Below are 72,089 nucleotides of genomic sequence, written 5' to 3' on the forward strand. Positions count from 1 at the left end.
GGATGCTTGGCCTGCGGCCTGATCCCGGCGACCATTGCCTGTAACGCACTCCCTCACCGGAGCACAATTGCTCACCCTGGTGTAGTATCGGCCACAACCTCCCATGAATACGCAATTTAACCCTCAGCCCTCAGTCTCCAGTGGCTGCGAAGCAACTGCCCACGGTGGCAGTCATACCTGTGACGCAGCGGAGGGTGCTAAGAACCCCTGGATCCGGACAGGCCGCCATTAGAATCTGAACCTGGGAACGTTTAATCCGAGAACCTTATCTAGCGAGGCGAGTCTAGAGGTGTTGTTCTAGTAATTAGGGGGCATTAAATGCGGTGCAATACGGCATAGCAAGGTTAGGAGGACCGGTGAAGCCTTTACAGTGCTGAAAAATGGACACGTCCTATGTTACCGTGGTCTAGTGGACAAAAGAGAAATTGGAGTGGAATTTCTAGTCAATAAAAGCATAGCTGGCAACATAGAAGAATACTAAGGCAGCCGGGCTTGTAATTAGGCTTAATAAGGGATACAAGCTCAAGCTGGTACAGGGATACGCGCCTGCATCTAGCCACGCCGACCAGCTAGTTGAACGGTTCTGTGAAGATGTGGAATCGGCAATGGCTAAAGGGAGCCAGTCACTAGGTCACGGAAAAAACCCCACACAACTGAAATTGTACGTGTCACAAACAGTAACATTCATGGAGAGCGCCTTTTCTGAAACTAAAAAGCGAAAAGATAAAGTCTAACTTTATCTTTAACTTTATACGCTCATCGGATCTGAATTTTTCCGACCCCCGCCTAAATGAAACCGGAGAGGGACTCGAAACCGCAACTAGTTGGGTAAACGCTACTCCATCACGGTGCGCATCACTCCCCGGTTTCGGTCAACGGCAGTTTCCGATATCCTCGCGAACTTTGCACGCTATTGCGGTGCGCTTGCAGTTGTGTAGGGGTAGGCTATGGCTTCATAACCTTTGTCTGGTGTTGCATGCGACATTTCATCGCGACGTCATCATCCAATGACACGACATAAATGATCGCACAATGGCCGTGTGTTGGCGCCTACTTGGTCCTGCAATAACTGCGCATTCCAGTTCACAATGCGGATAAACGGCGACAAACGGTGACAAGATGCACGCACACACGCTCGCACGCCACCGCAGCCACCTGGACATGACGTTACCGCGAGCAGCGCTGCGTGTATAACTACTGTATACGGACGCATAGTTCGGCCAGTCATCCGCTGTGCGGCACGCGCCGGAGGACACTGCCAAAGCCGGGAGCGCGAGTGAAGGCTAGCGAATGGGGAAGGGCAGAAAAGCGCAAAATGAGCCGCGCTTTGACTGACGCCTCCCAAAGCAGTCCTGCCCACGAGCTCTCTTGCCCGCTCTGTTGACGGAGTGACGCGGCTCTGTTAACGGAAAGACGCGAAGGAGATAGGCACGAAATACGCGGGAGAAGTCGCACATCCTACCACCCAAAAAGCTGAAATAGCCTACTGTTGTTAATCTCAGGCCGAAACCGTTTTCTTTTGTTTTAATATAGGTCGACATGAAGGGTAGCACTTTTTTCTAGACAAAAAATTTCAACTTGCTGTTTAAGTCCTTCGCCTTATTCAGAGCGCATGCCGTACCGATTATATATACATAAAAAACGGCTTTTTTTACTTTGCTCGCTCTCAACTAGGGCGAGATTTTCACACGAGGCAAAACTAAAGAACATCCTTCGGTTTAAAGACCTAACCGAATGAAAAGCTATGAGGCAAGCGCCACGCATTGCCACTCCTTTGTGTATTTTTGCCTCCTTTCTTCCCTTTAACCGGGATTTAATTTCCGGCCTCGAACGCTTTATTTCCTGCGTGAAATCGAGTGTCCCTCAGAGCAGCCCCCTTTTCAGGGCGCGCGCTATGATAGGGCGCCGGCGTATCTGGCCTCGAAGCAATGTCAAAGTCTGCCAAGGCGGTCGCGCCACACCAGCTGAAAGGTCGAGCCTTCTCTGCCGTCAAGCGTTCCCATGCATGCCTGTTTCGATTTGTTTTTTTAAGAAGCCCGATCTCGTGCCTATGCAACCCGTCAGGGCAAAGAGAACTGACAGAGGCCGTTGTCTTAAACGCGGCGCGTTGGCTTTGTTACACGTCGCCGGATATGTTACCGGAAAAGTCTAGCAATCTTCCCACACACACAAAAAAAAATCTCATGATATTTTCTCACTAACTGAAGCCAGATAATCAAAAGTTAATTTTTGGGGAACGCAGGGGCAATTAAACTCGGCAAGCTGTAATAACCAACGGAAGCTTAGATGAAGGAAGTTTAATAAATAGACTAAAGAGTTAGGCATGCATTGTCAGAGATGACGTACGTTTTCTGGATTAAATACATTTGATGAAAGCGATCTTGAGACCCAAAATAAACTAATAAGGAAAAAACGTCGAAAATCAGTCAAATGAAATGACGGGCACAGTAGGGAGTCGGCGAATCGAAATGTCACGGTGTTTGGTAAGCGTGTATTGATGTCAGAGCACAGGCATGCAATTACATTGAGAGCATCGGTGATCAAGCGAGTATACCCGCCGTGGTGGCTCAGTGGCTAAGGCGTCGTACTGCTGAGCACAAGGTAGCGGGTCCGATTTCCGGCCGCGGCGGCCACTTTTCTGATGGAGGCGAAGTGCGAAAACACCCGTGTGTTCGATTTTTCCGAGCCCGTTAAGGATCCCCTGGTGGTCAAAATTAATCTGGGGCCTTCCACTACGGCGCGCCTCATCGCCTGTGTAGCGTCGGCGCGTTAAACCACATAATCAATCATTAAAGCCAGAATATTCTAGCTAGAAACGCTTACGCTACATTTTTTTTACTGTCAACAAGACAGCTTGGTGCGAACTTGAGCAAGCAAGAACAAGCGGACGCTCTGCTTGAGTACAGGAGATCTTCTATAGGTCTTGTTTCGATGGTCAAAGCCGAAATTTAATATTTTCGGCCTTAAGGTCCCGACAGCCGCGACTGCTGCGCCGCCAGTAGCCGCCTTTCCGCGGCGCCCACGGGGCTACCGCCATGTGGTTCATAGGCCCTCATACGGTGCTGGCTTTGTCGTGACTAAATGATTTAATTTGAAAGCATTAGTTGATTCCGTAAGTCGAAAATACGTTGTAAACGAGAGGCAGTAGGGAAAATGACCAACGGCGCAAATAAAATAATTGTAATGTAATTACGTCACTTGTATTCGTTACTTTTAAGCTCACCAGAAAATTTGCTAAATTTAAGTCTGGACTGAAATCAAAACCAGGGCCTATGGTATGCGAGACGAGTACGCGCTCGCTGCGCCGCCACAGCTGGAGCTAACTAAAAACGAACCTACTGAATGCATTGTGCCTTCGACATAGGACCTGGCGTTAAAGACATGCATTGAGGCCCACGTGAGTAATCTGAGCATGCCAATTATAGAAGTAGCAGCAATTAGACCGGCAGAAAGGGTGATCCCGCTAAATACAATCCTTGCTTAGCAATGGGAACACGGTTGTGTGTCGGCACGAGGTAGTAACGCCCTCGTCCGGTATCCACTGAAACCTGCGACTGTAGGGCGTTACCCCAATAGTTGGGGCGCGAGCGGTGCGAATGCGGTGGTACGTGCCCATAGACCCGCCGCGGTGGCTCAGTGGCAAAGGCGTTGCGCTGCTGAGCACGAGGTCGCGGGTTCGATTCCCGGCTGCGGCGGCCGCTTTTCTGATGGAGGCGAATAGCAAAAACGCCCGTGCGTTAGAGATTTCGGCGCACGTTAAAGATCCCCAGGTGGTCAAAATTAATCCGGAGCCTACCGCGCGCCTCATCGCCTGCGTTGCGTCGGCGCGTTAAATCCTACAATCAATCAAGGTACGTGCCCATAGAGTTTCTTAGTAAATATAATAGAGAGGAAACTGCTCCTGGGAATCCATGTCGTCATGGGGGGTTATGGGAAGACCCCTGCTTCTGGCTTGGGCTTGACATGACAACTGGATTCTTAAGCGGTTTTGGGGATTTGCTTCCTTCAGCATGCATTAACACGTGTACGAGCTACTGTGGCAGCCGTGAGCCGTGGGAACTTCGTGTTCGGTGAAAGAGCAGGCAGTGCGTGATTGTATCTGACGTTGGACATGCCGGAGTCGAAGGAACGTATGACTGAGCGGGTAATATGCCACCGCGAACGTTATAGCTGACGAAAAAAAAAAAACGAAACCAAAGTGAAAACAGATATGGGCGCCTGTATCCGTCCTATCTTGTCTTCATCCACGACTGTTAGGGGCCACGTTTTCTTTTTTGTATGGCCAAACTCGCTCAGCAACATGTTTTGTTTGGACGCGGGTTTGATTCCCGGCCGCGGCGGCCGCTTTTCTGATGGAGGCGAAAAGTAAAAATGCCCGGGTGTAGGAGATTTCGACGCACGTTAAAGATCCCCAGGTGGTCAAAATTAATCCGGAACTCTCCACTACGGCGCGCCTCATCGCCTGCGTTGCGTTGGCGCGTTAAGCCCTACAATCCATCAATCAAACATGTTTTGTTAAACTGCAGCTGACGTTCGGTGCGCCGGTTCCCCACGAAGGCGACGTTTTCATGGGCACGCTCAAAACATTTCAGAGCTCTTCAAACAACTTAATATTTGAAATAATGGTAAAATTAATAAAATAATTAAAAATCGCTAACGAGTTTTCCCCAAAATATTACTGTTATTTTTGACTACCAGCTTGGCCTGCAGAATAGTAGGCAGAACCATTCTGGCAAAAATACGCTTTAGTCCCTTTTCTGGTATCTTTAAAACAGCCTGTTTTATTTTCCACTTTTATAATAACACACCATTCTTTACATTTTTCTGGCACTGTATTCGAACATTGTCACGAAGCCAAAGACGACGCAGCTGTCTTGAAGGAAAAACAAGTTTATTGGAGCGAAGTTGCGCTCCCCTAACAAGACAAAGAATACGCAGACGGCGAAACATCAGTCAACAAAGTGACGTGCGGAGGCGGTCGGCGAGTCGAATACCGTGGCGTCTGCTCTGCAGTCTTTTATCTTTAGGCGCGAGTATTTCTGGAACCGCCGATTTACATCGAGACCATTGTAGATCAAAGGAGATTATTCTCGGCTAGTGACATTAGGGCGAAATGCTCGCCATATCAGAATGAGATAACCCGTGTGGCATAAAAATAACGAATGGAACACGCGCTTCGCTTGGGACACAGATAACACAGCCGGTCAAAGCCGGGCAGTAAAAACAAAACATAAACAAACAAACCCAATGCATAATTCGCGGCAATATACTACCCCTAAAACGTTTCAGTCTAAGCCAATAATGAAAATAAGGCGAGCTTATGGTATAATGGCGGCCCATGACGACACAGACAGCCTTGATATGAGCCGCATAGACGCTAGCGCCAGATTCCTCTCTAGTGTACATAGCAAGAAACTCTATAGTACGTGCCGGGTTTTAGACCCAACCCTACCCTTTGAGCTCTAACATCGTCACCGCTGGAGTGCATAAGAAAAACTGAGGGGGGGTGTGTGTATTGGCCGGCCTCATCCAGCGGCACAACAGTCGTCGCCGAGCCATGGAGGGCGCTCTGCGCGGCACATCGCCGCATTCGCTGCCGCTGCTACAGCTGTTTCTGCTCCGCGGCGCAGCCTGCAGTGCCAGCACAACCGTTTGGCGCCACGATATCCCTAGAGTGTTCCACTAGACATTATTGCTTGCGCTTTCACAGCTAGTAAGAAGTGCTTAGATGGCGTCGGAGTTTTTTAGTCCCTGCTTTTATTTTGTTGCAATTTTTTAAAGTGTCCATTGAACAGTTTTATTGCTGAAACCTAAAGGAAGTGGGCCCGTAGCAGCGATATTGCTTCTCTGAGGTCACAAAAGCACACAAGGAATGTTCCACATTTTAATATTGCAACAAGGAAAAAAAATCTTTTGAGCCAGCTTCTATGTGGTTTTATGTGCGTAGAGAAGTAATTGTGTATTACGATGTCTCGTGGCCACCGAATATGAAGGCCGGCCCAGCTTATTGATGATGTCCAAAAAACGCTTCAGACCATGAAAAAACTTCAAAATATCTTGAAGGGTCTTCTAAGCTGTGAAACGGACCTGAGCACAGGTAATGAAACACTGGAAGGGACGCGGGAGCGCAAGTATCATCGACAGTTTATATAAGAAACAATATAAATTGTGCTTGCAGGTGTCGGAGGAAGACCTGAGCTATGAAGGTCGGTGTAGTGGAAAGCTACTGATTAATTCAGGTACCCTAGTGTCCCTGAAAAAGCATTAAAATATCGCACACATATTTTACTTCATACACAGTGCAATCCAAAATTGCAAGCACACAATCATTCGTAGGTTGTTCACCGTGCGCGGAAGCTGCATGCGATAGTCATCATCATCACCGTCGTTGTCGCCATCGTCATCGTAGTCATAATCACCGCCGTCGTTGTCGTCGTCCTGTTTGTGTCCACTTCAGGACCAAGGCCTCTACCAAAGATTTCCAGCCAAATTTATTGTGAGCTAGCCGAGTCCAATCTTCGCCCCTAAATTTTCGTACTTCATTCCGCTATCGAGCTCTCGGTCTGCTCCTAATTTATTTACGGTCCCTTGGCAGCCACTATGTGATTAAATGAATGGACCACCTGCTGTCCGTCATACGCATTACATGTTCTGCCCAACCGCCCTTCATTCGATTAATTTGAGTCCGGATGTCTTCCAAACGAGTTTGTTCCCTAATCCACGCAGCAGTTTTCTGATCTCTAAGTGTAACCCTTCTTCCTTCCATGGCCAATATAAACTTTCTTTCAAGGTGCTTAGACGACGAAATCGGGCCCCATATGTCCCAGTACACACCTATGTACCATATTAAATCAGCCCCATTGGCTGATTACAAGAGTTGGAACATGTGCGGTACAAAAGAAAGGGCAATAAGCAGGTATTTCAGATGCAGGAATTTTAAGAGCCAAAGCTATGCCTGGGCTATCAGGCGCGCCGTAGTGAAGGGCTGCGGATTATATATCACATAGGGATCTTTAACTTGCGCCGAAGTCTCGACACATGGGCGTATTCGTTCTCTCCCTCCATCGATACGCAGGTAACTAATCTCCATAAAGTATAAACCAGGCCAGTAAGAAAGCCGTCTTCAAAAACGAAACGTATCCACGTGACACGATTTTCGCAATAACGAATAAACCAGCTGTTTCAAACGTCTATTTGTATTCCCTAGTACAAAAGAAAAGAGAAACTTTCGTATTCGTTAGTCTATATTGTAAGTAAATGTGCGTCGTAAAAGCGGATGTATGCAACATACTGTCAGGATGACAATGACCATAAAGATTCTAAAACTAAAGAAAATTTATTAGAAGGAACTAGGGTACCAAAACCAACGTCAAGAAAGAGAAGGTGGTTAAGATGAAAACGTAGGCAAAAATAGTCGCAAATAGTTGGCACGTGAGAAACAGTTGACACTTGGTTGGCCGGTATACATGTAAAAAAGTACAATTCATTCGTGCAATGGCATCGCGAATAGCAACGATGAAAAAGTCGAAGAAGCGTCCTGCCACTTCACCCGCCAACCGCTCAGTTACACTCTCCGGCGTGTCGTCAGTGCTCGGGTACAGCAAGCAGCATCGTTCACCCAGCGCACGTACGAACCGATACCACCTAGTCGTCTGATCGGAGCCTCAGATACTGGCTGGTGAGCTGAACGCGGCAACCATAGTATCGGCAACCAGATTACAGAGTATGGGCAACCAGATTACAGAGTATCGGCACTCTTTTCTCCTATTGTTCCGTGCCGCCACCATGATCATTGTACAGAGTATGGGCAACCAGATTACAGAGTGTCGGCACTCTTTCTCCTATTGTTCCGTGCCGCCACCGTGATCATTGGTCAGTTCGCATCACGTGACACATGTTTACACTGTGACGGTTCATGGGCGCCGCCATTTTGTTGTTTATACGTTTTTTTCTCGGCCAACTGTGGTAGTCTCAGCCATAGTTTCATACTAATATGTATATGATACAGGGGACACTGGCGCTGCAACCGTTCAACCACCATGGGGCTGATTGTGTGACGTCGTAGACTCGTGATTTTCGAACTTGGCTTAACTTGAGGCTTGGAGGTTATGTGCACTTGGCTTCGGATTTTTCTGCGCCATCAGTTTTGGTTTCGATGTCGAAAACATCGAGGGCTCGTTCCTGGGCAGAATTGCTGTTAGCGCCGTATTATAGTGGCTGCTATTATCAAATACTACTGGGCTAGAATGAAGTGGAATGAAGTGGAAAGCAGTAGCATAGCCGTGTAGCCCCAACACTAGAAGTAGTCATGTTCTACGGCATTTCTGAAAACGGACGCGAACTCGAAATTCCGCACAAGGTAGCCGGTGCGAGCACGCTGTTCCATCCTAGTCCCGTTCATGACGACGCTTGCGAGAACAGCACGAGCGCGTTAGCGGCCAAACCAAATAAAAAACCTTTACCACCAGTAAGTATGTGCACAGCCGTCTAAATTTTTGTCACAAAACAATATCGCTGGAGCTTCGCCCGGCGGGTGGGTCACCACCAACTTGATCGTGGTCAGCACCTTATCAGCATTGTACCCGTTCATGGTGAAAAACAGCGCAAGGAACACGGGGACAAAAAGGTAGAGTGGACGACGCACAGCGCTCGTCCACAGTACCCGTTCCTCTAAAATAGGAACGAAAGCTCGTTCCTAGTTCCTCCCCAATTTTGAAACGAGTTCCCGTTACAAGTTCATATATATTGAAAAAGGAACGCGTTCCAGTTACTCTTCAAACATAGTAACGAGTCGTTACAATAACGTTGCATTTGATTTTTGTTAAATTAAAATATAGTGTCGGATAATCCTGAGGCGAAATAACTTGAGCAATCCTACCTGACACATCGAACTACATGTATTATACGAATATGAAAACCACCGGCAGCAACAGATTATCTGGACATAAAAAGAATCCAACGAAACGCTACCAAGACCAATTTTTTCAGGGAGCAGCGGGCGTATTCCAGACATGCCTAAGTGCAACAATGCTGCTCGTCTATAACAAGTGGGCATATATGGCGCTTTCCACTTGAGTCTTCAAATGGGCAGTCATGATACTGCGTTTCAGATGTCCAAAAAGAAATTTACTCACATCCATGAACATAAATGTCTTGTACAAAAAACCGTATCGAAAGGAGCAAGACATATGCGTTTAATGAGTGCTGATTCTATATTACAGTATGAGTGGGGGAAAAATGTTCAGAACATATTTTCGGAACTTGTAAGTGTGCTTTGTTTGAACTCAGCAAGAGGTGCATCTCGATGTTATTGTCGGACAGAAAACCCCGTTTTTTTTTCGCCACCACGTCGTTGACAATGTTGAACAGCCGTTTCACCAGAGCTCTTGAGGGTACCTCCGTGTTGTAATTGAGGATAAGTTGGTTCAGTCCCTCAAGCTCAGGAAACCGCCTCCGCTTGTGCTCATAGGTGTGTGCTAGCGTGCAAACCGCCTCTCCACGGACCGTGAGTGAGGGCGTCGGTGCCTCCAAAACAGAGCTTCGGAGTGTTACTCTGCCGAATTGATAATTCGTGTTTGCCTTTTTCTCGCAGCCTTGTCTGCTGTAAATTTATGCTACAGTTTTTATGTTTGGCCTCCGGCTTCTCGCCGTCAGAACGGAGGAACTCTGTGCACTGCAGCAGCCACCAGCTACGCTACCACTACTCGGCTCGCCATCGGTGCCCGGCTAAAGCCCTGGTCGGAACCGGTCCGTAACAATACAGCTTAGTCGTCGCACCGCTATGATGCTAAGGAAAGGTGGCACAATAACTCCCACCAAAATTCGAAAACAAATCGTCAAAGTATACCTGACACATCACGAAACCGTAAGTTCGATCAGTGCGTGAGAAAGTTCACGGCGGCGCGTTCGAGCGCCATGTCCGTGCCGTGTGGCGATGAAACGTCCGAGGTCACACTCTTAATCTGGTTCCACGTAAGATCCACTTAGTAACTGGAACTTTTTTGAAAAAAAGTTCCAGTTATATCTTTGGAACCGTGTTCCACATATCCTGAAAATTAAGTGGAACAGTGCCCCACATATTTTTGCAACTAAATTATGTGGATCGGTGTTCCAAATAAAAGTATGCGGATCACTGTTCCAAATAAAAGGGTAGTGTAAGTTACTGGAACATTGATCCATGTAAAATGATTATGGAATTTATCCGGTGCGCCGTTCCAGGTACCTTCAGGCCAGCTGTTTATATAAAACGGTGTTCCTATAGGCATTGGGAAGCTGTCTATGGGACTCCACTTTTCCAATATTTCTGCTTTCCTGTCGGTATACACCGAGGTCATATGCCAGGCTGGCGGATGCATTGGTATCAGCAGGAGACCGCAAGCACCATTTTAACACAGCCTTGATATATGACCCGCAGTGATACCAACAATTGGAAAGCAGAAACCATCGCAGCAGTGTGGTCCCTGACAGTTCCCAACAGTTGCCTATCGGAGCACAGTTCTATATAAAAGTTGGTCTGAGGCACCTAGAGCGGCACACAGTCTTTGGCTTCACCCGCAGAATCCTTTTCTGACTTTCAGATGCATGTAAAAGAAACAATATACTTGCATTAAAATACGCACTAAACCAACTATTATGACTCATACACTGCTTTTCAATATACTATACAACTTTATTGGGTGTTAGAATGCATACATTTCAGATTTGAATAGCTGTCTATTTTAAATTGCACAGAAAATTACCAACGTACAAGGAATAAATACCATAACGATAACACGAGGCTACAAGTGGCATTTTCACATATTCACCTTTACTCAAAAACATGGTTAATAAAGACGGTATTAGGGGCAACTGCTTCACAAATAAATAGACGTGTGCGTCTACCGCGGCACTGACACAGACATTATACAACAGTGAGCATCAAATATGCTGTCTTATCAGATAAACCAAGGTAATTCAAAGGCGGAATGACTCATTGCGCTTGCCATACTATGTTTACGCATAACTGTTTGGGAAAATGCAGTTTGCTCTTAAATTGTAGGGAAAAGCCTAAAAACAAGCCATACACGGTTGTATTATCACAAACCTACAACAGTGCAGTGCAAGAGTTTAGGAAAACAACGCTCGGGCCAAGATTAACGATAAAACATTTTGACAGGAGAGGTTACATGTGGCAGTATGCCACAATTAAAACGTGATTATTAATGATAGTAGTTTCCTGACACCAGACGTAAGTGTAACATCAAGCTATTTGTAGGCAAAACAGACTTTATGAGCGTCCTGAAAAGGCCTGACTTAAGGCACGTTACTTGCCCAAACAATTTGTAGTTGTTTAAAATAATTCATCCCAAGAAATCTCACAAAAGCCAGCGTGAATCTTATATAATTTTGCAAACCAGGTAGCTGGAAGCATGTTACACATATTAAAATTTAACAAGCAGACTAATTATATACGTCATCAATTCAAGCGGGAACAAGTCGACATCCTTAAGAAGCAAAAAAGCCAGCGTTGGATCATACAGGTGACCAACTTTACAAAGCAGGCTTGAAAGCATTTTTTCCAGCCTCAACATGTTACCTTAGGTGAAATTCACAGTTGCGTGCTATAAAAACCCTCCCGTCTTGATATCAGTGTAATTGTGACCAAAGTCTGCCAAGCAAGAAATGCAGCTTTGTTCAAAGAAGAAAACTTGTTCAAGCCAAATAGGCACATTTTCAATTCTTCTAGGTCATGGGTGTCTGCTCATATCCGGTACTAAAATTTATCAATGAAGGCGAAAGCCATCTGCGTAAATAATCACTGTCACTTTTGCATCAGCAGCAGCACTGCCATGGCAAAAATCGCATGAGCTACACTTGAATAATACGAACGTTACAATGCGGTGCCATGAACTACATTAACACCCACTATAGATTCAAAGGCAGCCTGCGCATTGTGCCAATGATGAAAAATAAGGCATGACTTCAGTGTTCAGTTGACATGAAACTTGCATGTGCCAGTAACTTAAACCTCTTCATCTGATTTCACCTCCTTCATGCCTTTCATCTGACCTCCTTCCTGCCTTTCAAGAGATACTTTAACCTCTACCAATAATTTAAAATCCCAAGTAGAGCTGAACACTTCAAGTATTTCAACAGAGACTCCAACTTAAATGACACCAGGCCACTGTCAAACTTTTCATGCTTTCCAAGAACTCCCTGCAAAAGTCCCAAGAACTCTCCAAAGGCACACAACCATATGAACATGATGACACGATGAAAAAGATGACATATGCGGCGAAGAGGATGACCACATCCCGAAGTGACAATGCAGGCGGAGAATCCGTGATGTGTTTCTTGCGGGCAATATTGATGCCGCCGGTCCCTTCTCTCAGAATAACCGGGACTCGAGAAGACTTACTGCTCCCCTTATGTACCTTCAAGGAAACAAGAAAAGTTTGTTACATGGTTGCTTTAAATAAGTGAGTTGCTTAGTCCCTTTCACAACACAGTAATTGATTTAAAATCAGTGATTTCTTGGATTTTTTTTCTGGGAGTGCTGCTAAAGGTGAAAGTGCGCTAAACAATATCACCACAGACAATCAATGAAATTGCCCTGATTCTGGAAAGTACCAACTTTGCTGCCTCGGTATCCTGAATGTTCTCTGTACTGTATAACGTGCTCCCTAGAATGCTGTAGTGAAACTGGCTTATTATAACTTACAGCTAAACAATGTTTCTACCACAAAGAAATAAATGGCTAGTCATAGGAAATCATAAATATCACACTGTGGCAAAAAGGTTTTTTGGAATTAGTTCCCCCTAAAATATTTCCCTCTCGATATGTATTACCTCCATGGTTCGTAGTGGTATGAGGCAGAAGTTGAGCTGACTAATGCTGAACTAGGCTTTTGCACAATTTTTTTATAAATCGCAACTATAGCACATTTTCTTGCAGACGTCCCTTTCTGTGCTCTAGACAATTCCCTTTAAAAAATTACCCCTTATTTAACCACCTGTCAAAATCCAATGCAGGCATTACTCATGCTACGTCTGTATTTGGGAGTATTGTTGGTTCTACGGGCGTATTAAAAGCGGGAAATTTAAATCGTCAGTTGCCACCGTATTGTTGTAGCAGCAACCACGTTGGGCGTGTCCGTGGTGCTGGCAAATCACAACAACTCTCAAGAAGTAAAAGCTAAATATTTACAAAACTAAAATACAAAATAGTGGGTTTTTTGGCCACTGTTGGAGCATCCGTAATAGGCGGAATGTGAACACAATGGCCAATATTGGCGTTCACGATAACTTCTTAACACTGAGATTTTATTAGGACGAACAGACCCAGAAATTGAGTCTCGCAAAAACAAAATGCCAGCTTACCCAACCAAAATTAAGACCCGGGTGTTTCTGCCAGGGCAGTCTCAAAGTGCACTTCCAGGAAAGTTTCGCTAACGTGTTCCGAAAAGCTCCTACTGTCTCCTTGAGCCACAGGCCAAGCTGTCACTGAAAAGAAGTTTCAAACCATTAGCTATAATAAAGAAACTACCTAAAAACGCGCCATGAAAGACCCAAAAATGGCAGTGCGTACTTACTTGTAGAATGCAATGATTTCATCCCGTGCAAGAGCTTTAATGTGTTGCCTTCTGATGATACACTTCCAAGAAGGGGTCCAAATACAATTAAAATGGCCATATGCATTCCTTGTATCCCTGTTTTAGGTCTATCTTCGCCCTGCTGCCTAGAAAATAAACAGTACAAAAATATCAGAGAATAAATTTATGCCTCGATTTACCCAGGGAGCACGAGAAAATATTGAACAATGTCTGATTCGTTCCACGAAAGTAGAATGTCTTTTTTAGAGCGGAAGCACTGGTAATCTTTCCTTGCTAAACAATTTGAGATATGAAAATATTTGAACATACTTTAAGCTCACCTGTCCATGGTCTATGCGAACTGGTGAATATCTGCACAATATGCACAACTCAAAAAGTACTCTTTTGTGGCTTATTAGCTCCACAGGGCATTCATAATCCGCCACACTCTCCCCGAAGACCCTTCAGCATGCCAAAGATGTCTTCAGCCGGCATGTAAAGAAAGGAAATAATTTTTCATTTTTTTTTTTTGCAGAGCAACAAAAACATTTGTCACAACCTATCAGTGGAGGGCCAAATGTCTGTCTCCACAGTCAGCCATATACTCTTTCTGAACAGGTCATAGAGTATGAATACAGAATGTAGCAATCTGCTTTTGCCGTATAATTTCTACGTTCAAAGTAGAACAGAAATGGATTAATGTTTGGTGCACATCATGATGCAACAACTTTGCACCCGAGCGTTTTGAAAATTAATCCAACTCTCGAGCTGCCACTGACATTGATAGCATAAAATGGCAGGAATGTATTATTTTTAAACTTACTTTGTGACGTTAAAACTTTTAATAGTCCACACGTGAGTTTTATGGGTAAATATTCTGAGGTCTCAGGTTACCACTGACATTGACAGCATAGAAACGGCACCACACTTTCTGCGTGTTTCCACCTGCCTTCCCCTCCACAAAAGGAACGTTTTGTTACTACGCTACTGCTCAGACAACCACTTTCCCTTGCATTTCACTACACGTCTGGGAGCCAACTAATGTTGACTAGTGTAAATAGACCATCTGAATTCATCGAAGGCATTAGAAGAAACAAGGAACAACTACACACACAGCACAGATAAACGTAAGCAGTGCTGCCGCCAACGCCTTGAACGCACATCAACATTACGCGGAATAGCGTGATTAGCACAGTAAATTTATGGCTCTCAGAAGATCAACACAACGCAATTAACACGGAAGTTTGAAAATACCGAGAAGTCTAAAGGCAGACGCTCCGACAAACATGTTGTGCAGTGTGTACGCGTGAGACAATAGCGTGCGACTAACCCGAGAAGATTCAGTACCGCTGGCAGGTACAGCAACCGTCAATATACAACTAAGCAACACCACACCATAAGGGGACATGCAGACTCGAGAAATGCGCGCACCAGCCACTTTCTAAATAGCACTAGCTAACGTACGCAGTCATAAATGTCAAGCCGTCTCCGATCCACAAACACACAAGCTTAAGTGAATAACGGCCGCAAACGTTTCTCGCATCGAAGAGGAAGCGGAGCGGCACGTTTATCGGGCGCAGTGATGAACAAGTCAAAGAACAACAACCGTTACCAGAACATAAATAAGCAGCACTGACCTTTTTTGCGCCTCCCGGCAAAACTTCACTTCGTCGAAAGTAAATACAGCCCGAGGACATGAAGAAATCCGCAGTTTCACACCACAACCAAACTGGTAACCGTTCCCGCCAGTCTGACCGACAGTTCATTTAGTACATCAGGCGCATAACGCGAGCAATCGAGAAAACCGCTACAGAAGGCCACTAGTGGCGCTGCATGCGGATGAACAAAAACTAGCTTCCGTAAACGTTGAGACGTAGGGACGCTGCTGTCGTTAAAAGTGTTCACGCAGTCCCGTTTTTCCCTCATCGTCGTTGTACCCGTTGCCGTCCCACTATACCATGCATCAACGCAAGCGGCGCTGCCTTGTATTCTTTCCTCCATGCTGTCAACGCATGCGCACGGCATGCCGCACTGAAGTGGCGGTCGTTTCGTAATCGTTTCGGCCAACTTTTTCTTCATCCGTGCCTTTGGCGATGCACGCCGTGGCCATTGACCAGTCCGCGGAAGAGATCACAAGCTCGGCACCGTTGATCGCTTATATTTGCTTCGGAAAATGGGAGTAGGCCTCTAAGCGGGAGTCTACGCTGCTCTGAGGCTGGAACAAAGAGCTCAGATATTAGCCAATTTAACACGTTAGTTGGGCTAAAGTTGTTTCTCTCCGCGGTCCGTGAGCGCGTGCGGTATGTGTGCATAAACTTTGATGACAGCTTTATTTCTTTCTTTGCAGTGAAAACAAAACGACGCTTCTTTATCGACTGCGTTCTCTTGACAAGTCTTTCCAATACCAATAATATATACTGCGACGCTCTTTGATACCCACGTTATAGAAAACTACTTCCGCATAGTGAATCCAGTGTGAATACTCACTAATTAGCGAGTAATAATACATCTGCCCGTTTTCCAGCAGTTTTTCTTCATGAACACCAATAGTGCAGGAAAAGAGCAACGGGGGGACCAGCAGGAGAAGGCAGGTCATTCCGTGAACTTGGATTACTACGGCAAGTAACAACATTAGGGTAACACTGCGAATTTTCGCGATACTGCAATGCATAATTTGAAATAAGAATGCCATTTCAGTATAAATATATGTAAGGCAGATGCCGCGGGGTAGATTTAGTTCTCCGGGTTTTGTGTCATTCTCCTCCTGCAAAGAGGCTTTCGTTTTTGCTTGTGAAAATTACTAGCCCGGACGAGACAAAATACAAAAACTAACTTCTAAGCATATAACTGCATGCGTAGCATGATGTGTGTGGTGTAAAATGTGACGCAGTCGGTTGCCATCATGTATGTACCCCGTCACAACATAAGTAACGTGGACTAAGTACCATTGAGCGCGTACTACACCACAGCGAGATGATGACTGCGTGTTGAACAAAAACTGCCGTTTCTGCGACGCTTTGTAAACCAAATGCATAAAATGTAATGGCCTCAACAAGTATTTCGTAATGAAGATGTTCACAATGCTTCAGCGCTATAGCAGCTATGGCTTTGCCCGTACGGCATATGGGGAAAGGGAAGACGTTTAGTCCTTCTAAAATTAAAGTCACTGGTAATTTTGTACTTGACGCCTCAAATTAGAAAAAATACTATGTTCACGAAAGTGGTTTGGGTGCCGCAGAACACCTGGAAATGGGTTCCTGCAATTTCTTCTTTTGCCTAAGATATCCTCCTCTCGACATTTTTAATGCTTTGTACGGCGTTTACAAAAAAGTGGGATTTCGTTTTCTGTCAAAGGACGTCACTAAAACTACAGCTTAGCCGTATTATGAAAGTTAACTGCTGCAAGGCAATATCATAGATGTCGGCGAAGTTCATTAAATTTTATGTGCGGTGTGCGCGTGTATATTAAACGCGCACGTGCATCTTGGGTCAAGAAGCACCTAATATATATGCGTTTCTTTGTTCCAGTTGATGCATGAAAGAGTGCATACTTCACTGCCGTGCACGAGTTATGTGGAACAAGACAAGAGCAAAAAATATACAAACGCACTCTCCCCAACCGTTCACTGGGACATAAATGGAACAGTAACCGGAACCGCCGACATCGCATGACCCCATTCCTTCGGTTCCAGATAAAAACCACGAACATAAAGAAAACAAGCTGACGGTTCCAGATAAGACCCACCTATATGCCTCGTTCCAGTTATTCTTTCGTTCGGATCCACATAAAATATATGGATCACCCTTTTTAACTGGAACTTATATGGAACCAGATTAAGAGTGCAGATTCGGTTTAAAACTCTCAGGGATGGTTGCTGTTGCGCATAAGATGTAGCTCTCGCCTCGCTTTTGGCGGCAGCGGCAATATTTCAAGAATCCGAAGCTGGAAACTTGGCGCCCGGTCTTTACACGCGGTAAGCGCAATGCTGGCGACCAAGCAGAGGAGTCTCGCATGGCCCCTTCGGCTGGCTCGGCTGTTTGTACTGTAGAGAACACCCGTGCCATAGACACGGTGCAGAAACGTCTTCTCCTGCTCAGCTTTCACGTTCCACTTGTATGTACAAAACAAAAAGCCGCGGCAGAAGGCGAATCAAAGGGGCACCGAAGCGCCTGTCTCGTGTGCATATGCAGACGACGTAGCGACATGGCCATGCGCACCCGGCGCAGCCCGCCCAACAGACTTCGGCCTGCCGCTTGGTTATTCTTCTGCCTTTGACTTTCGAGGAAGGACGTTCTGCATAAGGGTGGGAAAATTGGGCATCTTAGGCATCTTATAGGAAGAGAAACTCAGTAGTGGCCTGTGGCTTTTTGTACTAGCTTCAGCCCTAGAGCTTTAACATCAAAAATAGTAAAACCCTAGTGATGAAACGTTTACAGAAGGAACGACGTTCCCTCTGCCGTTCCTTCGTACACGTAACGAGTTACCGTTACAGTTTCACACACTATTAATGGAACGGTGGCGTTCCTCCCTTCCTCCCAAAAGGAAGTAGTTCCAGGAACGCCGTTCCTTGGGACGCCGTTCCGTACAACACTGCACCTTATCACGCTAGAAAGCGGCAAAACAAGCGAGTGTAGGTCGCATGCACAGAATGATTCTGCCAATGCGACCGTCATCTGCTAGACTGCCCTTTCCCGCCGGTAATCAGCTGCCGGTAATTATTGGCGTGAACAAAGCGCACGCACAATCGCTGTCGCCGCCCGTGACCATGCAAACTTGTGGAATACAGTAAAAACACCCTGCTTCAGCCGCACGCCATCGCCGACTCACACGCAAAAAAGAAAATTGCCCCCATCTCCCCGCGAGAGAACCCTGGTGTGATGCGGCGCATGTATACGCGAAATGAGAGAGTACACGTGTTTTAGCGACCACCACACAGCTCTTTATTACATTTAAGAATGATGACTTTATGGTCAGTAAAGTGCACAGTGAGCGGTTGCCGCAGCAGTGGTCGAATCTTGGTTTCATCGTCGATGTTCGAGAAGAACGAGAGCGAGCGCTGACTGAACCGCCGCGGAGCGATACCCGCTTTATATTCACAGCGCTTGAAGGAGAGGAGACCGCGGGAGAGAGTCGCGAATGCGCGCACATGCGCACCGGAGCAGCTGTTAACGCAGCGTTAACGCAGCGAAGCGCGCGCCAACCAAGCGCGCCAGCTGTCGTTATGCTAATGCGCCGGAGTGAGAGGGTTGCGTACAGCTGTGGGAGAGACGAACCGAGGAGAGTCGCGCATGCGCAGGTGGCGTGCGGACGAACGCCGACGACGCAGGAGGGACATGCCTCAGAGCAAGAGATGCGCCGCATCTAAAAAAAAAAAAAACGCTTCACCGCCTAATCGGCCTACTCGTCGGCTCCGCTAAGCTCAGCCGTGTATACAGTTACAAATATCTTCCTGCCTGATAGAATTATTCTTCTAAACCTCAATATAAAAAACAGGAAGAACAATTTGTTTTCACGATTAATAATTTATACACTAAGTAACGTTATAGCTTTCGTATTTACAAAAAAAAAAAAAAACCCTTGAGTCAAGTCAAGATAACGGCTGGGTCAAGCCAAGTTCGAAAATCACGCATCCTCCCGGCATGGCCGCCTCCTGGGGGATTGAAGCCGCCATTCGGCGGCTCGCATAGACACTAGCACCAGTATCCGCTCTAGCGTATATTAGTATGAAACTCTATGGTCTCAGCTGGTCCTCCCTGCACTGCGGCAGCACCTGACTGACGTCGTTCCGAATGCCAATGAAAGATAACGCGCTTCGCAGCATTTCAGCTGCAGAAGTGTGCCGAAGATGCCGTGTTGCTACATCTTCGGCCGTGTTGTTCACAAATGATCCCGTACAAGTTAGCATTGAGGTCGCAGAAGCGGCAATCTGGCAACACTGATAAACAACAAAATGGCCGCCGTTGCTCACTTGCGTGCCTCAGTGACGGTACTCTATCTTATCTAGTGACACTAAGTTCACCTTATTGCTGCCGCGCCTTTTAATTCAGCGAGCTTAGCTGAAGCAAACTGCGAATTCAGTGGACAGGCGGGTGCCTTCGCTCTCAGAAAAGAAAGCCAGAGCGGCCTGATGCCGGCAACGAAACAAAGCAAAAAATAAGCATGGTTCACGACAACACAACTGTTTCGTCCTCTTACAGACTGGGTGTGACAAGAGCGGAAGTTGCTTGCAAGGGAACAATATGACTATCGAAACGTGTTCGCGTTCCAAGCATTTAATTTTTGGTTCGTCAATATTCTCTTACTATCCTGCCAGGCGTCATGTGGTCGCAGAGGTCAAGTATGGAATATAGTCATCGTTTGCTTTGTTAAGGCAAGTCTTTCTGTTCGAACCCCAGTAAGCGGAGATGTCCATCGGCATGCTATGCAACCATGCACGTAGAAGAACGTGGCGTCATCGCAAGTATTGACGTCACCAGGGAAGTCGCTTCAAAAGTTGTTGCACGCCTGCCGACCGGAGATGGGAGCGCCGGGCCGCGGAAAAGCCCTTCGCTGGACATGAAGGTGGGAATAGGGGGTCCTTCTGAGACTTTCGGGACATGGGTTATATAGCTGCACTCACACAAGGCGAATATTAAACGAGTTTATCACACTAACAATGCGGAGTTGCAGAAGGAGGGCAAGCAGAGTTCATGAACGAAAAGTTCCTGTGAACAGCTGTCCTTGTGTATAGCTGCTGTATAGTTCCTGTGCCTAGCTCGCAATCATTCTACCTAACGTTGCTTTGTGGACTTAATTTTCTGATACGTATGATAGTGTGGAAACGAAGTACCCTTTGGATGAGACCTCCCTCATAAACTAAAAGTCAGTAGAAAATCTCACAGGGAGGCAAAATTTTACATAAATAGGCTTGATAATTTCAATTCATTGCGTCCTTAATATTCACAAAAGTTCCACCCAATAAATTTATCTTTTCAAATTCAAATTTATTTTTCGCGGGCCAGAGCTACACTGTGGTGGAAGGCTACGAAAAAATTTATACCACGTGGGGTTTTTATAGTGCACCAAAATGGGCCCCTGAAATGTCAGCTAAACGAGCCATTGAACAAACGGAGGAGGAGGAGGACGTGATTGTTGGGGGGGGGGGGGGGGGGGGGAAGGGGGAAAGAGGGCGGTAACTGTCTGAAATTGAACAAACGAATATGCAGCCTTTAGGATAAGAAAACCCACTCGCTGCCTGATCGAGTTGTTCCCCATTTCTGCGCCGAAAATTCTGCATGCCACCGAGCATCGCATAGCCTTTGTCTGTTGTGCAGAGTGAACGTAAAGTCAGTTCACTTGCGGCAATGCCGCGCCTTGTAATTACTACGCAATGCGCGTTTGAAAGGTCAATCAAAATGCACAATCCTGTTTCGCCGGCCTATAACGCTTGCTGCGAAACAGCTTCGGATGCTTATAGGGTGTGGCTCCAATAAAACACCTCTTTGAGTCACACTTGAGGAGACAGAAAAGGAAAAAATACACGCACAAACAATTTTGAGGATGATCACGGCCATTTTAGCAGTTCAAAGGAACCACTTGTTTAAGTGCAGAAAATTGAAGCCGTAACGATAGGTGATCTTTTGAAGCATTTGTAGTTGAGAAGCCTCACTACTGCTACGGCCCTGAAGCCTTAGTACAGCTTAAGGGATTCCGTTCGCGCTTGCTTTAGAAACAGACTCACCTGCTATAAAGGCGGAAGTGCTCAAAAAGCCTTGCAGTCACGATGAAACTGCAGGCGATTCACTCTTTGTCAAACAAGGCCTTTTTTGCGCCGGTAGCAACCCTGAAACTCTCGAAGCACCTCAGTTTTCTGCAGAACTACCGTTAGCATCGGTCGCCAGGCAGGATTCGGGTAGCCATCGTCGAGAGGTAAATACGTCACCCCCGAGCAGAACGGACCAAACTTTCTCGCTTGTTTGCAAACTGCACCGCATCTCTGTGATCACGGATTTCTATCCGGACAGTTTAGGTCGGCTTTTATTTGCTTTTTTTTTCTTCTGGTCCATGAGAGTCCGACTTTTCAATCAAACTATCCGCGAAGCAGCTCATGTAGACGGTAGAAAGGGCGGGGGCCTCGGAACCGGACACGGCGGATGCAATATTGACTCGGCCGTTTCGTGACAGCAGTTGGACGTCGGCGGCCGCCAGTATAGCGTTGGCCGGAGCAAATACTCGGCCGGGCTGGCAAGGCAGTGTAAACGCGGCCTCCTTCACTGTTGACAGACGGCTATTGTGGCCCGTGTGAGTGTCGGCTGGAACGATGGGACAGAGCGAGATGAGGGCGTGAAGCCAGGCAGAAATTTTACTTCACGCACTAAGGGCCGGGAAAACGCCCCGCTTTGCCAACCGCGGCGAATCCAGGCAGATGAGCGGGTGGATGAAAAAAGGCAGAACATGATGAGAAGGGGCGCAGAAAACGGTGCGCGGAGGGATGGGGATGCCCCCCCCCCCCCCCTCTACCAATACTTAGAAATCATACAAACTTACCCACACTTTTTTTCGGGAGTACACAATAACCGTCACCGTAGTGACTGTAGGGATTAATGCCAGGGAGCGACACATAGGTCGAGATCTCGCCAATCACACCTTTATGTGTGACTGGAGTCGCTGAGTGCAGGTAAGCTTCAAAATTAATTGCTGTTACATTCGGGAAGGCGTCCACGAACCGGGCTCCGTCGCCACCGTGATGTGAGGTAGCGTGGTGGTGACCGGCCAGCGACAAGAAGCCGAAGACAAACTTAACTGGTTTACTGCATGGCGAGAGATGAGCCGACTCAATGCAGGTACAATGCTCTTACGGGCGAGATTACAGGAGAACTCGACAGGGCGACAGCATGGATTCACTGCTGCGAAACGAGTTGAACTATCCACTGTGAAGGCGGATTTTACACACACAAGGCGTAACGGCTGCGCGGCTTTCCCAGTGCGTCCATGCACATGGCCAGAAAATAGTGCATACACACACAACGCTCTTTCCCGAGTTCGTGAGGGGCCTGCAGTAGTGGCACTGGTTGAGTCCGAGAGGGGGGGCAGAGGAGATCTCGGCTGCGCCGTCCGCGTTGCCGGGACATGTATCTACATGAATAGCCGTTGGCTTCGTGTTTTGTAGCTGTGAGGGCTTGAGTCACCGCCCCCGGGCTTCGCGTGCTGGGAACGCATGAGGAGGTTAGGCTATGCCACAAAGCACAGGAGCACCGCACAATTCTTGCAGTACGAGCGAACAGAATAGCGGAGCGCTTAATAGTAACATCACTCACACGGAAAGTTTTTGGGCGTTTCAGAGGGCGACGCCAGAGGAGGGTGCGCTTCCCAGCCTTGCAGCGCCCCCAACGGCCTCGCCGTCATCGGGCGATGAGATGCGACTCCCCCGTAGCCTTCGCCATATTGAGTACTGGTTTTCAGCAGATGCCTTTTTAACTGCTCGAATCAAGAAAGGGGCGCTAGACTCTGCAAGCGCAAGCAGCTATTTGGCGCCTCAGAAGTGTGCGGACACTCACAGCACTGGCAACAAACCGGGTTACGCAGCCTTTCATAACCATGCACTTTCATTTTAACGCTACGTGCTTGTAAACGGCATTACAAGTGTGACACCGTGAACTCAGATGGTCCTTCTGATACTGAAAAACTGCACAATGAGGGTGTGTGCGCCTGTTACGCTGAAACGGACGTTTGACAAAGAAACTATTCGCAAATGCTGTTCATGTCGTATATACCACTTGGCTCACTGCACCGTGCCCGCAAAAACTTAGAGGAACAGACGTCACTACCATTGTGAATGCGGTGGTGGGACCCTTTCATGGGAGCGGGATCAGCCGGCACGAACGGAAAGTTGCTACCTCATGAAGTTCGTATCTGCTGCGAAAGATAAAAGCCGCAATCGCCGCAAAAATAATTGTCAGAAGCTGGAGGAAATTCTTCCCAGGACTTCGCGCTTCAGATCAGTCCCGGCAACTTCTAGTTGTTCGTTCTAGTTTTATTTGCAATAGTCCGCATAATTTTGCTTTTCGACAGAAGCGAAAAAAAAATAAAGGCGAAGAATGAACGAGGCTGACTTCTGACTAAGACGAACGCCCATGTTAAGCAGCACAGACAAGAGCCAGGGGATGCGTCTGTTTTCGAAGGAGTAACTAGCAGCCCCTGGCCTTGTTTCCTTTTTTTCCAGGCGGGTAGGTGGCGCGCAGTATTTGCCCCACCTCCGAAAAACCTTTCGCAAGGCCGCGTACATGTTCCTGACTGGCAAATGCGAGTTGAGGCAATTGCCTTGTTTTCACTTCCTGCGTGGTACCCACGGGGCGCCGTTTAATCAAACGGCGAGGCTGATGCAGTGCCCAATCTTGTATACATCCGAGCACCGCATAAGCAGAACATTTACCGGATACCGAGCGGGACCAGTTTCATGCACCACGGGAAAAGCTGAACATGCGTTCCGCCTGCTTGTATGGCGCAATATGGTTCCGAGTTGGCAGCGGCACAAGTATATATGTTTCCATTCACACTGCTTGTAACTTGAACGCAAGTGGCCGACCGGTACTAGAGCTGCATTTGTGCTTAACTCTGTTACATCGATGCTTTCAGTAACGGCAGCGCCCAGGCCGACAAATAAATGGACTGGACATCATTTACATAAACAATATGAATACAAAGCTGAGCATGCCGTTAGTATGAATGAGGACGGCTAAAAACACGGGTGTAGATGTTATAATTTTAAGCCGTAACTTCAATATTTCCAGTAGATGCCGACATGAAGGACATTGACTCTTGACTTCGAGGCATCCTATTACGGGCAGACGGTGTAAAAAAGCAGGCACCTGCCTCTATGTAGCAACCCTTCCGGACACTATTGTAGGAGCAGTTTGTTCCCCTACTTTTAGCGAATGTTTCGGGGTCAGCCGGAGCGCTCGAACGCTGCACTACAACGCCATTCCTACTGCTCCTGCCAGGAAAGAGGCAACAAAGCGTACGATGTCAATACAGCGCGGTTCGTTTTCTCGCGGACAAAACTAAGAGAAGACTCTGGTAAACAGATCGGAAGTCAGCACTGATACAAGTTCTGACTGCGCACAGCTCTGGCACACGAACTGCAGTGCCACTTCGGAATGCATCCTGCACCGCATGGTTTCTATTACTATTTCCAGGCTTCTCCAACTTGCCTTTTCGGAAATTGAAGCCATAGAATTTCATACTAATATGCACTAGAGGGAAATCTGGCGCCACTGTCTACGGGAGCAGCGCTTCGGCGAGCGTTCCGTCATGTACCGGGCAGGCACGTTCCACTTGTCCTTGGCATGGCTCATGAACAGGCTGAAAAGTTGGCTCTGGCTGCAAAAAGCAACAATATTACTCTAGAAGGGTCATCAAATTTGTTTTGTTATTCTAAAATTGAACCTACAGAAAGATTAATTTGACAGTGATTATGTAGAAGCTTCGTGCACGATGAGCAAAAAAAAAATGTTACCCTTTTTTTGTGATTTTGGCTTCGAGACAAAAAAGAAGCCATATGGCTAGCTAAGCCAAGTGGGCGAGGAACGTCGCTAGCGGCAATGGCGCCGCCCACGGCGGCCCGCGACTGCAGCGACAGATTTCCCTCTAGCATAATTAGTATGAAACTATATGAGTGAAGCATACTTACTTTGCACCAGAAAAAAGTCGCTTTCTTCTTATAGGAACTATGAAGACAAAATACAACTCTGCTTTATTCGAAAGATTTGGTGTTTTTTAGTGCCTCTAGCGCCTGTGCAGCAGCAAACGATGATTTTTTTTTCGCTAGCAAATTAAACAATTTAAGCCAAAACCTTTTTTCTCCCGCAAAATCTTTGTTTCGTGGCGTCAGCGATGATGTATTCAGGGAAGGTGCCTAAACCTAACGTTAGTATGTTGACTAAGGCCGCTGTCTGCACTTGCTCAGTTTCTGACCTGATTTCTATCTGGCTTACTTTTGTCACGGTTGATAGTAATCGCTCGTGAAAAAATGGGTATGGTCGACAAACAGACTCGCCTAAGTGGAGATGTCGCTTATGCCAGTTGCCTATTGTCTTGTCAGAAGAGCCCAACGCGCCCAATGGCTGTGCAGCTTCAGCCTGACAGCGCAACCTGTACGCACAGGTTGTTCTATGTTCACTTCGATGGGAATCACCACGAACGTACACGAACACAAAGGAAGAGGGAGAGACCCGACGCACAGCGGTGTGTCACGTCTCTCCCTCTTTGTGTTCGTTTCTGTTCAAGCTGATTCCCATCGAAGATTATGTGCCAGCTAGCACAGATCAGAGCCATTCGTCTATGTTCACGTGTTCGTTCGTAACTTTCATTGCTTACCCCACCATTAGTACTTCTATAAAAAGAATGTGCACTAAATTTCAGTGCAAAAGGTTCGTTCTGCAAGCCTATAACCCCGTTTGAGTAGCATTGTATTTTGCCGACCTCAGCCAATCGGAACGAGCTGCCGATAATACATCATGAGTTCAGTGCAGGGAAGTAGCTAGGGTGTTGCATGCCTATTCTTTGCTTTTTTTAGTATACAGCTTACTTTAGTGAAGTTTGAATTAAAGGTGCTAGTGTCAATGTTATTCTAACGAGGCAATCTATCGAATAAACCAACATGCATTTTGTCTTCATGGCCCCTTTAAGAAAGTGTAAGCTGTTATTCTGAAAAAAGAAAATACAGAAAGAAATTAGGAATTATTCCACTCCGTGAATGTGGATGGCCTGCGAAGCTGTACAGAAACGCAGCAAATGACTGACCGAAAAGTCATGCGACTGCATGGAAACAATTCATTCATTTTTAATTGCTTCGGATAATGACCGCTGTGTACTGAGTGGTTCAGATACAACTTTAAAGAGCTGCGAGAGTGAAGTGCACAGGCAACCCATGTGCCTGTACACTTGACGCCAACCAATGTTGGTTGGCGTCAATCATTATACACTGCGATATGTATGTGGTGCAGGCTGGGCTCTCTTGCCGATCTCACACTCTATAGCCCCAGCACCTCCAACGTTAACTTAGGAATGGGCATTCGGGCATAATATTCAAGGTATCGATGGTGCTGGGATACTCAGCGAAGTCCTTCGCTGGGAACGAGTGCGCTGTAATCACCACTAGGGGTAGGGGGGGGGGGGTAGAAAGATACAGAGAGATAACCTAAATTGAAGCTGTAACGAATATTTTTGAGAGCGGGGTCTTTAGTCCAAAACTACGCCATCAGAAGCGGACTGTAAATGCTTGCTTGCAAATTGTACCTACTTGCGACAGCAGCGCGCCCGTAAACTTTGACTGTGCCACACGCTTCCCGCGTCTGTTTCCTCGGCCTTAGCCAGTACAAGGGCCTAAGGCCAGGCTATGTTGAGCGAAGACATTACATACACCATAGAGAGAAAAAGGCGGCGCCCTCGGAGTCTGTAGCCGCAAAATGACACCTCAATTCCTATTGGCTGCGACGCGCTACGTGGCTCCATATCTAGGAACTCAGAAGTAAAACCAGTTAAACACATAAAAAAAAAACTCCCACCTCCCCTCGCGGGAACCCCTGTGTAGATGCGACGCATAGGCGGAGCGGCGAAGGGACCGCGTTTTATAGCGCGCATAACGTTGAGGGGACTGCGTAAGCCGGTCCCAGTCGATGACGACGTTGGTGTACTTGTAAAGCGGCGTGAACTCTAGGTGTTTAAGCCAAGCGTGGATGTTGCTTCGCCGGAGAACGGCACACCGGTTATATGCGCAGCGCGCCCGAAGGAGAGGAAACCGCGGAAGAGAGAGTACTGCACATGCGCCGGCCCCAGCGCGTCTGCCGCGGCTATGACGTTACGTGCCGGGGCTATGACGCAACACAATCCAACACAATCCACTTTAATCCAATCCAATCCAAATCCAATCCAACCCAATCCAAGCCAAGCCAAGCCAAGCCAAGCCAAGCCAAGCCAAGCCAATCCAAGCCAATCGAATCCAATCCAGTGCCCCTCGCGAGAGAGTGTTCGCTATCGGAGAGGAGAGGGGGTGAGCGGCGGAGAGCGCAGCTGGCGCGGCGAGGAGAATGGGGGAGGGGTGGACAACGTTGACGACAACGACGACGACGACGCCGGAGGGACAAGGCGAGTGAATCAGATGCTCTGCATCTAAAAGTAGCCTGTACATCCGTTGCGGCAATGTTTGGACGTGCGCAGATGCACTTGGAAAAGCGGAGATTTCGCTGGCGGCAGCTTTTGCTGTTCTGCTGAAGCGCACATTGATAATATCCCTCCTTGAACCGTTTTCATTTAAGCACCCGCCGCTAGGGGGGGTCGGTTAAGAAGGAAATTAAGAGGACTGGGGATATTATTCAATTCAGCGGGGAGTTCACCGTTATAAAACCCAGTGTGGGGGAGGGGGGAGGGGAGTGACAGGATAGGAAGGAGAGAAGGGAGAAAAAGAAAAATATTTACGACTAGGCTGGCACAGGACATAGCGCCTGCCGTTGTTCTGTACATGTTCCGTACTGGCTTCCTGACTGCAGGAGCGGGGGTTGGAATCCGGCTCTTGCCTACTTCATTTTTGTGTGTTTAGTTGCAGTAAGAGTTTCGCAGCTTCTGGGGTGCCAAGATATTAAAAAAAAAAATCGCGCAGCTTCCACTGGTCGTGCAAGGCTGGAGAAACAGCAGGGCTGGTGGCCCCTCTCCCTTCGTTGGAGTCTCGGCTGTTGCACCTGACAGATTTCCGAACTTGCCGCGTCTGAAAGGTCTCCATGACTGGCACGCCCGGACCGTTTTGTCCGCGGGCTTCCACATCTCTCACAAAGTGAACCGCGTTAGCATGCGCTACAACCGGCGGCAACCGGTTTCCCGAACTCGGCCTGAACTGGCGAAGACAAAAGAGCACGCGAGAGATCACACCCCGAACTCTGGGCAGAGTTTTCTCGAAGGTTGAGTAGGACGATGCCGGGCGCTTGTCACGAGGCTCACGCTCAAGTGCGCCCCGGTATTTCTTCGCTGGGTATTTTCGCTTTTCTATTTGCAGGACCCTCACATGGCGCAAGCCCACGCGCAAGCCTAGACGACGCCGTGAGCTCCTCACGAGACGCACCCCGACGTACGCTCGGTATTTGTGTTCATGGACAATGCAACCAAGAGCTTTAACAGCTCTGCTCTTGAAAAAATTAAATCCTTTCCACTCAACGTGAAAGCTCTCGGAAGTGAAGAGCAGTTATTCGCCATTATGGGCTGTAGCACTGTTATCCGCTCACTGCTACCACCCAATGCAATTCAAATTTCCCGCCTTTGCAGTGCTCGCGCGCCCCCTGCCTGAAACAGCGCCAGCGGGCGTTCTGTTGTTTTTCTGCTTGAATTTCCTCCCGCACGTGGCGGTGTTGCACTGCCACTTTTTTTTCGCTTACTATCGTAAAAACCAACCTAACGAGCGCACCGAACTAAATGAACGCGGGTGATGCCGGTTAGTTACATATATTTTGTCTGAGGTGTACCTGCAGTTTTCTTTGCGCTATACAACGGGGAGATGTATGACAAGAGCCAGTGGTTCACGAGTTTCGAACGGTTATGACTATTTAAACCACTTAATTTTCGAAGCCTCTGCGGGACGGTTTACCACGGGACGACGGGCTCTACTTGGCTCTGTTATCCCGCAGCGCCGCCTGATTCCGGCAGTCGCTTGACATCGACCGTTATAGCGAGCTAAAACGACAAGGCGAGCCCCTAAGGTGCTCTGCACTTAAGCAGACATCCAGGATGGGAGAATGTTGACTTGGGCTCATTCAGAAACCGGCCGTCTTGAGTGTGTTCAATGGTAATCTCTTTCTGTGCTACAGTGACAGTTTGCCCTGTAACACCGCCCTTACAAGGTTACGTTCTCAAAAGGCCTGTTCAAAGGGGCGCTGATTCCCGGACAGCTGTCAAGGGGCGGTGTGGCCTGCTTTACCGTAAATCGCTACCGACGCCAGCGACGCCAATTTTTCGTGCGGCCGCCTTGTAGAATGGCCATAGAAGAAATGCGGTTAGCACTCAGGGAGGCTTAGCCTGTTTAGCCCACAAATTGAAACATCTTAACTGTGGTGAGGAATTAGCCATGGCCAATCGCCCCGAGTTTGCAATCAACTACTCGCCTATCGAGTCCACCAAATCAGGCGCGTCATCATCGTCACTTCGAGTTCTTTATAACGTGGTGTATGCGTGCAGTTTGCGTTCACACCCACCTATATCAACGCCTGGACCATTGCCTCCTGTATTCTTTCAATGCCAAACGTATCGCCCGCTTAACTTAAATGGGAGGGAGTGGGACGCCGAATTCGCCACATGTCGTAAGGTGGGGCCCCGAGATTAACCAGGATCCTCGGTCGTGTCCATTCGAGAGCGGCTTGTGCATTCGAGAGCGGAACTACACTCGAGAGCGGCTTGGGCCTGGTTTCCAAGGCACCCGTTGTTTGAGACCGTTGAATTAGCGGCGCTCTGGCCAGCAATAAGAACCTCGGCGCCGCGGCCGGCCGAGCACGTTTTTTTTCCTACGTTGCCACTTTCCACCACACGTCGCCCCAAGATTAACCGGTCACGTGACTAAAGCACCGGGAAGGCTAGTAGTTGGGGAGAGTGGCCGGAGTAGAAGGAAAGGGCTTGGTTGGCCGCTCGGGCTGATTAGTGTGGCATCGAAAAATAACAGAAGGCGATGCCTGGACAAAAGGTGCGTTCCTCGCTTAGATTCCGCCTTGTTGTCGAACGGTGCGCCCACTGAAGATAAGGTAAGCCAATTCAGCGTCTGTGCGTTACCAAGTCCTTTGTAGCGCAGTGTGCTCTTGTAGTTTCGACGGAACTCGTCTTCGTTGTGGTCACACGAGTTGTTTCGAGCCGTGGCCGTTGTGGTTCCGATCACCTGAGTGCCATGTAGCTATGAGGTGCGTAAACAACGTGAGCTTCATAGGAGAAAGAAGCCGTATTTCATTTTCGACGATTGATCGACTGTTACGTTGACCTATTTCTGCCCGCTGTGAGTGAGGGATTTAAAGAGCGTGACATTCAGATTACAAAAAAAGGAAGGCTGTCGGACGGCGTGTAGAACAGAAAAAAATTGCCGCCCTTCGTTGGCTGTGCTTGCGTAGATAGAAGCAGGGTATGTATTGGTTTACCACCATGAGGGATGAACAGCTGCTGCTTGCTGGAAGAGAATGCGACTTGAAGTGGAAGCAGTGTACATTTCGTACATTTTTGAAGACAACTGTTTCTGGAGCGGCGATGTTTTCCTTTGGCGTAAAGAAGGACGCAGGGGTGTTCTAGAGGTTGTGTTGTGGCTGACCATTCAACACCGACGCGGAATCACGTTTGGAACGAAGTCCGCCTTAGTATTGAAACGAAACTGGCTCTAGTAGATTTTCGAAAATTCGGCAAGGACACTTCTCTGTTTATGTGTAGCAATTCGAACGCCCAGGAACGCGCCATAGCTCAGCGGCGCTCGGCAGTCTTTCATTCGGCTCTCGCTCTGTGCTATCACACACGGCGTCACGCCGAGCAGCGCCAGTTCACCGCTGCGTTCTCCCACTGCGCAGGCGCGGCGCATGCTGAAGTCACGTGACCCCCCTGTTCTACGAACGTGCTCTCCCCACGCCGTAGGCTTGGCGATGAATTTTGTTGCCATTTCGCTGCGGCCGAGAAGCTGTTATCCCATCCTTTGTCGAGGATTGAGAGGAAGCTTTCTATGCCTTACTGGCGGCGTTGAACGGGAAAACGCACTGCAGGAAAGCCAACTTTGCACAATGGGATTCAACAAAAAAATCAAAGCTCCTTTCTTAAGAAGATGCTTAAAAGGCGTTCGTTCGTTCGTTCGTCCAAAGCCAAAGCCCAACTCTGCTTAGAGAATATATTTCATCATCATCTTCATCGTTCGTTTATTCGTTCGTTTTTAGCGATGCTGGTGATGAAATACATACTCAAAGCATGGTTTGACGTTGGCTTTGTACTTAGGTGTTGTGACTGGCCTTAAAATTGGGCAGTTTGGAGTTTGGACTGGCTTTGACTCAGTTTACGTAGGAGAACGTTTCGGATTTGAACCATCGTTCTCTTAAGGAAGGGGCTTTTATGTTTTGCGGTATCTCTCCGGGTGTACAAAGCAGGTTGAAGGAAAGAACACGGCACTGCAGCTCATGTGCTCCCGCACTGCAACAAAAGAAAAAAAAAACAGCCAACAAAAGAATTCACGCGACGCGTTCCCATTGGCCTGCCGGGAGGAGGTGGTGGAAGAGAATAGAATGAACGCGTCTCCGCCCCCGAAATGAAAAAAAAAAATGAAAATGAAGAGAAATAAAAAAATTAGTGCCCTTCCACTCTGTGAAGAAGGATGACTTGCAAAGCTGGACACAGTCCACGGAGTGCACGCGCGCGAAACAAAGCATGCTTGTAATTTGCTATGGAGCACACTTCCCATTAGCTGAATGAACCTCTGAAAGATTCAAGCTTTGTTCTTGCAGACAAATATGGAGCTGCCCGTGCCCCCCCCCCCCCCCCTTCCCCGTGTCGTAAGCATCTTACTGTTTGTGTAACACACAAACCCAATCTACTCTACCACAAGGACTCCGGACAGGTCACATTTGGCGGTTTAAAGTCCGCGTTTCAACCTCGCACCAGCACAACGGACATGCCATCCATCAGTACGAGCATGAAACCTATAGATGCGCGTGCACGCCCCCCCCCCCCCTCTCCCACTGTTTTCCACTACAAACCTGTGCACGCAAACCCGGCAACCGTTCATGTGCGCGCGCTTAGAAATGACCAACGCGGTCGAAAATATCTCTTAAAAGCAGGCCTCTGAAGAAGTGATATCGCTCACGCTGGCGTTGCAAGCGGGCAAGTTGCTGCTCATCCGGGAGGGATTCGCTGCTACTCGACTACCTGAACTTGAGGCGCTAACGGCGGCGCCAGCAGCTTTCCTTTGTTTTTGCCCCCGTTCGCGCTTGTGTTCGGGCCAACGCTTCAATTCTTGCTATTCTTCCTCCAAACGAACGGCATGCATCCGTCCCATAACGATTTAATACCTGGAAGTCATTGAGCTCCATTCTCGCATACAAACATGTAGCGGCTAGGTTCCCTTCCCCCACGTATGCATCTCACTGTTTGTGTAAGATGTATGTGTAACACATCAACCCCCACCCGAACCACTCGATTGAGGACAGCCGACTAAGCGCACTGAGCCATGTAATTTCGACATCTAAATCTCCAAACAGCACAACCGGTATTTCATCGGTAGCAGGATGAAGCCTAGCTGTGTGTGCACCAGCCCCCCCCCCCCCCCCCCCCTTTTTTTTTTCACCTGCAAACCGCGCACGCATAACCGGCAACCGTTGATGGCGCAAGCTTAGGCATGAAAGACACCGGCGAGAATTTCGCTTGGAAGGCCTTCCAACCTGAAAAGGAAATATGGGCTCACGCCGGCGTTTCAACTGGGTAAGTTTCTCTTCAACCGGGAGGGATTCGCACATACGTGGCGAAGTGGAATTTGACCGGAAACGGCGACGGCGTGTTTCCGTCGTTTTAGGGGGCAGCCCTTTGGCTGTATACCTGGGCTTCGCGGGAGCGGCGTCTGTTTATGTCCGCGTAACCGAGTGAGCGAGCGCAGCAGCGACAAAAGAAAGAAAACGGAGAGGAGCGTCTAGCGAAGGGTGAGGTGGAGTACGACACGCGCGGCTACGGTGTCATCTCTCTCCCGGTCACTTTCCCTCACACATGTCTCATGTGTCGCCACCAAGGAGCGCCCTCCCCCTGACACTTTCCCCAGACGCTGTTTCATTCTCCGCTGATCCAAACTACGTGACATTTTCGCGGGTGGTTCAAACACGATTTCAAACAAAATGCTCGTTGCTCCCTTGTGCGGGGCTAATCCGAGCCACGTGACATTTGCGCGGGAGGTTCAAACACGATTTCAAACAAAATACTCGCTGCTCCCTCCTTGTGCGGGGCTAATCCGAACCACGTGACATTTGCGCGGGATTTTCAAACACGATTTGCAACATGCTGGCCGGCGGCTGCGGCGCGCTGCGTGGTAGCAGCAGTGTAGCGCACGCCACCGCGCGTTCGCTGATCACGCGAACACTTCCTGAGACCACCAGAAATGCGCCGTGACCGAGAAGACTGCAGCTCGCGCTGCGCACAAATTCCAAATTAGGTAGTGTAGTAATCGTCAGTGCATTTTTACGCCCATCCGTCCTTCTGCTTATTTTTCGCAATCGTCTGATAAACGCATACCGCCGTTAGCTGCCGACTGCGCAACTTGCCAAAGGGGCATCGGTGGAGGCGAGGGGAAAATAGTTGTGAAAGAGGTGTCAGCGGTAGTGAGGAGGAGCCCCGGAGCAGCGCCGAGTAAATAGATGACAACGGAATGATAACTGGGGGGGGGGGTTGACATATACTGCTTTGCAGTAAAAAAGTCAAGAAGAAAATAATGACCGCGGCCCAGCACGCAACGGACGCCGCACGCCGCGAAACGCGCAACGCTGTTAACAAACGCGGATATCAAGCTGCAGAGATTCAAATCTAGACAACGCGAACACTTAGTTGGAACTTCAATTTTTGGGCAATGAATACGCACACGTGTGCAGCCTCTGTGCTTGTGTTTGATGTGCGAGTGATTTGTTTAATCACTAGCCCTTGAGACATCATAAGGAAGGGACGTTAGTGTCACTGTTCAAACTCATTTCTTTTGGCTGAACACATTTTCCTTTTTGTCAAATTGATTGTCTAAATTCTGAGCTAAAATTTCTGCGATTGTTACCCTGAAGTGGCAAGGTGGTTGTGGTTTGCGACGGGTAACAATCGCAGAATTTCCTCAAAGACTGCCAATCGCCATTGTGGGGGTATGCGTCGTCACGGGAAAAACAAAAGTGGGTGTTCCGGCCTTGCCCTGCGGCGGTCGTGAGAAAGCGAGAGGGCAGCCTGCCGACCAGAAGCCGCTGTTCCACTATCGGGTGCGCGACCGTGGTTCCCTGCGATGGCCTGGAAGGCAACGGCCAGGGAAATGACAGCACGGACCCGCGCCCCACTACCTGAAAACGTTTCAGAATGTTCCGCCGGCTCACCAACGAAGCTTCAGCCGAGCTCCAGCCAACCATCAATCTTCCGAACAGCTCGTCCAACCTGTGAGACTGGTAACGTTTTTCCAAGTTGACTTCCGTTAGAACGGACTCGTGTTCGAACAGGTTCGGTTTCGCTATTAGTTAGCGGCCCTGTATATTGTTTTCCTTCGCCTTCCATCTCCGCGTGAGGCGTTGCGCTGCTGAGAACGAGGTCGCGGGTTCGATTCCCGGCCGCGGTGCTGGCTTTTCTGGTGGAGGCGAAAAACAAAAACGCCCATGTGTTCGAGATTTCGGCGCACGTTAAAGATCCCCAGGTAGCCAAAATAATCCGGAGCCCTACAATCAACCAATCATCTCCCCGTGCTGTTCCTTTACCCGACTTCATAATGTGTGCCGATTTTCAGTTTTTTTTTTCATGTTTCGGTGTCCAGTCTCACCATTTTCCCGTCCGTTATGCTGGTGATCGTTTGGAGCCTGTATTTCATCGCAGCGACGGTACTTATTGCCACCGTTCCTTCCTTCCAGCTAAAGATGGAAGAAGACAGGGCATGGAGTCTCGACGATGGGAGTGGTGCCTCTGCGAGGAGGGGCATGCCAGCAGGTGAGTGGGGAAAACTTTAAAGGAAAAGCCAGCATATCAGTGCCGTGGCCTTCGAACTTCGTAGTGAACGGGCCATTGTAGAAAAATGGTTGCGAAAGACTTCGATTCTCGGTAAATGCGTGTACTGGCTAGAATTACTCTAAGTGTCACTATTCTCTATTCATAAGGCGCAAGTTAGCTGCTCTTTTTTTTTTTTTTTGTAACAGTCTACAAAATGCCACACGCAAGAACATTTCTACGATGATATGCCACGGTAAAAGCTTCTTTCAGCGATTCCCACCAAGGCGTGGGATCCGCCAATTTCTTCAGAGCGTTATATTGCCTGGTGTAGCTTCTGATTTTTAAAAATGGTGAGCAGTGGCCAGTGCACGACTTCCAACGTCTCAGTCTCCCGTCGTATTCCGGCCAGCCCCTCCGGAACGGTATACGGGCAGCCGAGCCAAATCAGGTGTAACTTCCCAGGCGCACCCCCCCCTCCCCCTCCCCCTCCCCCTACCCTCCTAGTCACTTTCCGGGCACAGCAGAAGCGATGCGCGGTGGCCAGCATTATCTGGTGTAAGATAAAACCCAGCTGCGCATTGGGCAATGCTGCATCACACAAACTGTGAAAGGCTGCCCGGCGGCGGCCGAAATACGAGTCCGTGTGTGTTATCTCGGGAACAGTACCCGCCGGTGCACCCGGCCAGAAAGCAGCAGCAACAGCACCCCGCCCCCCCCCCCCCTCTCCCCCCCTACTTGCCCGGAAGACGGAGGGAAGAGCCAAAGAAAGCTTCGATCGATTTAAAAGTGCTGGAAGTGGACGCTACGGATTAGCATGCCACATAAACCGCGCGATTTTTGTGCACCAACGTTTGTTGAGAATTTGAAGTACTAAAGATCACGTCAAAGTGTTAGCAATCATCTCTACATATCACGTTAAGTATGCCGCTGCCGCGTACCCGTTTAACAGGACAGAGAGGTGCCGTTCGCCGGAGGGCCAGCAGCGCAGAAATCCGACAGCCAGCCACCATTATGACCATCGCAAGTATTTCGCTTGGTTCTGCGCTGAACTTGGAGGTTAGTGCTGCAATCTTTCAGGAGAATGCCTGCTATTTCGATTAGAAATCAAGGGGAACATATTTTTGGGCGGCCCTTCGAAATAACCTGATGTGGTAATCAGAGCCAATGAGTTACGCGCTCGGTATTCGCAATGCCCATCACATGGCGCCTGCTAGTTAAGGAAAAAAAAAGGCAAAACATGTACCCCCGGAACCCGCATCCCTTCCAAAACACACACATTGTAAGGCGCGTGCGGACTTGTCGCTGATACTTATCGGCTGCATTGAACAAGGAGCGTAACTAAATCACGAAGCATGGGAATAGCCTCCTATGAGATAAATTTGGGCGTCATAATTTTTTTGGCCGACGCAAGTATTTTATCAAAAAGAAACCATACCATGGTTCACCGTGTTGAAAAGGAGTTGTGTACTTCGTGTGACCTGCATTGGAAAAAATAGAGTACCAGTTGCCCCGCCACCGTGTCCCCCTCCTGCATGGGCTTGCGCGGCATTTCATACGGACGCCCATAGCGCTCAATGACCAATCCTTCAGTTTTGCAGGCTTAGCTTTCGTAAATATTTTTATTGCTTCAGCATTTGAAAGCGCCGCCTTTCGTCTTTTCTCCGCATTTTTCCTTTAAACCCAGTCGTACTTACTCTGTTGTGCAGGCAGGGGAACGCCAAGGTCTCGCAGCAACAGCCGCACAAGGTACGGTAGCAGAAGCAATTATATAGGCGCTGATTAATTAAATTGCAATAAGTGCGTACGCCCACACCATTAATAGCACACAGAAAGTCTGTTGACTAATCTTCCGCCTCCCTTCTTTCCACAGCTTCGAACGCCACGAAATCCGATGAATTAAGGAATCTAGCCTGGGCTGTGATCCAGAACGCTACGAAAGGCATTGAAGAAGCCGGCGCAGCTGCGCAACTGTGTCTGCGCTACACAGAGGTACCCCTGCGATTTTTTTTTTTTTGACGCCAGGTTTATATGCTCGCACATTGAGACAACTGACTTTGGAGAAATCCTCAGGTCTCACTTTTGCCAAGCTGAATTGGCGAGTATACACGGCTGCGCCTGCAGTGGCTGCAAAAAGAAAATAAGATAATGTTGCAAATAATCGCGAAAAGCACAACGGGAAAAAGAGTATACCTTGTGCAGATGACGAGTGCTCCTCCCTGCTACTGCTCCTGTTCTCCCGTGTTCATCGAAATTGTGTTTTATACCACACCAACTACATCGTTAAGTAGATCTTGAAACAGGACGACAACGCAGAAAACGCACACGGCGGCGCTAACTCGCAACTGATTTTATTAAGCATAAACAAAAATATACACTCAGAATGAACACGTGCCCAGGTCAACCCCTCGAAAGTGCGCTTTGATAAACACAAGATTACAAAGGTTGCACGATTACGATTTTATAAACAAGATTGCAATGCTCACATTCAACAAACAACCCACAAAACACCTAAGTTAATGCATTTAATAAGAAATTCCTTTTCATGTAATGGCACCGACGCGCGGTAGACACACTTTACATCGTTCTTTCTTATATAGAAAGCTCTATTATCTCTCTTGTCCATTGGTGATCGTGCCGCCACAACACGCTGGTGTTCTCAAATAGTGGACAGCATTGCACTTCGTCCTTATCTGTGTGGGTCGCGCAATGCCGGGTGATATGTGCATGACGGTTGTTCTTGAGTGACCTCCGGTGCTCCATGAATCGAACATTGATGCACCTGCCTGACTGGCCAATATATACGTTATCACATGACAATGGCAATGAGTACACAATTCCCGTGCTGCACGGGACAAATGGGGAAGCATGGTTAACATTTCAACAGCTGTCAGTCTTCTGTCCTGACAACTTCCTTTCAACCAATTTACACAGTTTGCCAAGTTTATTCGGAGCAGAAAAAAGTACTCTAATCCCGTAACGTCTGGCAACATTCTTCAATCCATGTGATAAACGGTGCATATACGGGATCACAGCAGTTTTCCTTCTTTCTGCCGCAAGACCATCTTTAATAGATTTCGCTCTCGCACCGACCATTTTTACTAACTTCTGGGCAGTCTTGGCCATTATTTGCTCCGGGAAAGCGGCGGCGTTAAGCCTGGTGATCTGCGCCTGGAACCTGTTCAGTTTTATGCCAACAGGACTTAAAAACCGCAAACCGTAACACAGAAAAGGCTATTCCTAGAGTGCCTAGAGTGAAATTTAGATTTGGTTTCCAGATCTAGGGAATATCCCCAGCAGACATGTCCTGGCTCCAAATAAAGCGCAAATCAAGGAATTGTAGGCATCCATTTGCCGGAAGCTCACACGTAAAATTAAGTCCAAGACCGTACTCTTTAAACAATTTCAGTGCATCAACGACTCAGCGTGATACTACTACCCATACAACTGCTACCCATACAACTATCAACCATACTACTACTACCCATACAACTACCCATTCAACCCATACAACGCCGTGATACAACTACCTATAGCAACTACCCATACCATACCACCGCATACAGGGTTCCCTTCCAACCATATTGCCACGAAGCCAAAGACGACGCCGTTGTCTTGAAGGAAAAACAAATTTATTGGAGCAAACTTGTTCTCCCCTAACAACTCAAAGAATACAGAGGCGGCGAAGCTGAATTCAACAAAGTGACTTGCGCAGGCGAGTGTCGCCGAATCGAATACCGCAGCGTATGCTCTGCGGGCATTTATCTCTCAGCGCGAGGGGTTCTCGAACCGTCGAATTGCATTCAGAACACTGTATATCAAAGAAGGTTATTCTAGGCTGGTCACGTTAGTTCGAAACACTCTCCCTATCAAAGGAGATAACACGTGCCACATAAAGAATGGAACAAGCGCTTCACTTGGCCCAGGGATAGCACTGATAACGCAGTCCGGCGCAGCCGGTCGGCAAAAGCAAAACATAAACAAACCCAGTGCATGGTTCACGGCAATATTGTTACGGGTTCTATAGCCTTCTAGTAGACCAAAGAGCAGCTTCGTGCGGTGGATGTGGCCGAGTGGGGAATGAAGACAAAGACGGTAGTCGTGCGCCAGGCACGAACAGTATATCGGCGAGCTGCTGTGTCTCCAGTTCCCAGTAGCGCTGCAAATATAGTTGATTGATTGATTGTAGGGTTTAACGCGCCGACGCAACGCAGGCGATGAGGTGCGACGTAGCTGAAGGCTCCGGATTAATTTTGACCCCCTTGGGATCTTTAACGTTGCCGAAATCTCGTACACAGCCGAAAGGCAGTTGCTCGCATAGTAAGAAGATGGTCGTAACTGTAGCTCTCATGTAGCCTGATCTAGAGGTTAAGCTTTTGCTAAGCTAAGAAGCTAAAGAGGCTAACACGCTACAACGTTAGGCTTTAGCTTTGATTTCTTTGTGGCCAAGAAACATTCGGCGTGGCCTAGAAAATTTCGACAAAGGCTGTACGTTACCGCTGACGACCGGAAATATTCTGTTAGCATGCAAAATTTATTTCATGTTACTACTAAAGCCATGCCAAGAGCTCAAGTTAAGTTCATTTGCGGGTTGTCACTCGATGCTAGTGCACTTTGAGCGGAGTCGCACGGCAAAGCGGAGTGCGCTCGTCGGTTAGAGCACTCCAAGTAGTGCGTGTCGAACGCAGTCGAACGAAACAAACTTTGCACGCGATCTGCAGAGCCACATCTAGGGTGATTTTGGAACCAATGAAATATAATGGCTGATAGAGGGCTTAAAAGACCTTTCCATTTCTTTTATAAGACATTTATTCTTTATGGCTGGTATATCGGCTAAAGAGAATAAACAAAAAAACTCGGAACCTCCCACTCTGCGGGTAACCAGCGAAGCTTCTTTGCACACCGCGTTGATGTGACACGAAATTTAGGCGAAATTCATGAGCAAATTTTATTTCTCTCGAGCGCGGTCCGCGGTCGTCCCTAAGAAAGAAGTTTGTGTCTCCGACACGATACATCTATGCCACCGTAGCCAAAAATTTTGCAGGGGTCGAACACAGTTAATCCAAGTTTGTCGAGCGGAAGATCAGTTTTCGGGCTAGAGCACGAGGTGAACGCGCACACAATTTCACGGCAAGACAAAGCACAGACGCTGCTGGGGACAAGTGAAGTTTGATGCAGCCTGGGCCTGACACCATTTTCTGGTTGCACGCGCCCTCACCCTCCCCGCAACCCTCCCCTTGGAAAGGAAGAGCGAGTAGAGGCTTTCACTACGGAAGCTGCCATCGCCGCCGCGAATTGGTTCGTTTGTGACCGAATCGTGGTCGGTGGAGCTTCCGTTGGGGCGAGGAACTGCACGTGCGTTTGCCTGACCTTACGCGCACGAGGCGCTTGCTTGAAGGTCAGAGGAAAGGTCGCATGCGTTTCTGTGTTTGTAGCTGAAGCTTCGCTTAAAATTTGCACCCGACGGCTTGAATCACGGCTTGAGCAAAGTGGAACGAATACACGGAACAAAGCACGAGTTACCGGGTGCAGTCCAAACGTGTGCAAAACAAACTACGGCTAGTGGTAATTGGCTGTTTAGCATATTTCTCAGTTAATGAGCATAACGAAACTTGGACAAACATGGGACAGTCCATTTTAAATTTGCTTTGTGATGCTGGAATGGCTGAGAAGCGGCGGCTTAATGCTGTTTCTGTTAAAACTTGGACTGGTGGTTATTTCAATTCTTTTATGTTTTGAGGGGGTTTAACACGCGGAAGCTTTACCTAGATCATGTGACGCGACGTAATGTAGGGCTAGAAATTAATTTTGACCGCCTTGACACCTCTAAAGCTTGTGCCAAAATCCCGACACACGTGCGTTTTCGCTTTTAGCCTCCAACTGGAATGCAGCCACAGAGGCCGGGGTCGAACCCGCTTTCTTGGCCTCAGCAGCACAATGCCTTGGCCACCGCGCCATCGCTGCGGGTAAATAGCGGTTATTTTTGAAACATTCTGAGACAAAGCTTCCCAGGAGTATGTAGTCGCCCTATAGACTCGATGCATCTGATTGTCAGTGCATCTGATTATTTTGGCCCTATTCTCGACTTCACAGACTACCGTCATCGTCATAAAAACTGGCTCTGATATTTGTTTTTACTTATTCCAGTGCCCACTGCGCCATATGGCATTACAGTATCGGGGGAGGAAGGAAATATACAACAATCAATACGCGTCATTTCACAATAAATGCAAAATCATGAACTGAAACATACACAACCTGAGAACACGACTGAAAAATTAAAAAAAATGATATAACAAGGGAAAAAATGCGCCATTTGACATAACTGTAGCAGTACTCCAAGGAGGCCTATTCCAGGGATCCTGTTCCAGGAAGCCTGTTAGATATTGTCCTGGGGAAAGAAGACATTGAGGACGCGGGTTCGTTTCCCGGCCGCGGCGGCCGCTTTTCTGATGGAGGTGAAAAGCGAAAACGCCCGTGTGTTCGAGATTTCGACGCACGCTAAAGATCTCCAGGTGGTCAAAATTAATCCGGAGGCCCACCACTACGGCCCGCCTCGATCGCCTGTGTAGCGGTGACGCGTTAAACCCCACAATCAATAATAATAATAATAATAATAATAATAATAATAATAATAATAATAATAATAATAATAATCTGTTTATTGCCATTCACATGAGAAAATACATAGTGTTCGGGCCCGTCAAAGCCAAAGGGAGGCTTGAGGGACTGGGCCCGGCAATCGGCGAGTCAAACAATGGCCGAAGAAAAAAAAAAACAACAGAGACACAGACTAAGGAACATCAACGAACACTGTGAATGCTGCTTTTTAGCACTCTTTAAAAAAAAAAAAAAACTTTAACGAAGGGATTGTAACAGTTTCTGCAGTTGTCGTCTTGAGGTCGCAGTAAAAAAATCTTCAGATAATTGATTAAAACAAACAGGCACATATACATTTCTTGTTGCTTTACCGTATCTGGTAGAGCACCGGGGTACTGAAAAACGAAACTCGTTTCTTAACACTCTTGAGACATTGGGTTGAATCTTGAAATCACAGCTCCAGAAATGCTTGAGAATGACAGTCTCAAGAAACAAAGAATGAAACGACGGCAGTTTAACAGCTGTGAACAAATTATCAGAAACAGATACGGAAGAATTGTAAACGATACTTTTTAACATGTTCTTCAGTAGGCTATCAATTCGATCCTTCCAGTTGGAAGAACAATGTGCATAAACTGTGATACCATATCTAAGGACACTGTACGCCAGGGCATGCATAACCATTTTTTTCACCGGTAGTGGCACCAAAGATTTCATGTTAAACAGTGCGCACGCAGCCCCGCGCAGTCTACCGCAAACAAAAGCTAAGTGACTGTTCCACGATAAGTCACTGTCAAAATAGACACCCAAGTATTTTATCGAATTTACGTAATCCAACGGAACACATTGACACTGGAAGCAGTTCTGCTCATGCAAAAAAATTGGCACGTTTAGGTTTACCCTTTTCAACGGATTACGGAAGCATAACAGTTCAGTTTTTTTCATGTTAACTAACAAACCATTTTCCGCGAACCACTTCATTGACCTGCAAACATTGCTTTGCAATAAACATGCTGCTGTCGTGAGTGACAAATGTGAAGTCAGTAAAACTGTGTCGTCTGCATATTGGAAAACGGAACATTTTGAGGTAACTGCAGGAAGTTCGTTCATATAAATATTAAATAATAACGGAGACAGTGTCGATCCTTGCGGAACACCAGCTTTTATGGGAAGTTTGCCGCTGAATATACCTGGACCATCGACAGAGACAACTTGAAAACGCTCACATAAAAAATTATGAAGTATAGCATGGAACGGTCCACGAAAACCCACAAGATACAACTTTTGGAGCAGAATATTATGGTCTAGCGTGTCAAATGCCTTTGAAAGGTCAAAAAACAGTGCACAGCTAACTAGGTTTTTTTCAAATGCAGAATTGAACTCATCAGCAAACTCTTCCAGTAATGCCACAGTCCCTCTGCCAGCCATAAACCCGAACTGTCTATCAGAAATCACCTTAAATTTAAGCAAAAATGACATCATGCACTGGAGTAAAAACTTCTCCAAAATTTGCGAAAGAATGGGTAGTATAGATATAGGTCGGTAGTTTTCGAACATGTCTTTCTTTCCTTTTTTATACAGAGGCTTTACTACCGCCGTCTTTAGGGTCTGAGGTATTATGGCTGTTTCGAGGAAGCCATTCAACAGGTAAAGTAAGATACCGGAAAGGGCCTGGAAGTTACGTTGAAGTAACGCTATTGATAGTCCATCTATTCCCGGGGGCTTGTTTTTCCGAAAGCTAAAAATGAGCCCCGTAAGGTCATCCAAAGATATAGATGGGAGAAAAGCAGACGCAGGCGTTGCATTGGTTAGTGTACAATTAACAAGGTTTCTATTAGAAGTGGTCGCTGATGCACGCGTAAAATACTCATTGAATAAGTTTGCTGTTTCTACCGGATCATCAGAAAAATTCTGGGAGAGGGGAGGGCGTTCATTATTTTTACATCGAAGGGTGTTAATGAGGGACCAGGTTTTCCTCGGGTTTTTTGCCGATTGCTTGAATTGTTGTTCGAAGTATCTCCTTTTGGCTGCACGAATAAGAGCTACAGTTCGATTTCTAGCTGATCTGTACTCCAGTCTGAGGGAAACATTTTTTGGAGCATGCTTTGAACGATGCCATAACCAGTCCCTGTGTGAAATAGCCTGCATAACTTCAGAAGTGAGCCAATTATGCTCTTTTCTTCGCTTCGGGACGACGAGGCGCTGACATTGTGTACGGAAGATGTCTAATTGTTTTACGAAATCTTCGTAAACTACTTGTGGCGGATTAGAGTTGATTAGAAGCGACCAATTATGATCCCTGATCATCTTGTCTAATTTTATTTCGTTAGTTACCTTAACCACAAGTTTCATGTGATCAGCCTGGACACGAGAATTGGAAAGGAGCGAAACAGAACTGCCAGTGATTCGACAGGCAGTGAAATAGTGGTCCGCTATCTGTTGTGAAATAATGCAAGAAACTACTTTGTGGTTGGGAGCTCGAACATTTATGTGATCCAGGCAAGAGCTGACTAATTTACCGTTAAGGTAGCTTTCACGCGTAGGGGCGTTTATGGTGCAATCTATGCCATAACAAGAAAGAGCAGATAAATAGTCTGACGCCGTTTTGTTTGTAGTAGATAAAGTATCAATGTTTAAGTCACCTGCCAAGATAAATTGTTCTTTCGAGCTATGTCGCCGTAAAACATCATCTAATTCAATCACGAAACGACTTTTGCTGTTGCACGGAGGGCGGTACACACCCAGCAGGGTTAAGGAACTATGCGTGCAGCTTAGATTTAGTGATAGGCTTTCTGCGTGGGAAAAACTGTTTTCCAAACGCGTCACTTCATATTTATCTAACACAAAAACTGCAATGCCGCCTCCACTCCGCCTAGGACGCGTAATGGAATGGCAGTGGTAACCTCGTAGTGCAACAGAAGACAGCCAATGTTGAGGCACATTTATCTCGGTTAAAATAAATGCATCAACAAACTTTCTCGCCGATTCAGCCAACAACTTAAACTCGTCCCAGTATTTCCGGAGGCTTCGAATATTCAGGTTTACAATTGTGAAGCTGTTATTTTGGCTTGGTCCAAAATTAACCTTGAAACTTTCAAAGTTAGGGAATGAGGTTTCTGAAGGCGTTTTCATTCTTGGATTTTTAGACATTAGCCTCGCTTTCCGATACAGAAGGAGGGCTTGCGTCCCTAGTTATCCTGCAGATGTCTGCCTCGCTGATCACTCGGATAAGTGGAGCGTCTTCGAACTTCTTAACGAAGATTCTGCCGCCTCTCACCCAAGCAAACTTGTAGCCATTTGCCTTAGCAGTTACCCTAGCCAGCCAAAATAGCCGTCGATTTGCTCGCGTCAAGTTTTCATTGAAGAATAACTTTGGAATGACGTCAGAGTCGTGCAGCTCGCGAAGCTTTCCGCGCAAACCAAACCATGTTTCCTTGAGAGCCACTGAAGCAAAGCGAACCAGAATCGTAGGAATCGTACCCTGTTTTGCCGGAAGGCGATGTATTGCTACTATGTCGTCCGTTGAAAAGTTCGGCACCTCAAGCGTCTCGGCAAGCTTCGCTATCCATTCTGACAAGTTTTCCTTAACAGCCATCGTCAAACCATGAATTTCCATATTGGCCTTCCTACTGTACTGCTCTGCTTCGTTCTGCTCACGCAAAATCTGGTCCAGTTGATGCGCTTGCGTCTGAACCACCTCTTTCAGAGACTGCAGTTCAGCTTCCCGCGAGGCCGCCTTTTCTTGAGTTGACTTGAGTTCCACGAGTACAGTGTCGTACCGTTTTGACAGGAAAGATACAGACTCCTCCATCTCGCGAACTGTTGTTGCCAATTTCGAGAGTTCTGTCTTTAGCAAAAGTAGCGCATCGAGCTTAGTGTGAATGCTCTTTACTTCTGCCATTAACCCGGATAACACTTCACCACTATCGGACGCAGGACCTGTGTCTTGTGCGCCGGCGCCACCCCTTTTTTTTGCCGTGCGACATGTTTTGCAGACCCAGTTATCGCGCTTCGCTTGACCCATAGTTGTGAAAGTGTTAGCCGCTATGCCTGAACAGTTCTGCCCGACATGATAGGAGAGTCTGCATTCAGCACACGTCATAATGCGGCCATCTGCAGGCAAATCATTCATACATGCAATGCACTTGTTGTCGTCACCCGCCATAATGAACAAACGATGACCAACAAATGGCACTCAGATAAATTGGCAGTCAGCGGCAATTGGCAGTTCGCATTCAAACAGAGAATTATCGACTATACCTGTCAAAACAGTGCGTGAGTGTGCGGCCGCTGCTTTCGCCGCCGACTGCAGAGCGTTCCGGAGAAGTGGGTGGTTTATCTGGGCGCGCCGACGAGCCGAAGGTACGAGGTTGCCAGATACTCCGCCGAACTCAGGCCAAATTCAGCCGCACAAGGCAGCTGAGAAGCAATGGCCTGGTCTTGCTGAACACCGGGTCCGCAGCACTTGGCAGCAGGTAGACAGCAACCGAAGGGACCCACTTGAGTCACCGAAGTCCTTGCAACCACGCCATGACCCCCGAAGAAACCTGTCAAAACAGTGCGTGAGTGTGCGGCCGCTGCTTTCGCCGCCGACTGCAGAGCGTTCCGGAGAAGTGGGTGGTTTATCTGGGCGCGCCGACGAGCCGAAGGTACGAGGTTGCCAGATACTCCGCCGAACTCAGGCCAAATTCAGCCGCACAAGGCAGCTGAGAAGCAATGGCCTGGTCTTGCTGAACACCGGGTCCGCAGCACTTGGCAGCAGGTAGACAGCAACCGAAGGGACCCACTTGAGTCACCGAAGTCCTTGCAACCACGCCATGACCCCCGAAGAAACCTGTCAAAACAGTGCGTGAGTGTGCGGCCGCTGCTTTCGCCGCCGACTGCCTAATAATAATAATAATAATAATAATAATAATAATAATAATAATAATAATAATAATAATATAATAATAATAATAATAATATAATAATAATAATAATAATAATAATAATATAATAATAATAATAATAATAATAATAATAATAATAATAATAATAATAATAATAATCATTCTTAGCACATCTGTATTGCATTTCGTTTCTCTTACCTTCTTCACATGGTCTAGACGCAAAGAAGCATAATCAGGGCTAAGTATGCACTGTTCTCGTTGAATACCAATCCTGGAGTGGAAAATGTTGTGCATTAGCTTCAACCTAAGAGCCCTTCGTTCCTCTAATAGTGCGCAACCAACAATCTTTTTCACACGATACACTGGAATTCCTAGTGTAATTTCGGAACACAAAACGGGCCGCTAACTTTCGCACTCTTTCTAACTTTCGGATGTCATTCCTTAGCCAAGGGTCCCACACAGTGCAGGCATAATCAAGAATAGAGCGAAAGTTCGTAATATACAGTAGTTGCTCAGTTTCAAATGGATAATGTTTTGCATTGCCCCGCAAAAATCCTAATACTCCACATGCCTTGGCTGAAACATATTCTACATGTCGATGCCACGACAGAATGAAGGCCCTCAGCTTCGTCTCGACGGCTGCAATGAACTAAAAGGCCATATTGGCCTATTTTTTTGGAAGGTGCCCTCTTCTTAAACCATGTAGTCCTTCGGGGCTCTCAATCAAGAAGTACAGGGAACTAGAATATTCTTGTTCACTGCAGTAAGTGTGAATGCTTTGCTGTCATTGCGCAGAGGCCCAACTTCATTCCATTCCTGGAGCAACTGCAGACGAACTGCATCATAATCTACAGAAACCGACACCACCTAATGCGTGAGTCCGAGCCAACGGCGGCCCCACGAGGTTGGACCGCGTATGTGTTTTTCCTAGCGGAGCTAGTCCATGGATTAGCACGTTGGAGCGGCGTTGTCAGCGCCCCAGCCAGCTCCGCCCCGGCCGTGGATCTGGTCGCCCAGAATTTGGGGAAGCTTGTGTGCTACTGCGGACTCGTAATCCTCAGGGCGCCATCTCTCGGCCACCCAGCAGAGGCAAGGCAACGCCATCCTTCTTTCCTTCTATTTTTTCTTTTTACATTTTGTCTCATGGGATGCGCTTGTTTTTGTTTTTATTGAAAGGGTGGATATAACGCCTTCATTAATGTCCCCTTTCCGTATAGAGAAACTCGTGCGAATCATTTTGTAGCGCGCTCCTTATATGACAAAAGAAGCAAGATAAGCGACACAATTAGGCTTGTTTATGAGCTTCAAAGCTTGCCAAGGGGAAAGAGGATTGCGTAATCGAGTACGTGTCTTTCGTTCACGTAGGGAGATAGCGGCGGTGTGGAGGGGGTTGGGAATTGTTATCTCCTTCGTGCACAAAGAGTGGATGCTACCTGTCCAAACCCGCTCGCTGTCACCGTTTCGGGTGACACCTACCAGACATTTAGGAAACTGGTTAAGCACACCAAACTAATTTGATATTGGGCGTTGGTAAGTCCTCCAGCTGTTTCGTGTTCATATGAATTTCATTTGACCCAAATATGGTCGCAGTATAAAAAAAATGGCAGCGAGGTAATCGTGAAAGCAATCTCCGGCAGTGGACAAACGCGCGTGTGTCCGTCCGGCTTCCGGGAAGGCCCTCATTTCGCGGGACAGTAAGTCTGTTCTCCTTGATGCACTGACGCTGTTTAATGCTTGCCGCAGGTCGAGTGTTTGCGGTCGGTGCTCGCCACCGCAGGAGTTAGCATGCAGCGGCTCTCACCAGAGGCCATGGCAACACTGAGAGGGCGCCTGCGACAAGCCGCGCTGCAACCGAACCTGTCCCGCAACAGCCGCCAGACCCTAGCCGATATGTTGAGCACCATGGGCCGACTTGAGGACTCGACGTAAATCCTGTTCTGCAAATGAACTTGTTCGCTCTCTCCACGTATTTTGTACACGGTAGAATAAAAGAACTGACACTTCCTGCGCATGCGATCTGCTTCAGTATAGCCGAACCGCCGCTTACATGTAACCTGGTTGAAGGCGTTCTGGTAGAAGACACTCTGGCAGTAGCGGAAGCACCATGTAATCTCTGCGGATGTTTTCCACTGGTCGATACCATCTTCTTTGTGCCACAAGCTTGCAGGCCGCAACTGCGTCACGTCCCTCAGCCTCCCACGTAAGTTCAAACCCCGTGACACTGAAAGACACGGCACTTGCCATCGCCCGACGTCTGTATAAGCCTGAGGAGTCGCTTCGCCAGCGTTACGAATCCGATTTCCACGGGCCGCAGCGCCGCCGGTTCCCCAATGACAGGAAAGCCCGCTTTCAGTACTGCGCACCGAACTCTTTTTCCAGCCGTGTGCAGGTCAGAGGCTGCAGCTTGCCCGCGCAGCTACCGGCGCAGCCGTCACTCGGAACTCGCACACGCCGACTCGGCCCCGCCGCTACGGCGCGGCTGCCCCGACAAGCGTCGCGGCTGGCTTTCCCGCACAACTTTGGAACTTGAGACGGCGGATGGACGCGCAACTGTGGTCCCCTAGGGGAGCTATGTACAGGATCTCTAGCTCCATTTGCTCAGCGGTGACACCTGGGGTGCACCCAGTAATATCTGCTGGTGTTTTCCGCAGGCTGACGCACCGTCGTCATGTTTGTGCCGCAAGCCAGGAGGCCGCAACTGCCTTGTCACCCTCCTTCAGCCTGACACTTATGAACTCCTGACATGGACGGTCTATCTAAACCAACGGAATCCAGGATCGTTCCATTACAAGCAGTGGCGACACCCGAGACGTGCAGTGAATGGTACCTTCAGGGGTTTCCCGCAGGTTATGTGAAAAATTCCCAAACATCGTTATCATTGTTCTGCCACCTCTTTGTACGTTCCCTGCAACGTGTGAACTGGTGTGCGCAGCGTGTGCAGAGCTGCGTGAAAATGCTGATCCTCTTTAGTGCAGGGTGTGTTGCAATGCTTACTGTTGTGGTACATGCTGTGATGTCGTTGACCTCTCACTGATGTCGAGGGCTGATTGAATGAGCGAAACGTGGAAGGGCAAAACCTGCCGTGACGCCACTCAAACCGGAAAATGCAGTCACACATCAGAGGAGATACCCCGAAAGATTGATCTGATTATATGAAAAGACCCAACTGCTTGTACCAATTGCAGCAACAGCCTCTGAAACGGAACGCTCAGCGCAGCGTGCGTATGACAAGTTTGATGACACGATGAAGCGCCTAGATGAACTAGACATGCAAAGCAGTCACTTGTAGGAAGCTTTAGGAAGAGTAAAAAGACTACACAAGGTGGCCCAACTGACCTGGAATTCCGGAGCAGTCGTTTTTGCGCGGCAGGCGTTTTAATTTGGAAGTATACATGGAAAGCCTGTTACTCACGCCGAATTCGTTCGAGACAACTCCACCAGCTAATGACCATATTTGATGTACCCTGCCTTTCATCAAATGGTGTTACGGCTATTTACCGGATCCCGGTGAAACCAGGTAATATAACCCGAAATAATAGTCGACTACAGCCCCGGGAATACTAGAGAGTTATAGCAGATCGGAAAAACGGTTCCGGTACGGTACACGGTACCCGTTACCGGATCGTACCGGGAAGGCTCGTTTTAAGGGTTATAGCAGACCGTAACTACCGGCCATGCTACCGTGACTGAGAGCGACTTGTGTTGTACGTCGTTTGGCAATTTTTCGTGAGTCTGTGGCGTTTCCTGTGCTGACATATTAGTTTTCAGTTCGCAAAAGCGCTAAAGACGGTATTAGAAAAATAAAACATCCAAAGCCCCTACGGAGATTCGAACTGCGACTGCGTGAACATGAAGCGTGCATTTTACCTCTACGCCATTTCAATAGATGGCGCCAGCAGGTCAAGCTGGGCTCTCAGTCATCTCAGTACACACGGCTGGCTGTTTCTAGTTTTTCGTTGTATTTGAGAGTTTCTCGCACTGATACCGCCTGTTCCTCACTTGCCGATTTGTAGACGGGCCCCATGTCGCTGTTAATACTAGTTATGTAGCCGTATCGCCTTTATTTAACCTAAAAGAAGGTATCGGACATGCGTCGCTCGACGACACAAGCCACGGCAGTTGGGCCGGGACCGTGTTTTGCTTGCTGCTTGTGCTGTCAGAATCGCGCGGATTTCACTTGTCGAAACCTCCTTTTTCTTAAACGATCTTATATTTACAATCCGTTCGGCTAGGCGTGAGCCAATCGTACGTCTCCCAAACTCTTCCAAAGCGGCCGCCCGCTTTCGAACGACGGACACGGTACGTCTCGGTACCGTGCGGGCAAGCCGCTACGGTATACGGTAGGGTTCTGCGCATGCGCGGTGGCGTCCAGACGGTAGACGTTACCGTACCGGAAGCGTATTTCCGATCTGCTATAACTCTCTACTGTCATCCGTGGTTTGCTGCACGCTAGAATTTGGGATACGCATAACACCAGGCTTCAAGTCTTAAAAACTTCTACGTTTGCGTGGCTTAAGATGTGGCCGCGAGAATGTCTGCTGCAGGGTGTTGCTGAGTTTGAGCCACGATGGGAGCATTGGCGTTTCGGTACCTCTGAAAGTCTTCGCCGGCCCCGCGCCCTAGAGTCCCCTGCACAGCTTCGAGGAACTCTAACGCGTTTGTCCGTGTGGCGCGCCATCCATTGTTTGACAGACAGAGCTTGAAGTCGTCTTGTCCGCGGAAGATTCGAAAAGTAATTTCTCGCTATTTCCTGGGCATAGACACATAATATTTCATTTATGTTCACAATGTTAGCCTATCTTGATATCAAAACGTCAATTGTTGGCACTTTTTGTAGTTAGGCGACACAATATTGCGCTAGCATCCGTTACGGTGGGTGAGACGCTTTGGTGGAATGGGGCACGGCTGGCTCTAGGCACGGCTGGCGACCGTCGCAAACCCCTATTATCGGGCGGAGTGCACCTACTTCTGAGCAAAATGTACGTTCAGCGTCGTAGCGATTCGGGTGCATTAAGCGAAGACGCGTCGGTTGTGGGAAGGAGCCGGGTTGAATTAGCCGAAAGGGAAGTTTATTCTTCCCTGGATAGGTCGGGGTGGGGCGGGGGTAAGGTGTGTCTCTGAAGGCGATAATGTTGGATTATGTCCCTGAACGTGACACCCGGGTGACTGCCCTCGTGCAGCTCCATAGCCTGAGAGGTAAAAGCGCAGGCTTGTTGGTGGGCGTATTCGTTGCCCCTCAAGGAAGCGTGAACGGGCGTCCATAAAGTCCATGGAACCGGTCGAAGAGTGGTTTCTTAAGGCACCCAGTGCGGTTCGGGACACCTACCCTGACTAGTAATTCCAGTAGGCTTGTTGTGAGTCGGTTCACGTATCCTTTCCTTGACCTCTGCCGTTGTGTCATAACGGCGAGGCTGTCGAAACGCCTCCTCTTTTTCACTCTTGAGTTGCCGCCGCGCCTCATTCCAGCTTCAAGCTGGCGTGCGCTTTTCGCTGCTGCGTGGTCGTTTCCGGATGGAGGTAATCACGTCTTCCCACGGACGCTTGTCAAGCACGGCTGATGGCCATGACATCTCTGGACGATTCGCGCCCACGAAAAATGGCTCAATCAGCCTTCTAACACGATAGCGATATGAGGCTCATTTTTCGATTTTTCCGTGAGTACTAGGCGTCCGCTATCAGCTGTGCTCATCAAACGCCAGTGCAAAACGTCATCGCTGCCATCCGGGAGCTACGACTGAGGCTTCCAGATGTGAGAGCCGACCTGAATTTAGAATACGGCGCAGCGGCAACTAGAGTGGGGAAATGAGGACGATGATGATTTGATTGATTATGGGGTTCAACGCGCTGACGCTACACAGGCGATGAGGCGCGCCGTAGTGGAAGGCTCCGGATTAACTTTGACCACCTTGGGATCTTAATGTGCGGCAAAATCTCGAACACATGGACGTTTTTGCTTTTCGCCTCCATCAGAAAAGCGGCCGCCACCACCAGGAATCGAACCCGCGTCCTTGGAGAACGATTATAATGCGGTTGAGACTAAAAAAAGAATATGGTATTTCAGCATACGGGGCACCTGCGAAGTGAACTTCGTTATCTGCTCTGTAAGTTGTAGCAAGCACAGCAGACAAGGCCGCCAGCACTGCCGGCACCTGGCTCCATACCACCAATGCGGATCTCCCACCAAAACTGATGCCGTCCCCTACATTGGGTCGGCCAACAGAAAAGAGGGCAAAAAAAATTCACGCCAGTCTCTCAAGTGCCAGTGCTATTCTTACAATGCAATCTTTCGAATAAACCAAACTTGCATTTTGTCTTCACGGCCCCTTTAAGGTTTTCTATTCCCCAAGGTCTTAGAACCACATGACGATTCGTAGCTAATAAATTGTTTTCATTGGTCTTTCACCACCTGATCCCCTAAGGATCAAACCTTTCTTCGAGGTCCCTGCGAGATTTATTCACATGACCGAGCAGCAACAGATGTTTTTCGAGCGCCATTTTAGGGGCAAATATACCAGCGCCTGACAAGACGCGCAGGGCTAAAAGCTATGGTTGGGATTGCGAATAATTTATGAAAATAACACACAGGTTTCTGGTCCCAAATGAGTCTTCTTTCGGGGGAAAAGCCCGAAGAAAACAAAAACAAACAAATACCCCCCTCCTACTCGCCCTCACGCTGTCGTTTTTTTTTTTTTTTTTGACGCATAGAGAAGCGCCCGAAAGAGAAAAACTTTGAATGTACATAGCTCAATGCATTGTACTAAATTTTTTTGTCAGAAAATGAAACAATGCAAGGTAGTAATGGAGGCGATGGCTGAGTTATTTGGGGGAATGTCGAACTCATGTTCCTTTAATGTGCATCAAACATATTCCAGTTTATTTTTAACGCCCCGAAAGACGCGCAGATCCGAAGCGTAGAGCTAAAAAAAGTCACCACGAGCGACTATCTCCTGTCGTCAAATTTCTATCCCTGTGGTTTTTATCACAGTTTCTTACCAGGGTAAATCATAAACCGAATGGCCCAAGAACACGTACTTTTAAAGGGGCCCAACAATTTTGAAGGCGAGATAACTTCGGAAATAGATTGGTGTGGACACATATACATCATCTGCAAAATATCAGCGGCGAATACAGCCTAGAACATATTTAAAATCAATTTTAAAGTGTGAGAAACGCAACCGAGCAGCCAGCAGAGGACCACGCGCAATCGACATCCCGTGGGTATTTTGTAAATAAACAACATCCACACACGTCATGAGTTTGTGTTTGCCGCTTCCGCACTGCCGGCGCTTTTCGCCGGCTCGCCCGGCTCGCTGCTCCAATCGGAGGGCCGGAGGGCGGAGCTTCTGCTCTCCAGAACGAACGACCCGATCGTTGGCGGTGGAGGCGCCGTGAATTCGTCAGTTCATCGGGCAGCTTGCCGCGACCGAAGTTCTACAGCGATTCCAGGCACTCTGTTTCTATTACTTTTGATTTACATTGGACGCGAAAACGCGCCGGAGACACGAAAAGCCCACTGAGCGAGCCGCATGGTCGCTGTGCAGGCGGCGGCCACGGCCGCGAAGTGGCCCAGGCCGGCGCCGGTAGCTCGAGTGATAGCTTGTTACAGCTGCATGAAATTGCACCCAAGTCCCAACCACGGCAGTTTATATGAGAAAGGAGTTAATGATGCGATGGCGGGTTGCATTAAAAATTGTCATCTGCACCGCTTACGAAAGCGGCAATCCAATATCCGCCGCAGTGCTAAGTCGAACACATCTGTAGGCGAACCTGTAGGCAGACCGCCCGGCTGCTCCCAGCGCGCGTCGTTCTCTAGCCGCGGCAGCATTTGCACTCGCAGCGCCTGCGTCACGTCCATGGTCGCGTTTTAATTAAGCGGCTCACGAGATCAGAACGTGGGGGCATTGGCAGAAACTGCCGGCGACACGGATTCGACAGGGCTACGGCAGCTTTGCTCTGTGATATCCCTCCGACGGTCACGTGGTCAGCTTTGTTCACACAAAATCCATCGTTTCGCGGCACCCGCTGAAACCGAAACTGCGACTGGCCGCATTGAAAATGCCTCTAATTAAACAACGGTTGCACGCTGAAGCAAATGAGGTTTCTACAGGTGATAAGTAGGTCACTAGCTACTTATCGCAACAAAAAAAAAAACAAGATGCAAAATTTTTGTGTCAGTGCCCCTTTTTAAGACTGGATGAGTTTATATTTAACGTGCGCCCAAACAGCACACGCACTATCGTTTCACATTTCGCGTCTAGGAGAAATGCCTACCCCTTGGCTGTGCCCCGATAAAGTCCTACATCAAAGCTTCTGCGAAATATCGTGCATAGTGGCCCACGCCTTAAGTACATAAACCGCCATACGGGGTACCGAACATTGTGCATACACGGTGGAAGAAGGTGTAGAACACGAAAATGGAAGGCAGGGAGCGGAACCAGGCGTAGTTCGCTATCCTGCTGTGGGAGCATTGGGTTCGGGGTAAACACAGGGCGGGACAAAAGGGGGGAACGGGTGCGGGGTCATGTGTGCACTCGCTGCTCTTTTTGCCTGGCACTACAGTCGTTCGTGTGAGGCTGCATCGCTGAGGAGGCGGAAGAGCTTTGGTCACCTTTTATGAAAACGTTGGTAAGGACCAATGTCCTGAGTCTGTTTACCGTGAATGGTCGATAGTGGAATCGGCTGAACTCAGTGGGAAACGCACTTCTCTCCAACGAATGGGGCGGGGACTAGGTGCATGCACTACTGTCTCCCTCGGCACGAGCGGGTGCTGCTGGCTGTCCCGATGAGTAAGGGTAGGCTTTCGCGAATGCTGTTTCCAACCACCGTAGCTGAAGTGAATTTAACTGCAATCGACACAGACCAAACAAGAGAAGGCACTGGAGTAGAGTATCCGGGACGTAGAGGTCGGAATATGTGAAGTTCGCTGTACTCCATTGCTTCAGGGTAGTCGTGAAAGCGAAACAGCAAGACACCATGACTGCGGTGTCGGCCCTAGGTAGGCGCGCCTGCTGACGTGGCCTCACCGGGCAGCGTCGTCAGTAAAATTGTACCCGCTAATTCTGCAGGGACTTGGCGCACCGGGAACATGATGTCATGGCCATTCATAACAGCCTCTTTGAAGGGTTCTCGAGTATCCGACGTCAATTGGGGGAGAGGACCATGGCGCAGGGCTCCTCACAGGCTTCGGTGTGTGACTTTAGAATACGAAAACACGAACTACTAATGGGAAGTAACTTGCCAAATTGCTGGGGCACTCAAGTATGCTTACGGGGTTTCAGTGCGACTGCATTATGGCAATGGGATGAGCATGGTACGGCAGGTGTTTTCTTCACTCCAACAGTGGGCATGGGGGAATTGCACGGACGGGGAGAAAGGGTATGTAGACGTCGCAGCTACAAGGAGACTTGTCAATCGATAGCAGCTGTCATCGTCATCAGCCACTATGACCGGTGCGCATGTGACCAATACAAAAACCATTAGGAGCTCTGTTCTGGGAAGTCACGGAACCTTCATTTGTTCTGCATTCGTGATGTAGAAATAAAATATCGTAAGAGACAGCCATAACGCTTTCACATTCAAATCCCATGGACAGATTTACATGTAACTCGAAATCCGTGATCCGTGGGGCATAGGCGCAGAGTAGTGGCTAAGTCACTTGCAGGTCACCGCGCACTTCTAGGTTCGACACACGTTCGGGGTGCTGACCGCGCCTGTCATCATTATTGGCCAGCCCCTTTCGTGGTTATGTGACCAGTCCGACGCTCTTCGTAAACTCGATATGTAATTCTACGAATAGGTATTGTGGAGGCGTCACGAAACCAGCATGACACATGCGATGCAGCGGTAAAGTATCACCAGATGAAACCGTAACCAACGCCGCCTGTATTAACATTGCCTGACGCGTCGCGCGCTTTTCAATGGGAAGGGTAGGGACGCTTAGTTCAGGCACTGATCCGCTATGTTGCGCGTGCCGGCGGACATCTCGCTTGACGTCACTGCTCGCGAGTCGCGAACGCTGCACCCACTTCTACGACGTGTGTCTGTCAGCTTGCCTGTTGGGCTTCAAGGGCCGTTTCGCTTACATCTTAGCCGCGACGGGGCGCTAGTTCTGTGGCGCACTGGGGATCTCGTTCAACCTGTCGCTCGCTTCATACTTGCTGCATTTTTCCAAAGATAAAGACGGAGGCGGACTGAAATAGTGTAAGAACATACTGATTGCCGGGTAGACGTATAGCTAACAGAAAAACGATATTTTCGGATGGGGCAGCCATTATTTTACTGATATTTTTCTTTCTGGAGTATTTAGAGAAGAAAAATTGCGTGCACGTTTTTTGTTCAGGTGCTCACTTCTACGATTACTTTCCAATAATATCACGTGCTTGTAAACTTCAGAAAATTATAGGAAACAAAAGGATAAGCAGCTGGGATCCCGCCACGCTGTCCGGGCGCTTCTACAGTACAGTCCCCAATTTTAGAAGTGCGTACCGATGCGGAGTGCGAACAGCGGGGTCAAAACAATACCTAAATGCGGAGGGGATAGAGGTGGGATGCTCCACTCAGAAAATTTCAGGGCCTGTGATCCGAGTAGATAAGCGCGCAAAGCCGGCATCAGCCTGCGGCAGCGCAAGGGATTTTGCTTCGTGACAAAGGAAGTTTTATCAGTGACAGACCAAGACAGACAGGCATGGTGAAAAACAAGAAGGCGTAGGAACGCCGCCTCGGGAACGCTAAACAAACTTTCCACTATTTTGCATAGTTTCCGAGAAGCGGCGCTGGCTGGCGGACACGAAAGCACGCTGGAAGGCTACGGAGCGGGGAAGGGTAGGAGAGAGCAACAGGAGAGTGGCTGTTTGGCCATTTTTCGCTCACGCGTTAGGCAATGTTTATACAGGCGGCGTTGCCGTACCACTCGCGCAATCAGACCATGTAACCTCACTTGAATGTTTTTCGAAATCTACGGCTTGTTTGTCGTACGTTTAGTGCGGTTGTTTGGACGTTTGCCTTTCACCGCGTCTTCCCTGGATTCGACTGACTTTCCTGCCGTGGTTTCTTCCTTTATTTTATTTGAAGGCACGTGGAATTTTGGGGGCCATTCGCTGCTCACAACACCAGGTTTTTCGCCTCACGGGAGATATAATCTTTTCGCAATAATAATGTATTATACAGTAATACAAATGGCTTCTAGTTCATCGGTCGTAACACGCTTCGCATGAACAACACGGAATCTGATTGTGGGGAATTCTGCTGGGGGCGATCAGCGCACATGCCGAGATGGATGGCATTGCTGACCTGTCCGTGTACAATCGAGTTCACGTATAACAAACTCGACCATCACGCTGAATTTGTTCGTTATATCCGAAGTTCGTTGTAAGCGTAAGAACCGTTTTCTGCGCGTAAAAACGCGGCGCAAATACGGCGGGCGCACTGGCGCGGCAGCGGACATCGCCTGGACGGCGCGCGTGAAGAGAAGTTTGCCACTCGCCCGCCGGAATAGGACTACCGGCCCAAATAAAAGTTAGACAAACAGAAAAATAGCTCATAATATATCCATATATGTCCTATGAATTGTCACTAAGGCCGATGCGCTTCCTGGTCGAAGGGGCGGCATTGATCTTGGAGCTCAGTATCTTCTCTGTCTTTAAAAAGTGTAGAGATTGTCGACATCAGCCTGTCGTACTTCTTAAAATCAGGTCCAAATTTTTGCGCAGTGCATAAGATCGTTCCCGACGGCGGAAGGGAACAACCGATGACACCTCAGTGGCACTCTGCGCGTTTCGGCTTCATGGAATGAGTGTCAGGTAGCTTCCTTGTTGTTGTTGTTTTATTTTGCTTCTTTCTCGGCCGAACTGGAAAGGAAAGCGCGAGCTAGCATGAACGGGGGCTGCCGAAGTTCATGCGTAGCCAACTTTGTGGCCCTACAAAATTTGTGGCCCTACGCAGACAAGCTGCATGGGAGAAACGCATGTTCCTCACAGGTGTTGGCACAGTGCCAACACCAACTTTTTTCAAGCTCGGCGGCGTCTCCACTCGTTTCTCAAATATCACCCCTCACCCCTCTTCGGTCGTGGGCTCCCTCAGTTCACCCGCAGACTCGGTTGTTAAACGTCCTTTTTGTTTATATTTTCTCTCACTCTGCTTTTCTTTTGCCGGCTGCAGTCAGGTGTTTTGGAAAAGGGGGATCCCCACGCAGTTAATTCGACGCGCTTCGCGTTCGCAGAAAGCCGATCAAGTGGCGACTGGGGACGCCAGGTGGTGTCGGGCTATGGCCGAACGTCCGCTGCACTCGAGTTGCAACCCCGCGCCAGTTGTTTATATCTAAAAAACTGCGCTTGATTTCTCTGTCATAGGAATCGGTAAAACACGAAAGTGAAATGTGCAGCGAAATCTGCAGCTGAGCATGATTTGCGGGTAGGCGGCTGTCTTGTGGGTGTGCTTGGCGAGCGGCGTCCTGCTGCCGGGTCGCTTCTGCAAAGGTGTACTGGCGTCATTTCGGTGACGGATATGACGTCAGTGAAATCTTGGTGTATGCCGGCATAAAACACTTTCGTGTTAAAATATAAAACCCGAAAACGAACAACCCTATATATAACGTACTCTTTAGTACAGAAGGTTCCTTCTCCGCGAGCAGACCCTGCGTGCAGGGGTGCACCCTTTACAGGCCGCTTGCTTCGTTGTACTGGCGTCACGTCCGTGACGGATAGGACGTCAGCGAAATCCTTGTGTATCCGGGAATTAAACACTCTCGTATTTAAAAAATGTCATTGCCTCAACGCATGCTGTGACGATCATGCCGCGTTCCTTCGTTGTAACCGAGCGTTCGTTATAACTAGGGCCATTATAAGTGGTCTCGACTGTATGTGCTTCCTGCCGTTGTATGCTTCATGCGTTGTTGATTTGGTCAGCTGCTCCAAAGCGAGTAATGGCAAGTAGGCTTCTTTCCCTGTACCAGGAACAGACACAAATTTCAGGCAGTGCCGGACACCTCCGATGGAGGGAATGGAGGGGAAGGGTGGAACCGCAGACGTGAACCTATAGATGGTATTTATACCCTGCACTGCGTTGTGACAATTTCAGAAAATTACGATCTCTGTCGACGTCGAGAAGACTGCGCAACACGGTGAGATGGTAGCCGTGTGACGAACCCACGACTGATGTGCAGTCGTAGCTTCTGTAGTAATATTAGTCGCTAGGGTCGTCATGAGCAGCGCAAATGATTCTCACTGCTGCCATAGTCCACGTTAAACAAAGACACGCACACAAAGCCTGCTCTTGTCTGTGAATTGCCCGTGCACTCTGTACAACTATAGGTTGTATTATGGTATCGGGCGCAATAGACTTTCGTAGAAGCTATGCGAGCCACAAATGCCGTTTTGTTCGATTGTTTATATGGAAGGAGCGGGGGCATATTATTGCAAAGAAGGGCAGAATTGCAAGTAAGGGCAAATAACATTCCGAGGGGCACTCTGCATCTTATCGTAAATGGTGAATGTTATAGATATACAATTGGCAAATAAAAAGCATTTATTTGGTTGAAATGGTAGAAAACGATGTCATCAACCACTCTGGCTTGGTTTTAGCCAGTTCTTAATGGATTTTTGTCACTGCTGTGAAAATCGGCGTGCGGACGGTGCGGTCACGAATGAGGCCATCTCAAGTAATTAGCTTAGAATCATTAGATGCCTTCATTCTGCCGAAAAATTTCACAAACGAAAGAATTGAATCAAGCGTTTGCTGCGTCGCACGTCATCGGTGACTGCCTCGAGCTAGCGTCACCTTTGCAAGACAGAGCTATCGTTTAGATGTTTCTGTTGAGGTTCTTTTTTAATGACGATAGTCTCTCTTGGGCTACTCAAACACGAAAATTTTGGTCTGTCTGTCTGCATGTATGTTTTTCTGTCAGTCCCTTGATTCAACCATGCGGCCAAAAGGTAAAATGAAATCTTCAGTGAGACGTTCATATAGGCAAAATATTCTCAATCTAATAAATATAGAAATATGCTCCATATTTGTCAACATTGTTCAGCAAAAAGACAGTATTAGGATTATTTGAGGAAGAACGTAAATACATAACTGTTGTTTGCAGTGTTCTTTTAATTAAAAGTAAACGTGTGCCGGGTTTTTGTGAGAGCATATCATAAGAACTACGTGGAAAATAACGTTTCCATCACAGGATACAAACAGGGCTGGCGCCAGAGCCTCGCACTCATGGCTCCAGCGCTAAGTCCCAACTGTCCAAACGGATGGCGCAGCAGTACAAACGCGGCAAAATTGAGAACTCAGCAAACCTCCAATGCAAGGACCGAGACAGGAGGGGAACAGCGAAAGAGGTGGGCGGATGAGACAGGAGAGTCTTTTACCTGGCAGGGGTGGCAGAAGACTATCGTATTTCGAGGGCATTTGTAACGAAATGATCAGCTACGCGGCCAATTTTCTGCTTTCCCTCCGGTCACGGGAATACCCCGCCAAGACTGCCACGTTTGTCGCGCATAATCGCAAGCGGTTGCGGCCATTGCGAAAGCTCTCCTGAACAGAACACTACGCAGGGAACTTTTCATACTAAGCAGATGCTTTCCTGTATTAAGTCTACGGAGAAACAAACGAATGTTCCCAATTTGCTCGACACGTGCAATGACTCGGCTGGATAGAGTATTACTGTATCGGCGATTTAAGGCGTAATCGACCTTCGCCATGTACTATTATGAGCACCCGCCGCGGTGGCTTAGTGGCTAAGGCGTTGCGCTACTGAGCACGAGGTCGCGGGTTCGATTCCCGGCCGCGGCGGCCGCTTTTCTGATGGAGGCGAAAAGCAGAAACGCCCGTGTGTACGAGATTTCGGCGCACGTTAAAGATCCCCAGGTGGTCAAAATTAATCCGGAGCCCTCCATTACGGCGCGCCTCATCGCCTGCGTTGCGTCGGCGCGTTAAACCCTAAAATCAATCAAATCAATTATGAGCACTATGAAAGGGAACGCTGGAACGCGTGGCAAACAGCCTCGAAGCAGACTCTTAGCGATACGCGGATGGCGCTGTGAAAAACAAAGGGGGAAAGGAGGGTGCTCTCCCAGTAACTGTTGGCACTCCCACCACGCTGGCATTTCTGCAAAGCAGCAGCTTACGCCATGTCGCCGATAATATGGTATCGTCCGACAGCCGATAAGACGGCCGGCGAGATTGGGGACAGTTGTTAGAACAGCGTCCCCTTTTCCGCTTTGTTTCCGACGGTGGCCGCTGCGTATCACTCATAGCTGGGTCTGAGGGTATTTTCTACGCGTTCGTGCGTTCCCTTTGATATTGCGCATAATAGTACAGTCTTTGTCAAAGTTTTCACGGCCGAGCCGAAAGTGCGCAGGCCGCCAAAATGTCAGTGTACAAGCTTACGTCCTGAGCAGGCAAAAAACGCCTTTCTTTCGTACTGTGATAAAATATTTTTGTCGCATTTAAAGATGAAGGTTATTCTTTAAATTCTTTGAGGTCTAGAAGGCTTAGGATTGGCGTAGAAAATTTTGAAAAAGGGTGTACACCAACGCGAACAGTGTAGTGCCTTGTATATGCACAAAAATGCGTAATTTTCAAACATAAACAGTAATCGTTAAGGCAGTGTAAATGTACATCATTGTAAGAGAAAAGCAAAGAAAGAAATTTACCGCGTATCCGGGTAGACCAGCATTTCTTCTTTACGCTTGAAGGGGTTGAAAAACACTAAAATGCTGCTTGGACATATTCATCGGTTTCAATCCTTGTTGTACTGGAAACCGGCACGCATACAATCTATTGCGTTCGTTAGCGAGTATATCAAGTCCTCGAAACCGTAATCATGTCGTAACTGTTCGGGTCGAGATTCAGTTTGTTACGATAGCGATTGTTACAATAGAAATTCGGGGCGCAAAAGGCGCCTTCCATTACTCGACGACGATGTCTGGGGCGCGATCGCGGTTGCGTAGCATAAACCTTCTCATTGCATTTTTCATGTGCATAAACAAAGCACGCTGCGGATATGCACCTTCTTGTACGCGGCCATAACAAAATCCAATTTCTGAAGAAGGTAGTGTATGCCTTACAGCCCGAATAAAATATCTACACGAAATTCGTGAGCTTACCAAACATCCCGAAACCTCGTAATAAGGTGTTTGTGACGGTGCAGAAAAATTATTGCGTTGGGCACAGAAAAAACAATTATCTAATACAAGATAACAAAAGAAATGGAAGACAGCCATTTTATTTCCTGCTGCGCGATGCGCGTGTGCGACCCTATGCTTGGAGCGTACCATTATATCATAAGAGCATCTAAAAACTACTTTAGGGAAGCCTACGCATTTTTAATACTCATCGAGGATATCTGAGCCCTGAACCTCGCAAATGAGCTAGAAAGGACGACTTGCACACTCCCTTCTGAGCGATGCTCCAGGAAAGTTGTTCTCTCGCTCCTCGTGTGTTGCAAAACTTGGGCGGGATACAGCTTGAAATTGTTCTGGGAAGTCAGAAGCTGGCAAAACAACTGAATTACTGGAAATCCTTTTTTTATTGCACTAAAGCATCAAAGCGGGCGATTTCTAGCGCGGGCACTGCTGCTTCTCACAAGCGGACGGCAGCGGCGGGAGTGTAGCAGCGGCGCGAGTATAGCAGACGACAGCGGCGCGAGTCCCTAAGCCGACGTCAAAGACAGGGGGCGCCACTCAAACATCTCACAGCCAATAGGCGCGTGGTGGTTTTAAATCAGGTTTTCTAACCAGTATGGAGTAACGTGTACGGAGCAAAACGAGTAACGTGTACAAAAAAATTACACTAACATTACGTTTGGTTAGACCTGAAGGGATATTTCTGACAATTTCCCAAAGCCATATCTTCCAAATATTCAGATATACGCTATAGTAAAAGTGCACTCAAGAGGGGGAGGAATAGGAAGAGGAGGAGCAGGAGGAGAAAACTTTCCCAGTAAAATCGATTTCCCAGTAAAATCGATCTGATTAGTAGCGGGATCCTCAGTCCAGGACAAGAGTAAGAGTAATTTTCTTCGATTCATAGAACGCGATTCCGAGTAAGCCAGGATGTGTTCTTTACGCCTGAAGGGGTTGGAAAACAATAAAGAGCTGTTTGGGCATACTTATCGTTTTCGATCTTGTTATAATGAAAACAGGCACGTATACTATTTATTGCGTTCGTTAGCGAGCATATCAAGCCTTCAACATTGCAATCACGTAATAACTGTTCGGGTTGAGATGCACTTCGTTACGATAACGATGGTAATGATAACGATGGTAATGATAGAAATTCGGGGCACAAAAGCCGACAACATCGTCTCCAACGTTTCGCGGAGGCATCCCCAAACCTCCTAATAAGGCGTTTGTGATGATGCAGAAAAATTAATGCGTTGAGCACAGAAAAAAAAAAAAACTTTTATCTGATACAAGCCAACAACAACGAAATAAATAGAAGACAGCCGTTTCATTTCCTGATGGCCGATGCGCGTGTATGAACCCGCTGCTTGATGCGTAGCATTAGACTGTTGAGTCTGCATCAGGGCATCTCAAAAATATTTTCGGGAAGTGTACGCATTTTTAATTCTTACCGAGGAGCTCTGAGCACTGAACCTCGCAAATAAGCTAGAAAGGACGAGCTACACACCATCATGTGACCGATGCTCTGAAGTTGGTCCCTCGGTCCTCTTGTGTTGCAAACTTGTGCGGGATACAGCTTGAAATTATTCAAAGGTGTCAGATGCGCGCAAAATAACTGAATTACTGGAAATATGCTTTTTAACGCACTAAGGCGTCAAAGCGGGCGATTTCTAGCCCAGGCACTCCTGCCCCTTACAATCGGACGACAGCGGCGCGAGTGTAGCAGCGGAGCGAGTGTAGCAGACGACAGCGGCGCGACTCCCTAAGCTGACGTCGGCGCCAGGGGGCGCCAAACATCTCACCGCCAATAGGCTCCCGCGCGAACTCTCTCTGTATTAATGGCGAAGCACCTTAGGACCTCGATTTTTCCAGGGCTTGGCGTCCGTGTACACAGTTTTGCGCATGCGCGAGGAGCATTGGATTGGATTGAATTGAATTGAAATGGACTGGATCGGATTGGATTGAATTGAAATGTATTGGATTGGATTAAATTGAATTGTACCGGATTGGATTGGATTGGAATTGTATATACTGTACACACACGTTGTCACTCATTTACATGCGCGAGTGGGCAATGCCATCGGAGATTTACGGTAAGAACGATCCCCAGTGCTTCGCCCACTCACCAAGGTTCACTTCGTGGAGATCCGTGAATTTTTTTCTGGGGTCAAAATATTGTTTTCCACGCGTATTTTTTATTTGCTATCTCAAAAATCAAGCGCACATCTACTTTCATTTAGAAGAACACTGCGAGTATCAGCTACGTATTGATGTTTTGCATCAAATATACCCTATGTTTTCTTTTTGCTCAACAATGTTTACAAGTATGACGTACCAGATTTAGTGGTTTCGACAGGTTTTACCGATATAAACTTCTCGTTTCAGAACGTTTCACACTTTTGGCCGGGTGGATGAATCGAAGGACAGACAGCCAGGCACACAGACCAAAATGTTTGGGTTTAAGTATGAAAAGAAAGACTATCGTCTTTAAAGATATGTATCCAAGCGGAACGAAAAGTCAACCAACTGGGCGGTTGATAGCTATATCTGGCAGCTATCGTCCGTCCCAGAGAACTAAAAAAACAAAAATAAGTAACGAATCCCGAAACCTCAGACTAATTCAGCGATTTCACGAGATTAACTATAATGTAGCACACACACACACACACAGGCGCACGCACGCACACGCACGCACGCACGCACGAACGCACACACACATGCACGCAAGCATGCAAAGAAAAAAAACGGAAGCGTAAGGATGCTGAGACAGAGAAGCGGAGTAGGGATGCTTCCGCATTAGTTGACAGTTCTCATAATTTCCGTGGCTTTTTGCTCAATTCGCACATCTGAGCGTTCTAGCCCCGATTCCGCATCTGGGCGGATATGCGCTATGTGAGCTACAACGCGGAAGTATTGTTTGACCGACTTCGAGGACGGGCATCTCTAATTTCTACTCATATATTCCCGTTTTTTGCGATAGCTTTCGGTATTACTTGCTCCCACTCTCCTAATATGCAAATGCAAATAGTAGTAAAACAGTCATTGTAAATGTGTATACAGAATATTAGCAAATTATAACTGCGTACTTTCTTGCACATAAGACATTTTGACGCTTGCAAAACTTTCACGAACCCATGCAACGAAAGAAAAGACCCTGTGACATGCTGCGGCATGGAGTATACGCTAAGGCGCTCTGGACCAAACACAATGCCACTTATAGTGCGCAAACAGATGCGCACGGCGGAAATCATTCCACACGCTCGCGTTTATTGCCGGCCAGCGAGCTCACCGGCAGTGACAGTACGAGGCATTTTTACACGCATGGCCACGCATCGGGCCTTCGGTGGAAAAGCGGGGAGCAATCACCCACTCGTCACCTCAACGCGTGAAGCTTATGCGCGGAAAGCACGGCGGCCCAGGCCTGCTCGGCGGGCGTGTAGCCGCCCCTCGCATATGTACTCATGCATTTCCAGGTGCGCGGAGCGCTTTGTTCGAAAGGTGAAAGGCGCAAGCGGGGGGTACACGGCGGCATCAATGGTGCGGTGATGGCCGTGATGCACGAGCGTTATGCGGCGCTTAGCGTTCGGTCGGTGTGGGAGCCTGGAAGCGAGTGCAGTAGTGGTCCCCCCGGCGGCTCGACCGGGTAATGAAGTGCGCCGACTAATTGCGCGCCCCTCTTCCCCTATTTCTTCCACGCGGGCGGCGGGGCTACGCTCCTAACGACGGGAGTGTTCGCTGCTTCCCGCACCTATGGACGAGCTCCCCGCGTTGGCCGCACCAACGCCGTCACCGCGCTGCCATCAACATACGCTCCGCAACGCCCGCATCCAGCCGTTGCATGAGCTTATATAGCGTGCGCGCAGCGCTGGGTATTTCACAGCGAAAGCCATCAGTTCTGCGAAGGCGAATGGTGGGACGTATCTGCGTCTTTTGCCAGCTCCTCAGTCGCACCATCTTCGAACATCGGCCTGGACTGACCTAAAAGGGTAGGGAACTGAACTTGTGCACGGACCGCTTGGCTCAGTTTAAATACTTCTTCGACACAAAACTGGCTGTCGAAGGCAGACCACGAGAAAGCGTTGCTCGGATGAGCACTTCATATTTAACTAAACGCGGTCAGGTGCTATCTGTGGTCAGCCTCAATCGCTACATGCTTCTATCTACTGCCTTAGTTTACTTTCGCGTACCTGTTCCTGTAAGATCGTGCTGCGTGTCTCCCTGACAGCCAGGGAGCTTGAATTAGTTAATTGAACTTCCTTTAACCGGGAGCAGGAATTGCTTTTGCACTGTCGCATCTCATATCAGGAATTTGGAAACTGAATCAATATTGACAATGTGATTTACGTACACATTAAAAAGCTGTCAAACTAACACGTTTCTTTAAGGGCACACCATTCCATTTGGGCAATTACCATTCTGGGCACATTATTCCATCTCACAATTATTTATAAATAGCGGCTCATTTCCGTTCCGTAAACATGATTTGAGAAGAGCCACGGGCCAACCACGAATACCATTCATATGCTGTTTACGCACGAGAAAATCATGACGAAGGCCTTGCTGAATCAAAGGCCTCACTGAAATCAATGATAATGCCAAGACTAAACGTACTGGTCTCATTTTTTAGCACGAGTTCTTTAAACAATTGTAAAGATGTTTCTGATAGTACATTCTTATTATCAAAGAATTAAGATGTCTTTTAAAAAAAGAACTTTAGTTATTTATTTGAAAAGATAGGCAAAACCAATTTCGGTCAGCAATTGTTAACATCACTTGTGCCGCCGCCTTTAAATGTTAAAGTTTCTCTACTTGCCTTCACATCATTACAAAATGAGCCCTATTCGAGAGTAAAACAGAATATATGAGTAAGTGCTTGAACAAGTAATATCAAGACGCACTTAACGGTTTTATCTGCATGTAATAATATACAAAATTTTCTATTCTCCAAATCCATCAACTATCTGTCTATCTAACTATGCATCACGATATCGATACAACCGTTAGCTTACGTTAGCACACTTCGTTATCCAATAAACGAGACGTTAGCGATTACAAAATTATTGCGTAAATGGTCGGGAATTTCCCTGATGAAGAGTTCACAGCCAGTGTGTATTATCTTTTCGAGCCCCATATTTTCCTTTCCGTGGCCTATGGGCACTATTTATTACCTTGCAAATTGCACCGAGTTGCTTACTTCCGACATAGATAAAAAGTGTCTGTAATATGCTATCTTTGCTCGCTTGAGCTCGACAGTCAATTTATTAATTTATTGTTTTTTAGCAAAGTCCGAATTTCTGGCCATCGCGTGCGGAGAAAAGTGTAATAAAGCTTATTTTTATTTTTTATAATCTGGGCATGTAACGCCGTGATTCATGATTGCCTCATTTTTTTATCGTTTAATTGTTGCCAAATGAAAGAGCGTGGTGCATATTTGCAGAAAATCTCGGATGAATTTACGGTAGGTAATATTTTCACTGTTATGCTAAATGACGGAGACCAATGATGTACACTAGAGCAGTTATTTAGCGGCTCTAATGTACACTAGTGCGATTTTACAACTTATTCCAAGGTGTCGTCAGGTATATTCTCCATTGTAAATTATTTATAGCGAATAACTAACATTGTGGGTTTCTATATGATATGGCATGAATAAAACACAGTGGTCACTAATATCCGAAACTATTGAGCCGACTTGTGCTGCTCGCCCAAGGACGTTGGTTTGATTCCCGACCGCGGCGGCCGTGTTTTTGATGGAGGCTAAAAGCAAAAACGCCCGTGTGTTCGATATTTAGGTGCACGTTAAAGACTCCCAGGCGGTCCAAATTAATCCGGAGCCCTCCACTAAGGCGCGCCTCATCACCTGTGGCACGTCGGCGCGTTATACACCACAATCAATCAATCAATCAATCAATCAATCAATCAATCAATCAATCAATCAATCAATCAATCAATCAATCAATCAATCAATCAATCAATCATTGTTGAGCCGACTTGCGGGACAAAAATAACGGTGTCGTATCGGTTATTACAAGGTCAAGGCAGTAGGAAATACCTGTGGTAACACACGTTGGTGGGGTAGTCAAATTAATGCAGCATTAGAATCAAGTGTAGTTGTAAATACAGGGGCTATGCCACTATCTTCCAAAGCCTTATTAAAGGCAGGTGCGAATAACATTCAGTACCACGCCAAGCATCGGGGCCCGCTCAATGCTTTGACCGCGTCGTTTACCGCGTTCAGCTGTCTTGCGGGTCTGTTTACGTCGTTCAGACGGGCATGTGCCTGAACGTCCCGTTCGGAGAGTACGTTCGGAAAGGAAATCGTGGTTTTTTGGACACGCATTCCAAGTCTTCCACATACAAACCCTAGCTTTACATGTGCAAGTTGATTGTAACCAATGGAAATCAAACCACGCCTGAGATTATAGCAGCGCGTTAAATTGCGTGATAGGTAGAACTTAATTTAGCAAGGCGTTTATTACATTGTTTTTAAACGAGGTAAAACTCCTGAACAACGAGCCACGTGAGTAGGGTGAGACATAAATAAAATGGTAGACCGTAGTATCGATACGTTCAGGTGTGTGCCAGTGTTCCAGCACCACTGGGGTGGTGTTGTGTATGTATTATATGGCAATTTTTATTTTTCGGACATGGTGGTCAGATACACGAGGCGCGCGTTTTCATATTGAATTTTCAATTGAAAGTCAGTGCTTATCCCGTTGTCTTTTTCGTATTCGTTCTCCTTAGCTGCGCAAACGCAAGCACACACAAGTGCTGGGCAGGAAACCAAAAGATGAAAATGCTGGTGGAGCAAAAGCAGGCAGGAAAACTTAGTGTAGAACACCCTCCTACTGACACAGACTAATTGTAGTTTGAACCTGCCGCTAATAGCAGCGCTAAATTAGAAGACGAATATATAACACCGGTGCATTACTTTCTATTGTGAGAAGACAGTTCATCAACGCGGTACAAAGAGGATACCAAAATCAATCGATCAATGCAGGGGTTGTACAATTGCGCAGTACAATTGTACAATTGTACAATTGCGAAGGGGTTGTACAATTGCGAACTCTTGGATTCGTAGGGCAGTTTGGTCGATCCAGTCCTCCTCTACCCTTCCTCTTGGTTTGTTTCTCCACTTGGGATGTCGCGCACCCTCCTTCCTCCACTGGGACCGCAAGACTACTACCGAACTGCTACAGATGTGCCCAAGGAACATTCTGAGATAGCTGGGAAAAAAAACTGCATCCAGAAAAAAAGGAGCTCACACTAATTCGTAAGACTTGAATGTAGCGAAGTTGTACGCAACAGTAGCATTTTTTCTCTTTTTCGCCGCACGGCGTTGTTCAAGCCTCGCCGCTGTTCGAGGGACCACAGCTGGTCTTCCTCTATCGCACACGGTTATGCGCCGAACGTTGCTTCATGGCCTTCATTCGTGGTGCGCGCTTATCGCTGCTGCGGCGGCCTCCTCGGGCTGTTTTCTGCTTGCCCCTGCGTACTTACTCATCCGCTTGCTTCAAAGACGCTTCTTCGTCAGGTGAGGCTCGGAGAAACTAACTTGAATTAGTCTTACTATAGAGTTTCAATTCATCAAAGATCGTTCACGGCAGATTTCTTTACATGATCGAGTAAATATCTTCCCGCATCACCTGAGCAGCGCGGAAGGATCGCTTCTCATTTTTTTCACCTTGAACAGTGTTCTTTTTTCGATTATTACCTCCCTTCCTTCGTGTCCCTCTCCTTCCTCAACAGGGCATCCATGCCCCCTCTGATAATAAAGGCATTCCTCTTCCTCCTCCCTCTCGGGTTTTTGGTTCATCACAGGAGTTTATGCACCGCTACGTACCTAAGGGAGTGGGGAAGAACAGCTATTTCCTTTACACGTGTGGGCAAGGGGAGTACATGACCAAGTCACTGATGCCGTAACTCAACAGTGGGCGAGAAAAACACGGGGCTACCGCCGATTGCACTTATCCCCGCTGGTGCTGTATCAAGCTTAAGGGATACTGCTTCCTCGGACATTGTTCCTCCACTGCTCGCAGCGCGTATTTAAGCCTCCGCAAAATAAAAGGGGGCCGTCACTTTTCGTTAGAAGTGCTACAGTGGCTGCTTTTACGCGATTTTGTTTTTCGAAAGTGAGAGTCCATAGGCACATGCAACGCAGAGTGCGCTTGGAAACTGATTGCACTGAGCGCAGAGTGCACTGAGAATCTACGCAAAGAGAATAAAAACACTGTGGATAATTTAAAACCTGTGCCTGTTCAATACGTGTCGGATATTATATCCCCTCCATCGGGACGGCACGGGTACAGCGCTCATTCCGCAACTTCAGACATCCATTACTCGCCTAACCCATCTTATCCGCAGAATCCACAGCCGACATCACGGCCTCACTGAATGGGAAATTTGTCGTCTGGTCCAAGCTCTCCTGATCAGCAAAATCACCTATGCCACACCGTACCTCAATCTTCGACCACAAGAAACCGCTAAAATTGAAGCCCTCATTCGTAAAGCATACAAAACGGCTCTTGGCCTCCCCATTTACACCTCTACGGACAAACTGCTCAAGCTGGGCATACACAACGTCCTTGGCGAGCTTGTGGAGGCTCAGCGAAACTCCCAACTTCAACGCCTCAGCTTAACGCCAACTGGCCATTCCGTTCTCCGCACGCTCGGCTACCCTGCACCGCTAAATCAAGACCGACCACAACGCCTCCCAACTACCATCAAGCACCGTATCCACGTTTCCCCCATACCACGACATATGCATCCCACCTTCAACAGAGGCCGTCGGGAAGCGCGGGTCCGCTATCTCATGAAGAAGCTAGCGGATGACCCCCAGGTCCGTTACACTGACGTCGCCTATGACTCCTGCGCTCGACGCACAACTTTGGTCACCCTAAATCACGCTGGCCGAATCTCCACGGCTGTCACCACGCACACCAACAAAATACAGACGGCAGAAGCTCTGGCAATCGCCTTCGCAGCCACCACCCATGCCAAGCATCCGCACATCACTGTAGTCTCCGACTCACAGCAGGCATGCCGCCTCTACCAGGCAGGTCTAGCCCCACCCCAGGCCATTCCACTCCACCAGCGTCTACCTGACGAGACCACCATTACGATCGTCTGGACTCCCGGACACTCCGGCCTTCCGGGGAATGAAGCGGCCCACGCCGCCGCCCGAGCTCTGCACTTCCGGGCATTCTCCACCGATGGTCAAGTGATCCCATCACCCCGCACGAAC

General features: G+C 47.9%; 1 protein-coding gene across 9 annotated transcripts; it reads left to right on the forward strand.

Annotated features, from left to right (window-relative positions):
• The first annotated feature begins 30,137 nt into the window (after positions 1–30,137).
• Positions 30,138–48,736, forward strand: LOC144156218 (uncharacterized). 9 transcript variants are annotated; one of them, XM_077688101.1, is made up of 7 exons: positions 30,139–30,268; positions 35,169–35,244; positions 36,194–36,300; positions 36,951–36,990; positions 37,115–37,233; positions 47,526–47,819; positions 48,474–48,736. In XM_077688101.1, exons 1-7 carry the CDS (start codon positions 30,254–30,256, stop codon positions 48,657–48,659), a joined length of 837 nt encoding a protein of 278 aa, XP_077544227.1. In that variant the 5' UTR covers positions 30,139–30,253; the 3' UTR covers positions 48,660–48,736. The 9 variants fall into 9 exon arrangements, with proteins under 9 accessions (XP_077544233.1, XP_077544227.1, XP_077544228.1 ...); XM_077688102.1 differs by having other exon boundaries at positions 30,167–30,326; XM_077688105.1 differs by lacking the exon at positions 30,139–30,268 and adding an exon at positions 30,458–30,479.
• The last annotated feature ends 23,353 nt before the right edge of the window (positions 48,737–72,089 follow it).

The sequence above is a fragment of the Haemaphysalis longicornis genome, unplaced genomic scaffold (assembly GCF_048455015.1).
Source record: "Haemaphysalis longicornis isolate Haplotype H1 unplaced genomic scaffold, Haemaphysalis longicornis Haplotype H1 scaffold_1, whole genome shotgun sequence".
Lineage (NCBI taxonomy): Eukaryota > Metazoa > Arthropoda > Arachnida > Ixodida > Ixodidae > Haemaphysalis > Haemaphysalis longicornis.

Coding starts and splice junctions, on each gene's coding strand:
- LOC144156218 (XM_077688101.1), top strand. Junction 36,991..37,114: donor CGCAGCAACAGCCGCACAAG/GTACGGTAGCAG, acceptor TTCTTTCCACAG/CTTCGAACGCCACGAAATCC. Junction 37,234..47,525: donor TGTGTCTGCGCTACACAGAG/GTACCCCTGCGA, acceptor GTCATTGCGCAG/AGGCCCAACTTCATTCCATT.